The 60,948-nt window shown below is 36.1% G+C and overlaps 1 protein-coding gene across 2 annotated transcripts; it reads right to left on the reverse strand.

Annotated features, from left to right (window-relative positions):
* Nucleotides 1-14,331: 14,331 nt before the first annotated feature.
* LOC140153560 (uncharacterized) lies at nt 14,332-38,147 on the reverse strand. Of its 2 annotated transcripts, XM_072176336.1 has the most exons (17): nt 36,817-38,147; nt 35,642-35,789; nt 34,376-34,759; nt 33,129-33,286; nt 31,911-32,139; nt 29,432-29,550; nt 27,239-27,421; nt 26,296-26,490; nt 24,714-24,893; nt 23,858-23,962; nt 22,769-23,026; nt 21,599-21,739; nt 20,848-20,929; nt 19,258-19,416; nt 18,515-18,598; nt 16,570-16,717; nt 15,455-15,550 (listed from the first exon to the last, which is right to left on the reverse strand). In XM_072176336.1, the coding sequence occupies exons 1-16, from the start codon at nt 38,020-38,022 to the stop codon at nt 16,581-16,583; spliced, it is 3,768 nt and encodes a 1,255-aa protein (XP_072032437.1). In that variant the 5' UTR covers nt 38,023-38,147; the 3' UTR covers nt 15,455-15,550; nt 16,570-16,580. The 2 variants fall into 2 exon arrangements, with proteins under 2 accessions (XP_072032436.1, XP_072032437.1); XM_072176335.1 differs by lacking the exon at nt 16,570-16,717 and having other exon boundaries at nt 14,332-15,550.
* Nucleotides 38,148-60,948: the final 22,801 nt, after the last annotated feature.

Consider the following 60,948-nt stretch of genomic DNA (forward strand, 5'->3'; position numbering starts at 1 on the left):
TTACATCATCTTACTATAAATAGGCTAATGTTGTGACTATGCATGTATGAAAGTTAAAGGCTCCGTCAGTTTCGATCCAAATGTCGCCACATTCATACGGGACATCGAGGCATATACCGAGACGGTAATGCGAAAATTTGGTTGAAAACGGTCAAGAATTGGCTGCAAAAACAGTAAAAATATGGGTAAAAATGGGGGTTTTGTTATAAAAATCTGTTGCCAGTACGCGTCACTGCAGCTGGCCGGCAGCGCAATAAACTGAATCTCGACCTACTCCCCTAAATTTGCACACGGCACAAGTACGATTCATTTCACAAGTCTAGCGCGCAGTGCATGCAGTCTATAAATAAATCACGGTGTCATGCACGAATCGCGAAACGTTGCTACATTGCCTGCATTTCGCGGGGAATTTAGTTTGATGTTGATGCTGTAGCCAGTAGCCTACAAGTACAAGTAGGCTACAATACAACATTTTATGGCCACAATTATTACCATAAACCTACCGGCCATAATTTAATATGATATAACCCTGGATCTTCCTGCCTGGATTTATAATAGGCCCTATTAATAATCGAAATAAAATCCCGGAATAAAATGCTTCTTTTTAGTTTTAGGCCGTATAAAATTAATGTTTTGGTTCTAAAGATTGCGCCAAATATTGTTTTCATGCACTAGAGACTTACATCCTTACAGATATGTAAAGGAAACATTTTTATAATCATTTTCAAATTCATATTTGCCTATCTTCCAATAGTACACCTTTTCAGAGAAATACCCAGACCTAGATATGTTTTGAAAAGTTAGCCTATATTAAACTGAATTAAAAAAAAAAATAATATAGGCCTATAAATCGAAGAAACCTCAAAAAAGAAAGCCAGAGGAGACGTGAAACATGTTTATTTATTTACTTATTTCTTATTTATTTAGCCTAATAATTCCCGCGTCCAAAATTGAGAATTGCAAAATATCTAATTAGGCTTATTTGATCTTTATTTGACATTTTCTCAAAAATAGGCCTATATTAATTTGCTACTTTTTTTTTACTTCTTAACTATGATAGGCCTACTAAAACACCCCTGCATTTTAGATATCAATGTAGACCTATAAAATCAACCATAATCGCAATAATTATATCTGCAGTGCCAAATTGGCTAATGAAAGTCAATTCCCAGTTTCCCGTTACCCTACTCCGCTCAAAACAATTTGCTGGTAAAATATTTCATTATTTTGAATAAAATGTTGATTTGTAACAAACTTGAACATAAAAATAAATAATTGTGGTTTTAAATATAGGCCCTATCATAAATCTCTTTCTGTTGATTTTCAGGGATTATCTTTGCAGTAGGAGCATGGTATATGGTTAATAATGAATTAATAATGAATAGGGCCCCTACCTACTCAATTCTCTGTTCCGCACTTTTTGATCAGCACTGATCTCATCCCGTAAAAAATACTGTGAAACTTTTGATTAATCACCTTCATCATCTTCATGTGGTTGTAAACTACATCTGTAAACTACAAACTGTGATTTATCACATGTATACATGGGTAGTTATTGGTTTACACCTGTAACAGATGCAATAATGAAATGGTAGGCCCTATAAAATAATGAATAATGAATAATGAAATGTTCACCTACACAGTCATGAAAAATTATGTAACGGGAAACTGGGCATTGACTTTCATTAGCCAAATGTACCGTTGATAGACCTACTGGGATGTGACCACTCGTTTCAAAATAAAGAAAATAATAAGTAATTTTAATTACTTATTATTTTTAATTAAAATTAATAATTAATAGGCCTACCTAATTAACAGTCATCGTGCCGTTTTAAAAAATCTAAAAGAGCCTAAGCTAGGCATAGGCCCGGGCATAGGCCTATAACAGCTTAATTATAACCAACTCACGGCATTATGATAGTTGATTGCATAAAGCATTCATTAATATTTCTATGGATAGGGGCCTATAGACCTATTTTGGTACAATTACCGAATAGGCCTATATTTTCTTTTATCATAAAAGTAACAGTTTATTTTTTATGATTTTAGCATACTTGTTATAATAAGTTGTAGGCTACTAAGTGATCTCAAGCACGGCAAATATACGTGCTCGCCTGGTCAATACATCATGAATACACGCAAAGTCTTGAACACAGACTAGTACTCGCACATGCGCAAAGCGTGTGAGGATTTTAGGGGAGTAGGTCGAGATTCAGTTTATTGCTCCGGCAGCGTCGGCACCGCGTGCGTAATGCGCATTACGCCAATGCGCTCGTAAAAGGCGGAAAGCCACGCGACTTACGAGCCAGAGACCAGTGGACATGATAGAAAGAAGGAAAAAAAGGTACATGGACTGAGAGGACGTAATAAATACGGGAAAAAGATGAAAACGGGAAATCACGTGGAAACGGGAAAAACATCGAAACGGGAAATCACAAGCAGCAAATATAAAAAAGAAGGTAAAAGGGAAATTTAAAAAAGAACAGATTTAGAAAATAATCGGAACGGGGTTAAATAAATAAATAACATGGAAATAGTAAATCGCAAGCTAAGCAGAAGAAACTAAAAAAAGAAAATGTAAGAAGAGACAAATTTAGATCAATCACATGTACCTTTTCAATGATTCTACCTGTTCAGTAATTCTTCCTGTTATAGTGAACGCTCCCATTTACTCTAGCGGGGACCCGCGCGAATCGCGGGTATCCCGCTAGTCTTCTTACTATAAATAGGGGAATGTTGTATGTATCTATCTATGTATCATGGAAAGGCTCCGTCAGTTTCGATCCAAATGTTGCCAAATTCATACGGGAGATCGATGAATACACGGGAACGTGTTTAAACTTTATTTGGTTAAAAACGGTCAAGAATTGGCTGCAAAAACAGTGAAAATATGGGTAAAAACGGGTTTTTTGTTATGAAAATCGGTTGTCAGCCTACGCGTCACTGCAGCTGGCCGGCAGCGCGTCGGCGCCTCGTGCGTAATGCGCACTACGCCAATGGGCGAGTAAACGGCGCAGAGCCACGCGACTGCGAGCCAGAGACCAGTGGACATGATAATATGGAAAGAAGGAAAAAGAAAGGACAAAAGAAACTAAAAAAGAAGGTGTAAGAAGAGACAGGTTTAGAAAAATAAAATGTACCTTTTCAATGATTCTACCTGTTCAGTAATTGTGAACGCTCCCATCTAGCGGGGACCCGCGCGAAGCGCGGGTATCCCGCTAGTAATCAATAAATAGGCACCTAATTATTTTAAACGTTGATGAAGTTAGCCTTCCCCCAAGCGGCAGCGTTTCTTTTGCAACATGTAAGTTGTACTTGTAGCCTAAGCTCATTTCATTATGAGGGCGTTGTGGCATTAACGTACACCGTACCCCACCCCAGGTAGCTCTAGACATGATCGATTATCGAAAATTGATTTCATCTCTGTTTTCCCAACATAATAATTTTATTATTAGTCTAATGTTCACCTATATATTTCATTATATATTGCAGAATCAAAATGTTCATTGACGCACGAGACCGCTACTTCACCTCTTCAATGTGACAATATGCATGGCCATGTCGGCATTAGTTTCGCTCTATAAATCGTCCAGAGCATCGTGTCCCACATAAGCTTCGAACACATTGTAAATCAAGCCAATAATGCGCAAACTTAACCGCTATACAGCATGAAAATATGAACATGACACAATTAACGTGACCCCATATTGTCAGATAAAGAAATGAACTCTTTCTATTTTGCCGTTCAAGACTTTCATTAAGGTACCCAGCAAACACAAAAACGTTTTAAATAAGTTATATTTTGGCTTTTGGTTTAGGTAAAAACGTTTTAAAACGTTTTGTATGAAAACACACACTAAACCAATAATTTTTTGCAAACATTTTTGCCAAATATTGTGTCAATACTTAAATAACATTATGTTAAAATATTTGAACCCAGCAAACACAGAAATGTTCTTAAAATATTTTTTTCAAAACCTTTTAATAACATTTAAATTGTCGGGTTATATAAAGGTCATGAAAACGTTTTTAAAACGTTATTGAAAATATTTTGGGCAAACATTTTTCGCAAAATATTTATTTAACTCCCAAAATAACATTCTGTTTAGAATGTTTTGTATCAAGTTTTCAAGAATGTTTTTGGAATGTTATTAAAACGTTTTATACCCTTTATATAACCCGACATTTAAACGTTTTCTGTAAAACATTTTTGTTTGCTGAGCAGTAGATTATCAAAAAATGTTTTTTAAGGTTATGAAAACGTTTTATACTCTGTTTATATAACCCGACATTTAAACGTTTTCTGACAACCCTTTATAACCTTTTGCGAATGATGTCGATAACGTTTTGTGTTTGCTGGGTAATCGTGGGAAAATAAAGTTGCCAGTTGCCGGGGCAGTTATTGAGACCAATGATTATTTTAGGTCTAATAATTAATTTCATTCCAACTTAATTTTACCATCGAAACATATTCGATGGTCTATGCGCCACTCACCCTCCTCCTCCTCCTCCCTCCTCCTACTCCTCCTACTCCTCCTCCTCCTCCTCCTCCTCCTCCCCCTCCTCCTCCCTCCTCCCCTCCCTCCCTCCCTCCCTCCCCCCCCCCTCCCTCCCTCCCTCCCTCCCTCCCTCCCTCCCTCCCTCACTCACTCACTCACCACTCACTCACTCACTCACCACTCACTCACTCACTCACTCACTCACTCACTCACTCACTCACTCACTCACTCACTCACTCACTCACTCACTCACTCACTCACTCACTCACTCACTCACTCACTCACTCACTCACTCACCCCCCACTCACTCACTCACTCACTCACACCCCTGCACTCACTCACGCACTCACTCACGCACCCACGCACCCACCCACCCACCCACTCAATCAATCAATCAATCAATCAATCAATCAATCAATCAATCAATCAATCAATCAATCAATCACTTACATACATAATGCATACAAATTAATTATTAATTTGAGTATTTTGCGAAAATAATTAAATCATTATCGATTGGGTGCGCGGTAGACAACAGCAGATCTGGGCAGATGCGCCTGAAACAATTGCTCTTGGAATCCGGATCTGGATAAATCTAGATCAATTGGAAGCTCCACATACACCATACAAAATAAAGAAACTCCGATAATTAGGGTTTAATTGCGTAAATAGAACTCGCTGACAAGTCTAGCTCATAATATTATAAATCAAATTATTAATACTTCAGTTTTGACTCACACACCGAATCAGGCCATAAAAATATGAACCTAGTAATGATTTAAGAACATGTATCAAAAACTACGCAAATTTGTTAATAATTTATCGAATTAATCACGTTGTTTAGGTGATGATCTACGATGTTCGTCTTGTGAACTTTCCGTTCCGATAACCAAACTATAACTTTCATTAGTCCCAAGTGCATGTTGTAACATTGTTCAAGGAATACCGAATATTAATGTGCATGGGAAATGATATTAAGTTGCTCTTCAAGTTCATCTGAGGGGAATGTTTACTGTCAATTTTATTATGTACGTACATACAAAATGAGAGAGTATCGTTAAGAGTCACACGTATGTAATTAGATATTATTAATGTGGGAATAAGAAAAACACCCGAACATATCAATGTGCTATTACAGAAAATAGATGCACACCCCCTGTAGAGTAGTTCGAATTTTCGGACTTTTTGTCCAGTCATAATTGGTGGAAATTCAGACTTTTAAAGTGCTCAAAGGCGAGTATTTAGTCTCTTACTTCCATGCTATGAGCCAATCCATGTCAACTCCAGGGATGTGTTTTTTTGTTTGTGTGTGGTGGTAGATATTGGTGAGAAAGTAAAATCCTGAAAATTTGAGCTTCATAGTCCATTTCGTTTTCCCGTGGCAGCAATTTGACATTTAGGGGGGTCATGTCAGCGTAAAAAATGTGTCGCGACGCGAAAGGCCATGTTTGGAGGTCCATAAATGTATAAAAGGAACTCCCTACAACTTTGAAAAGTATGTATCCTGGGGTACTTTTTTGTGTAGAATTCAAATCTGGCATCAGAAAACTTGTAACTCCTATACTTTAAAAGATGTAGGGCCCTCAAAATGCAACTTCGTCCATCCAGGACCAACTTCGGGGGGTCAGAACTCCAAAAGTAAACATACTTTTATTGTCCATCTTTTGCCAGTCAGAGTCCTTTGGTAGGACAATCGCTCGTCGCTCAGCGAAGGAGTATAAATTCAGCTTTAGGCGTGAAATGTCTTGCGCGACTCGCCGATCGCGGGTAGCACTAGCAACAATCGTGGCAAAAACGGTTTGGCAACGCAGAATCTTGCACGCAAAGTATTTTGTTTAAAGGACAAAAAAGATGATAGAGTCGCCCTCTATTAGTCAATATCGTTATGATTCTATGAATTCGGCAGACAGCCGAAACCGGATTCGGCTTTTGGTATAGGCCGGCTATATTATTTTTGAATTACAGGGGATTATTGATGCTTACCTATTCAGTATCGAAGTTACGTAATGTTACTATGCCAACGGGATCACGCGCCAGAGTAATGAACTACGATCGAAACAATCACCACACAAAGTATATGGTACTCGAAGGATATAAAAATAGCGTGATCCGGTAACCAAGAGAATTACGTAACCACTTCGATGCTGAATTACGGGCAGCATATCAATGTTTAACGGAGATCAGATGATAACAGCGTAACAAGTAACCAAAAGAGGGCGGCATACAGGATTACCTAACGGTGCATCGCAGGCGATCGACGATTATAATCGTTATTTACCAAAAGCCGAATCCGGATTCGGCTTTTTTTGGTACTTTGGCGATTTTTTTTGGGGGGGGCGTGTTGCCCCAGGCCTTCCTGGTTACGGGCCTTCTCTCCATTGACTTTTTTAAACATGTCATTGCCAGCGTCTTTATCTGTCTGCACCAGGGGCGGCGCCACGGTATTTTGATAGGGGGGCAATCCAATTTGTAAAGATTGTTGTGCGGCGCGACAGTGCTGCCCGTCGCGCTTGCGCGACGCAGGGGGGTGTCTGAGGGTAGACTATGCCATAGTCGATTTTTGATAAATAAAACATGTCATTAATCATGATGAAAGGATTCGGTTGAACTCGAAATTATACTGATATTTATTACATCAAAATACTAGTATAAAATTGTTATGAAAAAGTTTATATAATTATATTAGTGACAGTAAAAGTAAAGTAGGCTATACGTAGGCTTATATTATTGAATGCAACATATCATAATATTATAATTATATTGGGCACTTAACTGAACAATTCTGATTTTAGAATCTACCCGTTTATTAATCGCGAAAGTCCAGGTTAAAAATCGACTATGGACATTGCATTTTAAACGGGACTTTGATCGGGCAAAGTCCCTAACACACACACACTGTCAATCATACTTGTTTATCAATCCAATTTAACCGCACGCACAAAGCTTGGAAGTACAAGCATGGTACAAGACGCGCTCATGCACCTACTGGGAGTTTAATGTTCCCGCCAACACAAAGCCGCATAGTTGTGTACCATGTAGTTATTAATGGTAATGGCAGGTGCCCGGAGGATTTAAACCATAACGAGATATGGGCGACCAATCACAAGCCAGATCCATTTAAAGATGCATTACACCATGGCCAATTTTAGGCCAGAAATCCGACAATCTCATCCATAGACTAGCCGTGTTAAACATGCAAACCGCAAACCAAAGTCAGTAGTCACTTGGGAAGCTAACAAACAGAGGGGGTACGGTGACTGAAAAGATCAGTTGTGAAAATCTTTCAATTGTGCACAAATTAATTAAATCAGTTTTAAGCTTAAATGCAATAACCAAAGTATGCACAATGGACAAGTGGACTACGGAGTAGTCTAGTCTGAGGGGGGATGTGCCCCCTTATAATTTGAAAAAAATAAAATAAAATGAAAGCACAAATGAAGCCATTTGGTGCACTATTTTCACCCTTTTTGGGTTATTTATTTATTTCCCAACCACTTATTTTTATGGATTTCATTCACGGGCCCGACTTTCGGCCCGTTGGTTTTAGGCATGGACCTACTCAATTACGTTCAATTTTACCTTTGTTACTTTTTTTCTCCATGCTTTCACCTTTTCTTGAGATAAAATTTCTTTCTTTTGACCATGTTTACCCATTTACCACCATTCCTTCTATATTGTCACCACAAATGATCGGACATTACAATTATTAGAGCGTATTTGCAAAGTCCCAGTTAATGAATATGCAAAGTTTAAGTTCCAATCCCGGGGGTCACTCCCATTGCGGCCTGTAGGCCTACACCATCCGCGATAATAAAAACGCGTAAAAAGGGTAGTTTTTCGTATCGTGTTTAGGTTGTCAAAAAAACGAAAAATTGAAAAAAAAAGGGTAGCAAAATTGCAATTGCTAATATGCGGAAATGAAATTTAGGGTATGAAATTTGATGCAAGGAATAAAATCCCTGTTTAGGGTGTGAAAACAGGCGAGTGTTAGGCCTATCTGTTTAGGGTATTGTTTTAGCCAAGGGTTAAATCCTTGTTTAGGGTGCTTTTCAAAAGTTGATTATCGCGGATGGTGTACAGCTAGGCCACAATGGGAGTGACCCCGGGGTTGCAACCAGCGGCGTAGATTTGGGATAGGATTGAAACAAAAATCTTGAAGTATAGTAAATCCAGCACCTTTTTGCGCTAGTTTATGGTTATGGTACAAATCTTCGCCAAGCGCGCGAAAATTTGCACTCTGTCCTTGTTGTCTGTAGGCGTCTTTTCTTTTTTTTTTGCACTGAAGCCGGGCACTGAAGGCAATCGCGTCTTTCGATCTTTGCTCTTGTGATTGTCCTACCGGCCTTTTCTTGATATTTTTGATAGTATACCGTATAATTCGTTATGAATTCGGCAGACAGCCAAATCCGGATTCGGCTTTTTGGTAAATTCATGTTACACATGTATTATCTTTGAATTATAGAGAACAAGAGATCAATACTTACCTGTAGAGGGCAGCATATCAATTTTTTTTAAGTACTGTTATAATCGTCGATAGTACTGCGAATCTGCGATGCACCGTAAGCCAACACTATATGCCGCCCTCTTTTGGTTATTTATCACGCTGTTATCATTTGATCTCTGTTAAAAATTTGCCGAATTCATAACAATATGATGGTGAAAATAAACTTGAACTTGAACTCTAACTAACTCTCTTTCTTCAAAATGTAGAGACATAAAAATTACAAGGAGAAAACAAATTATTAAATTGACATGTTAAATGGCTTGTTTTATTACTGAATGTTAGTCATTTCAGGTGCTAAGGACCCATGTCAGGCGATGTACAGTCTTCTTCTACATTAAGTCAAAAGATAGTTACACAAATTAAGAACTTAGTCATGATAGGTTATGGCTTCAAAAAAAATTAGCAAAGTACATGTACGCGTTAAAGTGTGCCGTAAAACCTCGTCTACAAGCATACAGAGTACATTTGATGAAAGTTAATTCAATCCAGGCGCCATCCATCGACAGAATTATAACATTATGGAGTTTGAAAAAATAATTAAATTACCATACAATCATATACAGACAATTAAGAACTATTTTACGACCAATCTATTGTATTGGTATATTTATGACTGGTTCGTATTAATTTAGTTTTCATCAAAAACACTATGCTTGTAGACGAGGTTTTACGGTATATACGGGATACAATTACAGTTTTTGCATGCAGAGGCGTCCGGGAAGCGGTACATATTACACAAAACAGAAGCAGTTTGAACCATAGACAGTAGGAACAGGGACAGCGGCCGGTTCCACCTATAGAATAATAATTGTTCAATAGAGTTCAAAAAGACAAAATAAAAATGCCTTTAAAAAAGGAATGTGGCGCCTAATGTGAGCTGGACGGGATATGGTGAATTCCATGGTGATTAGATTTGGTATTATAATGATTTTTTAAGGGAAGAGTAGAAGATGATCAAATACGAGAGAAATGCTTTTATGTAGGGTCGGAGTTCTGTTTTTGGAGCCTATTGTAGTGAGGATATTGCTTTGGATATTGAATATTGTTGATTTTCGTTATGCAGGGCCTAGGGCATATGATGGATAACTAGAAGACACAAATAAGTAAGCTTCCCCTAGTCATCTATACACTCATTCTTGTCACACGACGAATTTCGACAAAGTCATGTAAACGTAATTTCGTTTTTCACCCGACCTCCGTCCAGAAACAATCCTGAAATGTTGAAAACTTGGGGTCGGCGCACTCATGCCAGTTTATCCTAAGGTATACTCTGTGTCTTTTGCTAAGAGAGGCTAGGAAATACTTAAACTAATACAAAACAATCATACCCTCCTTTCATATCAAACAATACCAAGAAATTGACAGGCCTGTTAAATCAAGGGTAAGATCGATCGTTATTCTTCATGAAACGGGCACAGCCCATTTTTATGTTATTAATTCTGCTAAAAATTAATTAATAAATAACAAAATTACGTCATAGAACTCTATTTTAAACAGACAAAATAGCCAGTGGGGTTTCTTTCACTTAACCTTGCTAGGAACCCTTCCCAGCAGTTAGGCATTACAATGAATATTATTTTTGCAAATACACTTCTGACCTTCAACACAGTCATGTCTTCCGAATTTATTCCTTTCTCTGCTGACCAGAACTGATTTTCGTTAATTAATGTTTTTATCAGAGATAGTCACCACAAAGATACTGAGCTTCTAATATCTTTGGTCACAATCAGTTAGCAGTCGATTCAAGCACATAAAGTCATAAACCAATTAGTGATTTCATGATTGGTCAGTGGTTGTGTTGGTCAACTATAATTAATTGGTGTTGGTTTAAGGATTAGGTGCACCGCGTGCAATCACTATGGACCACAATGGCCTCATTCCAGTGGCATATTATCAATAACCTCAATTAAACAATCATAGTGCAAAATTTGACCTTAAGTTGCAAAGTATGAGTTTTTGTACTCACATTTTCAAAGGTCATTCAATGAATGCACAACTGTATTGGGGTTAAAGAACTGTGCCCTGATAGATGAGCATGTTGTAGATTCTTCACACTGTAAACAACTAGTTCATGTGCAAACATGTTCAAAACATACATAATTAGAATGGTCAAATGTCACCGTCTATCGGGTTCTAAGAGGCGGTAAACTGGTTTAAACCATACAAAGGTCACGGGTTATTTGGTGTTTTATAAGTCCATTAATTTTGTATTTTAAACAAAGAATATACACACATCATTTTATCCCGTGCATATCAGAAAACAATAATAAAATAAAATCCTAGCATATTGTGGTTTTATTTCTGAGCTGGGCATAATTTTAGCAAAACAATTAAGGAGTAAATCTAGCAAGAGTGAAATTAGAAGCTTTTCACAAAGTACATGCCTATATGTGGCCCCTCCGTAGAGGGCGCCACAAAAAGGTGTTCAGTAAGAAATTGTATGAGCAAAATGGTCCAATCTTCTCTCAAACAAATTGTGTATCATTCATGTTTTTAAAAAGAATGTACATTGTAGACAAGAAACTGTTAACACCACAACTTTCAAACTAAAAGAATTAAACTTCGGATTCAAAAACAAATTTCCTAGAATAAAATTGTTACACTTCGTGGTACAACTGTGTTCTGAATCCACTCTTGTAACCGCGCTATACCCTCGGTTTGCACCTAGTCGTATTTTGAAGTCGGCTCTATAATAGCCATCGTTTTTAATTAATAGCAGTTTTTGTCATTTCGCGACTATACAAGAGATACTATAAAAATGGTCAAAATCAGAAAGAGTTCAAAAAGAAAATTCATAATGAACCAGCACTATGACATATGACATGTACACCTGAGTAAATATATTATTTGGATATAAAATAATTAATAGAATTATAGAATTTAGTATACCTAGTTTCTAAAGCTTTCATGACTATACTTTCTAAAAATATCGCCGTGTTGTTATTCCGTACACTCTTTCGAAGTACTTATGATATTTACAGTTATATTATGAGTCTTTGTTAAAATCTTTATAAAATTCCCAAGAAATGATTTTTAAGGCCATTTATTATAGATAAAACCCATTATGGTGTGTAACCAGTCATTAAGCACATTATTAATTATGTTAGCACAGTTAAGATTATAATTCAAATAATTCATTAATTTTTCATTTACACTCCATTGTACTTCAACAAAAAAGTATCCTTACACTTGGAAAAAAATCCATATTTGGTAAATTTATTTGTTTAATAGATGCACTACTATCTATAGCCGACACATATGACACACCATTGAATCCAACGTGACCTCAAGCAGTAAAGTTACAACCAAAGTGATTAGACGAAGGTCCATTTTTAAAAGTGTCAAACTGGCCTAAAAAATCCACGGACTAGACATCTGGTTTGACTGTTTGAGAGTGGTGAATGGCTAATAAATACGCACCTTTAATTTAAATCAAAAAGAACTGAAATAAAAAAAACTGAAAAAAAAAACTGCTTTAAATAAAGCTTCATTGAAGAAACTGTGTTGTCTCTATGTTGTTGTTGTTGTTGTTGTCTCTTTCCCGGGGAATCTTTTCGCCTTATAGGCCAGTTTGTCACTTTTAAAACTTTTAAAACTGGACCTTCGTCTAATCATCATTGCTTGTAAGTAACTTTACTTCTTGATGTCACATTGGATTCAATGGGGTGTCATAATGTGCAGGATTAAAAAGTGCATCTATTAAAAAAATTAATTTACCCATAACAATGGTTCAGTTTAAAAAATATTTCCAAGTGTAAGGATACTTTTTTGGCGCAGTATATATGCCTATGTTACCATGGTTAAATAACTCTCAATATGACAGTTATGTGCACGATAATTAAGATTAGGATAAAGAATTCTCTCTTATTCCCTTGATCCAAGGATGAAAGTGAATTCGTCATGTATTTAGATATGTTGAGATGGCTCCTTTTCTTCACCCTATTATAAACATCTCAAAATAGTAACTAACCCCCCTTAAATAATGACCATTATTCAAAAACGGGTGATTGTATTACAAATCTGTAAAATGCGTTGGAAGCAGAATTTATTTCTGCACATTTTGACATCTCATTTGCAGCAATTGACTAAATATTGACGTCACAGCGTACATTTAAATCAATGTAACCCAAGATTTGAAAGTTGCAGTAAATTGTATTGATTTTGTATTCAGTGTAATGGAAGAAAATCTGTGTAATGATATCTGAGTGTTTTTGTATTGTAAAAATGTGCATGTAAGTGCAACTTTCAAATCTAGACCTCACTACATTAAATTGACCGATGTTTTATTGTTTTCTGGGCTATCGTATCAAATGAGGTGTCAACATGCGCAGAAATAAATTCTGCTTCCAACGCATTTTACAGATTTGTAATACAATAGCCCCTTTTTGAATATTGGTCATCATTTAAGGGGGGTTAGTTACTTTTTTTGATATGTTTATAAGCAACTGCTCTTTCAAAAGACCAGAATAGGTCTACTTTAAAGCCTGGCTTTTTTGAGTCCAAGTTTGTTTTTGTATGGAACAACCATAAAACAAAGAAAGAAACTATTGTAAAACGCATAGATATATCTCTTAAAATTTACACCTGCATTGGAAACGCAGACCTTTTTCAATTGTTCAATAGGGACAAGGGCTATTTACACTGTCAAAACTGAGCTCATTCTCAGAAACAAGGTTCTAAATTACATCCTCTTTTCTGGAACCCTCAACGGTTAGGCCTATGTAACGATCCAAAAGGTTCTAAAAGGCCAAAAAATGGTTCTACGAGGTTAGAATTTTTAGGTTCTTCAAAGGGTTAAACTGAAACCCTTTTAGGAAAGGGTTTCAGTTTAAAAAGAAGCTTTTTTCTGGTTCCATATAGAGGACAAAAAGGGTTCTTTAAGGACCTTTAGAACATTAATTTCTGAGAACATTACGATATACTAAGAATGTGTAGCTGGCATAATCATGTAGAAACTACACTGAAAAAAATTGTGTCTAGCATGGAGACATGTCTTCAGAAGACATGTCTCAATTTAGCGTCTTTTTGCAAGTCACATTATCATAACCATATCTTGTGGTTAGTCATGACTTTATGCATATGATTCATGTCTAGTTTAGAGACATATGAAATTGCGATAAGACACGACTCGAAGCATTAGTGACTTGTTAGAAGTCACTTATTCAATAATGTGTCTTTAATTAGGATATGAAGTAAGACATGTCCCATTCTGATCCTATAATTAAGACATGACTTAAGGCTAGCTACATATACTCTGTTGATGTCTTGTAGCTAGTCATATCTTGGATAAGGACACAGCTCAAAGTCCTGTCTTTCCACAAGCCATGCAAGACATGACTTGCATAAGGACATGGCTAAAAAGTGGCTTCAAAGTCGCGTCTTAAAATAGTGTCCTCAGGTAAGACACAATTTTTGCAGTGTAACATCAATATTCTCAGTGAGAATTTTACCGGGCAGTCAGTCATTAAGATGGCAAAGTGAATGTCGGCATTTTTGCCCCAGAAATGAAAATTATTTTCCCGGTTATTTTGACTGGGAAAAGTGTGGGCAGGAATCCAAAGAATAAGGGAATTACAATAATGGAGAGTGGATCCCCTGATGCAGCCACTAAATGGGCTATTCCATTTAAAATCCACACTACCCCTGTGGAAGATTTTAGGAATATCTTCCTCAGGGGGAGTATAAATTTTAAATGGAATTAGAACATTCGCAGCTCCATTTGAAACTCACACTCCCTCTGGGGAAGATTCGGGTTGAATCTTTCTCAGAGGGTGTATGAAATTCAAATGGAGCTGCCTAATGTGCTAATTCCATTTGAAATTCATACTCCCCCTGGGGAAGATTTGTCCAAAATCTTCCACAGGAGTGGTGTGGATTTTAAATGGAATAGCCCAATGTACTCGTTCTTAAACCTTTTGAGAAACAAATTGGTTGTAAGTGCGTGCCGTTTGAAACTTCGGATACGCAATATCTTTCGATAATTTATAGAAAACATAATGCAAAATGAATATTGTTACGATATTGTTTCATATAAACTTAGATTTTACTAATGCGAACAACATAATCAGACGTATAGAGATGCATGGACATCTACATGATGTAACTTGAGCAAACAAGTTTAAATAAAAAATCAACGAACATGATGAATTGAATATATGCTGATGCAAGAAGTCGCGGATATCTATTCTGTTATCGCCAAAACTTCCAGAATCATCGAAAAACAACAAAATATACCGGCTTGTGATTCGCCATCTCGTACAAACCTCGCAAATTAGCGAAATATCAGCCACTGAATGTCAAAATCAAGGGAGCGTTTCCAAGCAATTGCACCTTTACGAGGAAGCCAAAGTAATAGAGTTCTGTTTGACGTCATCCGTCTGCTGTTGTTTCTTGTTGAATCCAAAGATTGACTTCCTTTTCCTTCCCTTGAACACATCTGACGATGATATACCTTCGGGAAGCGACACTTTGGTTTGTTCTCCTTCGATGACTTTATGTTGATAATCAAATGGCATCTCACTGGTAGAAAACTTTCTATGTCTACCAACTGCATTTAAAAAAAGGAAGGAGCACATTTATTATTCCTTTAATTTAAAAGAAAATAACAATTTATCCAGAAGTATACACGGAATGTAAAGAAAAATATTTGCAAAAATAAATAAATATGACGACATTTTGAACGTTTGCTTGTTTTGTTTTGTTTGTGTAACTTGCATCGTTGTCCATGTATACAATATTGTTTTATGTTTGAGCTTCCATTTAAAGAGGTAGCCCTTCAGTGGACCGTTGTGGTATACTGTATTTTAGATCTACACCAACCGCAGAGATACTCCGCAAAGTAATTTCAAGAATTGTTTGTTGTCATAATTAAACCTAATTATACCTTAATTACATCAACAAAAAGGAAAGGGTTTCAAAAATCTGGTTAAGTATATACATGCGTGAGTTATTGACACAAATGTTGGGAACCGCAAAGAAAAAGGATAGATGTTGAGGTGTACCGCAAACTGCCCGAACTGAAATTAGTTGCGCCAGGTGACCGAGTGTTGAACGAGTAAAATGTGAAGATGTTCTCCACGATGTTTCATCTCAAGAATGATGTGTATAGGCAATAATAGATATGAATTAGTAGACCTATACAGAGACAATACACCAGGAATATGAAATAAATCAAATTGTGGTATAAACCATGGTTAATAGGTTGAAAAGAAGGGAGAGTCTGGTTTAGTTAGAGACTTTGGTAAAATCCACATGCATATCCCAGGATAAGGCTGTAAAAGGTGCACATTTCACCCGACGTTTAATGTGTAGAGGTTTTTGACACTATGGACCACAATGGCCTCATCCCAATGGCATAGTTCAATAACCTCAATTAAACACTCATAGTCCTAAATTTGACCTCAAGTTGCAGAGTATGAGTTTTGTACCCAAAGTTACAAAGGTCATTCAATGAATGTCCAAATGTATTGCGATTAAAGAACTGTGCCCTGATAGATGAACATGTTGTGGATCCTAGTGTGAGGTGCTGGATTCAGGAGTGTGCAGTGCGCGTGATGTACAACTGACCCGATGATCGCTCATGTAAGCATATAGGGTGCTGTCTTCTTTCTTTGTCGTTCGCCATAGCAGGACAAGCACATAGGGGACACGATTCCCCCTAATGGTGTCCGCTGCTGTTCCGGGTAACTTACAAGGATGTCATGTGCATTTTCCACTGCAAACCAAAATGTGAACAATATAATACACGGTGATTTGAAAATCCTGCCACAATATCAAGCAATCCCGGGGGAGGCACTCCCTATCTGAAATGGCAGGGATGTGCCTCGGCTATGTTAAAAGTAGGGGGCATTCAGGTCAAATATACAATTACAAAAATATGGGGTCATTTAGTACACAACCTGAATAAAAATGGGGTCATTCGGTATGAAACTTTGAAAAAAGGATGGTCATTGGGGTAACAAAAAGTAAAATGGGAGTCATTGAGTACAGGATTGCCAAAAAGTATCATTAAGTACACATAAATAAGTGCCAAACTGCATAAAAACAACTTGGCCACCTTGGAAATGTGAAAAATCTCATTATTTCTGGAGGAGAACATAATACCACCTAAATTTGGGAATTAAAAGGGGGTCATTGGGTATAGCAGGAAATAGAAAAAGGGGGTCATTGAGTACATGAATTTTTTTCAAGGGGGTCAATGGATAATAGGTAGGACCATAACACAAAAAAGGGGGTCATTGGGTACAAGCCGGTTTGAAAAAGGGGGTCTATCCCGAGGCACATGATGCATATCTGTAATGGAAGTGCCCCCCGGGCAAGCAATTGTAAAAAAAAATGTAAAAAATGCAAGTAATATCTGAAATGTCTCTCGATATGTTAGAAAACGACGGAGTTAACTGCAGTAATTGATCTGAAATTGACCCTCTTGATAGTTAGTGATGGTGTTATCCTAGACTCATTAGCTCAGTCTATTTCAAAACTCTTGCAATGGCTAATTTTGTGTATATCTGAAAAAGAAACTGCATGGTGTTCCAATGGCCGTAGCAACAAAAACAGTAGCGTAGCCAGCGAGGGTGGAGGGTGGCAGGGGACAGACTGCCCTACACCTAAAATGGGGATGGAGAAGTGGAAAATGGGGACGAGAAGAATGGGGAGAAAAAAGAGAGAAGGGAAAGGGGAAGGAGAGGGGAAAAGGGGAAGGGAAAGAGAAAAGGGAAAGGGAGTAAAAATAGGGACGATGCTGACATTTGCCACCCCTCCCCCCGGACTGACAATGTTGGCTATGCGCCTGCAACAAAAGCGAGAAAATGAAGCAAGATTTCAACACAAATGTTTATTCTTTACGGTATCATAATTATATCACTTGTTATTTCAAAATCCGAATACCGGTGATCATGGTGATATGGGAAATATTGTTGTTCTGAAGTGAATATGAATGACTTTAGATATAATATAATAAATATATGGAGTCAGGGTTCACCATGGGTTGATATGATAATCAAAGAGTAAAATATACATCATGATGTGTCAGGAGTTCCCCACCTTACCATTTTCAATATACTCAAAGTCAATAAGGCTCTCTTCATCTGAAACGTGATAATTACAGGGCAAGATGTAATGATAAGATATGGTCAAGCGCTTTCAAAGACAAATCTATAGTTATTTCTCATTTTTGTTCTTCCAAAATGCATCCAATATCGAGTAAGAACGCCTGTTCTGTTGGAATGTTATTGTTTTGCTATCAATATTGTATTTAAAATCACGTCATTTACTGGCTTCCGATAGTTGAATGCTATCAGCTATCCTTTAATCTCTCTATGAATTTAACATGTTAAAATAAATGATGTAGGCCCAGAGGTTATAGTGATTATTATCAGTCCATTGTATCGGCTTTCTATTTATTTCTTATTTACTGTTCAGCAAAGATGCTGAAGTAGGCCTATATTAAATTCTTTCACATAAAATGTTACTATAGATAAATGAAACTACTTTACAAAAACCGTGAGATTACCTGCAAGAGTTGGTTTACTGGGGCGGTCAAGAAGAGATGCGTGTTTCATAGCAGCCTCTTTCGTCCAGCTGGGAATGTGCACACCTATACAGGGAAATAAAAAATATATAATTTTAATACTATACGTAGACGGTAGCAATTAATGATGTACGCTTTTATATGAGTACCATTGCTGCTATATTATACAATTACATAATCTACGCATTTCCTCAGCCACCATGACTTCTTTTATATGATTTTATAATTTATATTTGTTTGCTTGTTTGTACGATGTATAACCAGTGTTGTTAATATCAATGTGCTTTCCATGATTACACTGCAAAAACAGTGTTTAGCATTTTAAACACTTTTCTAAACACATTCTTGTTCACTTTGTAAACGTGTTTAAAATACTAAACATGGTTAGGGTAAAATTGATAGTTAAGGAATTGAAAATGAATGTTTAGGAATTTGATACATATAATGTTTAGCATCTAAACATACAAAACAAAGTGAATGCAATCTTGTGGCGAAACATGGTTTTTGGAGAGGAACCAGAGTACGGAAAACATACGTTTGAATTCTTGCACTGTATACGGTAGCTTTTAAGCTTTTAAAAAAACTACATGTTTATTACTAAACAGCAAATTCTTACATCGCATCATTTTTTCAATTCCCTTTGGTGGACCATCATGATCCAATCATGCAAAACTTTGAATAAAAAACTGATGTAAATGTGAGATACAATGAAACACATAACTCACCGGCGGTTCTGCCTTCTTCAACAATACCTCTTTCACTTTGGAACGCTTGTAACCACCTCGTCTTTTCTTCAGGTGACTTGGCACAAAACATATACATTTTGTACGTGTCTGTATCCCATACTTTCCAACCGTTTTTGATGTTTATATTCCATGCATGCTCTGTAAATGACAATGAAATAAACAAGCACGTTACCAAACTGGAGCTGCAACTATATATAAAGCCACAGTGCATACTGCTTTAAACTATTGTGGAAAGTGCACAACACGCATGGCGTCAAAATACAATATCATCAAAATGCTTATGATATTTTTCAGACCTGAATGAAAGAGTACTGAAAACTCTCATTAATCTATAACCTTTCAGGTTTCAAAATATTTTGTATTTTTATGCTTTCATTGTCGAGAAATGAGTTAATCTCTCAATCATCTATTTTGGTCTTTCTAAGTTCTAACTGTCCTTTGCATATTCTCGTTAGCACATACCGCATGTACGTGTACAGAAATAAACAATCATGTGCGCGTGTACACATTACGGCATATTTCATGATGATAATTACAAAAACGATGACGTTATTAGCGATGAAGGTAAATAAATAAATAAATAAATAAATAAATAAGAATAAACAATTAATTTGTATTCGTTTTCTCGTTTTTTTTATTTGCCTGTGTCTTTATCATTATCTTCTTGTTTTGGTCATTTTATCTATGATGATGCTACAAATGGGCTATTCGAGTTTAAAATCATACACCCCTTATGGAAAATATGACTGTAATCTACCATACAGGGGGTGTAAATATCAAATGGAGTCACCCATTCAGGTAACCCCATTTGCAATTTGCAAATAACAAACAAACAAAAAACCGACATGACACCCAATGTTTTTATTTGGCCAATGAACTCTTTAAGGATGGGTATAACCCAACTCATTGTAATACTGCTCCAAGAAAGTATCCTTACACTTGGAAAAATAATCACAATTTCAAAACTGAACGATATTGGGGTAACTTATTTTTTTAAAGAGATGCACTATCTAATCCGGCACATTTTGACACCCCATTGAATCCAATGTGACTTCAAGAAGCAAAGCTACAAGCATTTGATTAGACGAAGGTCCAGTTTTAAAAGTGACAGACTGCCCTATTCAAAACTCCACGGACTAGACATCTGGTTTGAGAGTGGTAAATGGCTAATTTATGTGTGCCTTTAAGTTAAAACAAAAGAAAACTGAAACAAAAGAGCTGACAGATAAAATGCAAGTTATGAAAAGTACAGAGAAGTAAAAACTGAAATAAATACTGCTTTAAATAAGGCTTCATTGAAGAAACTGTGTAGTCTCTTTGTTGCGCTTAATTGTTGGGATCTTTTCGCCTTGTATATGTCAATTTGTCACTTTTAAAACTGGACCTTCGTCTAATCAAATGCTTGTAACTTTACTTCTTGAGGTCACATTGGATTCAATGTGGTGTCATAACGTGCAGGATTAGATAGTGCATCAATTACAAAAACAATTTTACCCCAATATGATTCATTTTTGAAATTGTGATTATTTTTCCAAGTGTAAGGATAATTTCTTGGCGCAGTATATATACCTTTGCCATCAGGTAAGTCATTTACACGACATCTATCCATGTTCAGTCTTCTCCTGTACTGATACCCTCTTCCTAACATATCCTATAGAATAAGAAAACATTAAATTAATTAATCAATCAATTACTTTAATTATTATAATGTTATTGTCTTAGGTTACATAATGATTGCAAATTGATTTCATTGGAAAAATCAGAATGATTTAAAACACCACAAAATTGTATACTGTGTTTACTATCGAGTGCTTTTGAAAACATGATATTATACCAAAGTCCGGCGCTTTACCAACAGGCTACCAACTGAGCTAATGGGGTTGAGACACACATTTGCAGGTTTACATGTACTTGTTTGTATATAACTATGTGTATCGATGATTTGCTCATAACCCTTTACACTTTTGTGGATGGAACTCTTCATGTTTGCATGTTTCAAAAGCGCTCGATAGTAAGCATTATGCTATCGAGTTTTTACGGTAGTGGTGTTCTTCAGTTTTATGCAAGAAAGCGACATTCAACTCATTATGAGAGTGCTTCTGGACAACTTCAAATACCGTAAAAACTCAATAGTTAGCATGTGTGCTTACTTTCGAGCGCTTTAAAAACATGCAAACATAAAGAGCCCCATCCATAAAATTATAAAGGGTTTTGAACAAATCATTGATACTGATAGTTATATACGAACAAGTAAACCTGCATTTGTGTGTCTAAATCCCCCTTGGCTACCAAGAACTGAGATTATTTTTACATGACCAACCTTTTTGCATATAATGAGTTGATGATCAAACATGAAGAGACTGCGATCAACCGTTCTTTTCCTGCTACCTCCCTTGACAAGCACCTTGGTTACCTCGCCAGAATGAAGTAATTTATTACTGCGTACTAAGATATCCTCGCCCTGTTGCAAATTAAAAAATATTTAATCATAAATAAAACATTTCAATTAATAAAGATAATACAAACATGTGAAACTCGCAAATAAAAATGTTACTCGAAAAAACTGCATCAACATGATCAAAAACTACTTACTACTGTAGCATATTCAAGGTCAAAGACAAATAACTCGTCAAAGGTACGCTTTCCACGCACTGGTTAGCCGTGTATAATAAACACATGCATCACAAAAAGTAATTCCCGGCTTTATTAATCTCTACGCATAAAACTTTAACACTGACCCACTGATGTACAAATCTCGATTAGGGTGCAACTTGCTAGACTTGAGTCCAGTCCTCGTTTACAGGGTTTAGGGTTAGGGTTTAGGGTTGGGGTAGGGCAGTCTTGTAATAAGACTAAGAGTTACACCCTATTCGGTAATAGCTCCAAAACTGATATAGCAGAAAGAAACCCATTATAGTAGGTCTACAAATATTTTTGATAACTCATTTATATGGATATCTAAAAACTGTAGCCATAATTTGGTGCTATTTAGAGTAAAAATAGTGGTAATTATGAAGTACAGTATATTGTCTTGTGAAGAATTTTTTAGCGCAGTGATTTAGTGCGCTACGCACAGGCACAATGCCTAGACGTTGATCCACAAGCCTCAACACAACTACAGGTTGTCGCTGACCCCAGCCCCAGATAATTCCATAAACCAATAACAACACAGGGACTTTGCAGCTTCAACAGCGCAAACCCTAGACATTCCACAAATGACCATCGCAACCAGGATCAGATTCCCGAGTTTCGTACGGGTTATAACGAGACAATTAACAGTAAGTTCCTTGTCCAGGGGAATTTCAATCTAACTTAATTTTTCCACGAAAGCGTATAAAACATCTCCAGGATTCGAACCTGCAACCTCTGGCACCATAGTCGAACGCCTTATCGATTGAGCTAACTTGACTCAATCGATGAATGAAAAAAAAACACAGAGTGAGAGTGAAAGGACAGTTAATCTGAATAGTAGACGAGAAGAGAAATATACCTCCCAATCCAATATGGATTTCTGCCAAGCCGCTATCTTCTCTATATTCTCAATAGTTCTTTTCCTCTCATTTATCCTAAATGCCACCCCCTTCATAACCCGTAGTGCTTCCTGAAGAGGTAGATAGTCAGGGTGCTGGACCCGAGTGTATTTCAGTAGTTCCCCAAGTTGTAGTGGGTATTTACAAATCTTTTGCACAGGAGTCAACAGAAAACCGTTTAGGTTGATTTCTATCATGTTCCGTAGAAGTCGACATGCCTGAAAAAAAAATGTTATACGAGATAACAATATTATTCTGTTAATTCTAAAAGAAGGCTATATGAGTTTTAGAATGTCATCCCGTTACATATAGTTTACGGATTTTAGGAACATGGAGATACTATAAATAATGCTATGCGGGCACTGCTTCATTGGGCTATTGCAGTTAAAATCCACACTGCCCCTGTGGAAGATTTTGGAAATATCTTACTCAGTGGGAGTATGAATTTCAAATGGAATGAACACATTAGCAGCTGCATTTGAATTTCATTCACCCTTTGAGAAAGATTCGACCTGAATCTTCCACAAAGGGAGGATGTGTTTCAAATGGATCCGGTAATGTGTTCATTCCATTTGAAATTCATACTCCCCCTGTGGAAGATATTTCCAAAATCTTCCACAGGGGCAGTGTGGATTTTAACTGGAATAGCACATTTCTTTCGATGCAAAAGAAAGATTCTGGAAGTTACACTGCAGTCAAAAAACTTCCCATATTTGATTTATTATTGCTTTTGATGTAGTTGCGATAGAAATTTTATTTTAGTTGAAGTTGAAGTTTTTGCGCTTTACTCCGAACCACATTTGCACTATTTTCATCACATGTAAAATCATCGCGAGTTTGCTATACAGTGTGATTGAGTATCATTTCCAGTGGACAGCAACAAATAACCAGTTGATAGTATATTGCTTAACAATCTTACGTTGACGATGTTTCATGTAAACAGAACAAATTCCTGCTTTATGAACTCCAGATATGACCACTAAGCCATTGTTGTATACTTTTTACTATAAATTGCAATATAATAGAAAACAACAAAAGCTTGAACGAACCTCAAAGAACTGTTGGTATTTGGGTCTATCCATTAATAATTTGAGTTCTCCTACAGCTCTCGGGTAATTGTTGCAATAGTCCGAGTAGATGTCAAATCCGCTTTCCTGTGTTTAGCAACACCAAAAACAACAACAAAAAAGATTTACCGTGTGTAAATGAAAATAAATAATACTATAATAGAAAGAGGGAATATATGTATCCAGTTCAAGAAAAAATTAAAACGTTAGGCTATACGTTAGTGTCTGCAATCTTGGGCAAATTATTATGGCTAAACAGTATAAGTAAAATCTTATATCTGGAAAACGAGGTAAACAAGCTAGAGTAAAGCGTAAAGCAGAAGTCGGATCGGAACACTTCTACCGAAACTATTTTACTCCCATCATTTGTTTAAGTTTTTGGTTATGAAAGCTTCAGGATTTGACAACTGCAGTGAATTCTTCTGACATATAGGTAGCGCATTAAAAACCTGCAATACCGTAAAAATTCGTTGATAAGCATATGTGCCTATTAACGAGTTGCTCGGACAAGAACGCGTTTTTACGGTAGTTTGTTGAACTTTTTCATTTTTTCCCATTAATTTACAAATAACTGTGTTGTAGATATTTGTGACCTAAAAGGAAAAAAAGTTTAACAAACTACCCTAAAAATTCGTTCTTGTCTGAGTACCTCGCGTCGTTAATAGGCACATATGCTTGTTAACGAACTTTTTATACGGTAGGCATATGTGTCAAATTATCTGCTAGTGGACGACGCAGGGATCTAAGGCGGAAATACGACGGGTAGCTTTAACAATTTCAAAAGCAATTAAACCTAAATTCCCGATATAAGATAAAGGGAACCAAACTTCAAACTTACGTGGTTAAGGAATGCTTTTCCGATTTCACTCAGATGTGGCCATTCTGGATGGATGCACGTTTCTAGCACCAATGAAAAATTCTTTTGAAAACTATAAATTTCTTCGATATTTCCAAATATGTTTTGCACGCATTCCTCTGAAAACATCTCCGGTCTTTGTCGGGCTTGTTCTAAATATCCCTATAAGAAAAAACCCACAGAATTCTGTATAAAGTAATGTACAATAATGTTACTAAGAAATATTTGTACAATATGCTTGCCTCATCAGATATGGCATAATTAAAACTGTAATTACAGTACACAAAAGAATTAAGGTACCATTATGTTCACCCTGTATATCCTAAACAAGGACGAAAATGATCAAAAGTTGCACTGACGTCGCTTCGTGTACAAATCAATTTTGAATTTGCACCTTCCTTTGGGTTTTGAATGATCGTGTCTTTATTTCTTGAACGATTTCAAAGAATGAGGTGTTAAATCCGAGCTAAAACATGCATCTATTGGCTGCTGGTTCCAAAGCCTACTAGTACAGGGTGAGTCAAAATGAAGTAAACTCGTGTCTGTGGACCTTTTATACAAAATCTAGAAAGAATCCGCTGTAGGCTATATGAAAAGATTATTGAAAAGAGCAGATCCTGAACGGCTAGAATTAAAAAAAATGAATTGTGCAGCTACAAAAATGGGTGGTTTTGAAAAAGAAAATTAAAATGAGGACAAAAAAGTACGAGTAATAGGCCAACGGGTTAAAGTAACTAAATGAAACGGGAACGAAACAAAGAAGGAAAGAAACTAATCAGGAAATGTAAGAAAAAAGAAGCTAAAATAATGAGAACAGAATTAAATAAAAAACATGGAAACGGGAAATCACAAGCAGCAAATAAACAAAGAAGCTAAAGGGAAATGTAAGAAAGAACAGATTTAGAAAAAAAAATGGGATCGAGGTTAAATAAATAAATAACATGGAAACGGAAAATCACAAGCTAAGCAAAAAGAAACTAAAAAAGAAAGTGTAAGAAGAAAAATAAAATGTACCTTTTCAATGATTCTACCAGTTCAGTAATTATTCCTGTTATGGTGAACGCTCCCATCTAGCGGGGACCCGCTAGTAAGTATAAAATCGGGATTGCAGAAAGCAAATACAACAACTCCTTTTTTAATTTAGCCGTTCAGAAACTGCTCTTTTCAATGATCTTTTCACTTACAGCGGATTCCTTCTAGATTTCGTACAAAAGGTCCACAAACATGAGTTTACTTTATTTTGACTCACCCTGTACCTTATTTTTTGTGTGCAGTATAATTATGTTGAAATGTTTCAGGCATATGTTTAAGGTGTCTCAGCTGATCCATCAGTAATGTATGTTTGCTAAAAAATAATAATTATCATACAATATATGCCAGTTAAATTTCCTACATTTCTATTTGAAGATAACCTTTCTGCCCTTATCCAGGGATTGGTTGCCGATCAGACGTGATTGGCAACTAACTAGAGAAATAGAAGCAGTCAAGGGCGTGATTGAATTAAAAGAAATTTTAAATTACTCAGCCTTTCATCTTGATATTAGTAATGAAATAATTTACTTACCTCACACACGTCCCGTAAATTATTGACATAGTCCCGTTCCGTTGTTATGATCTCGTGGACAATATTTGCTCGCACCTGGTCATTACTCAAGAAACTCAGACTAATCCTTCCGTGAGTTGTGGCTGTGATTTCTCGTTTTTCTTGATGTAGTCTTTCCATGCATTCTTCTACTGTTTCTCCCTGACTCACCCTCAACTGCAAAGAGTTGGGAATCATCGTCATCATGGTCATCGGTTACTGTTTTCGTCATGCCCAAATATCTTTAAATATTTAACGACTACCCCTCTCTGACTCTGATCCTAAACTGTCAGCTCTCCAATACGCTCAAACTGTACATTATATCGGCCCATTCCCAGGGCCCATTACTGTATTGTTGTTTTGCGCGCGTTTCCACGGTGCACAGCAAGATTGGCGCGTAAAAAGGGAGCGCGGGTTTACTCACATGACATACGCTGCGTAAAACGCGCTTGCACAATCCACAAATACGCGCGAGATATGATACGCGCGAAGTAGTTGATTGTGGTGGCTGAGCTGCAATGCTCACAGCTGCTTGAACATCACAATATTAAACCAAGAATGCAGCGGAGAAATGTTGAAAACTGGAGCCAAAAATAATAATTAGGGTTCAAAAAGAAAAGTGCGTATAATCTGAAAACTTTTCATAGGATCAAGTTTCAATTAAATTGATATAACACAATGCAATCACACAAAACCACTCTTCGCACCTCCAGTTTATATTTCCCAGGTGGAATATTTGGAGGATAACAATCTAAGTACCAAGTAACCAATGGGACGAAAGTCTTTCCCACAAAGTGAGCTCCTATCTAACTTATCATAACACTAATTCATTTAAAGCAACACTGAGTATTATTTTGCTGAAATCTTGAATTCTCGAATATGTGAAGGCATTTGATACAATTGATCATTATGTACGCTTACTTACCCTTATAAACGGAGTGGGAATCCATCCCTCTTTGTCTCCTAGGTAACCCCACCACCAATTCTTATCTGTTGTATCAGTAACTTCAATCACATCACCTGCTTTGAATGCAAGTTCTGTTTCGTCCATAGTTACATTATCCCAGAGAGCTTCGGCAAAAATAGCAACAGGACCTAAACCATATGCCTATAAAGAAAATAAAACGGGCTTTGAGATCAAATTTGTTTCAGGTAGACTGTGCTCAGTTGTCGCGCATTTTGGATTTAGTCTTTAAAAAGAGCTCTAGCTTTCATGATAAATAAATAAATAAATAAATAAATAAATAAATAAATAAATAAATAAATAAATAAATAAATAAATAAATAAACAAAAGTAAAGTAACTAATGCGGCTCTGCGTAATACGCATTACTTAAAAAAAAAAAACCCAATAGCATCAATGAAAGAATACTGAAAACAATTATGGATATATAAACTCTCAGATTGCAGAATATTTTGTATTTTTATGCTTTCATTGTCGAGAAATGAGTTAATCTGTCAAGCATCGAATTTGGTCTTTTTAACTGTCTTTTGCACATACATGCTTTTTTTTTAGCACATGCCGTTTTTGTATACACACCCCAGCATGTTTCACGATGATAATTACAAAATGATTATGACGATAATAATTAGTGATTAAGATGAGTAAATAAATAAATAAATAAATAAATAAATAAATAAATAAATAAATAAATAAATAAATAAATAAATAAATAAATAAATAAGTAAATAAATATAGGTAAATTAACTATTGCGGCTCTGCGCAATACGCATGACTTCAAAAACAATAGCATCAAAATGCTTATGATATTTTTCAGACCTGAATGAAAGAGTACTGAAAACAATGATGGATATATAACCTCTCAGATTGCAGAATATTTTGTATTTAAATACTTTCATTGTCGAGAAATGAGTTAATCTGTCAAGCATCGATTTTGGTCTTTTAACTGTCTTTTGCACATATTCTTTAGCACATACCGTACATGTACATACACACATTACGGCATGTTTCATGATGATAATTAGCGATGAAGATAAATAAATAAATAAATAAATAAATAAATAAATAAAAAAAATATAAAAATATAAAAAAAAAAATAAATAAAAAAATAAAAAATAAAAAATAAAAAATAAAAAAAGTAAATTAACTATTGCGGCTCTGCGTAATACGCATTACTTCAAAAAAACAATAGCATCAAAATGCTTATGATATTTTTCAGACCTGAATGAAAGAGTACTGAAAACAATATTATGGATATATAAACTCTCAGATTGCAGAATATTTTGTATTTTTATGCTTGCATTGTTGAGAAATGAGTTAATCTGTCAAGCATCGATTTTGGTCTTTTTACTGTCTTTTGCACATACATGCTCTTTAGCACATGCCGTTCATGTGCACACACCCCAGCATGTTTCACGATGATAATTACAAAATGATTATGACGATAATAATTAGTGATTAAGATGAGTAAATAATAAATAAATAAATAAATAAATAAATAAATAAATAAATAAATAAATTAAATAAATAAATAAATAAATAAATTTAAAAAAGTAAATTAACTATTGCGGCTCTGCGTAATACGCATTACTTCAAAAAACAATAGCATCAAAATGCTTATGATATTTTTCAGACCTGAATGAAAGAGTACTGAAAACAATTATGGATATATAAACTCTCAGATTGCAGAATATTTTGTATTTTTATGCTTGCATTGTTGAGAAATGAGTTAATCTGTCAAGCATCGATTTTGGTCTTTTTACTGTCTTTTGCACATACATGCTCTTTAGCACATGCCGTTTTTGTACACACACCCCAGCATGTTTCACGATGATAATTACAAAATGATTATGACGATAATAATTAGTGATTAAGATGAGTAAATAAATAAATAAATAAATAAATAAATAAATAAATAAATAAATAAATAAATAAATAAATAAATAAATAAATAAATACCGACTCAAGAAAAGTAGCTGTTATAAATATTAAAATTGGTGTGTCTGTCGTGTTTATGGTGTTAAATGTGGTGTATTCTGTCTAAACTCGAGCTTATTATGTTTGAACATGTTGAAGATGCCCATTTTCTGTAATTGGCGAGATCACTAGGTTGATCTTTTAAATATCACAAGTTTTATTCTTAATGCCGATCGCTTACCTGTAAGTCTAGATTTGCGGCTAGGTAAGGTGCCTTGTCATGTGTCTTATTATTATTCGTCGAATCATGTAATACCTTTCTTTCATCTTTGCTTATGTCTATGGAATCAATGCTTACAACTGCAACCAACAAAATACAGTGCAAAATATTATTACATTTTGGTTGAATCTTATTGCATTTTTGTTTTGTTTTGTGGTGCTTTGTATGTTTGTTTATGAAACTTTGTCTTGATTAGATGATCAATAATAAAATAAAATTGTTTGATAATACAAACAAAAACAAAGACAACAAAACTAAAGAGAGATCATGCCCTATCAAGGACGACCTTGCCACCAAACATAGTTTGCAGAGTTACAGGATAAAAGTGCTGAGTATGACCATGTCAATGATTGACTATTGCTTCCCAATATGACAAGGACATGAGTTACTAAAGCGTTTTAATGAATACGATGGCACAGACACAGAAGTCATGACAGGATGTAATATTGTACAAGTAAACATCTCAAAAAAAGTAACTAACCCACCTTAAATAATGGCCATTATCTAAAAAGGGCCATTGTATTACAAATCTGTCAAATGCGTTGGAAGCAGAATTTATTTCTGCGCATTTTGACACCTCATTTGATACGATAGCACAGAAAACAATAAAACACCGGTCAATTTAATGTAATGAGGTCCAGATTTGAAAGTTGCACTTACATACAAATTTTTACAATACAAAAACACTCAGATACCATTACACAGATTTCCTTCCATTACACTGAATGCAAAATCAATAGAAGTTTCTGCAACTTTCACATCTTGGGCTACATTGATTTAAATGTACGCTGTGACGTCAATATTTAGTCAATTGCTACAAATGAGATGTCAAAATGTGCAGAAATTCTGCTTCCAACGCATTTTACAGATTTGTAATACAATCACCCGTTTTTGAATAATGGTCATTATTTAAGGGGGGTTAGTTACTTTTTGTGAGATGTTTATATAATTATCCTTATGGCTGGCTCGCAATGCCATTGCATGAATTTCAAACAGGCTTAAACACATAAAGAATACATGCACAATGTGATCATATGAAATTATGTATTTGATAATAATTTGAATATACTTTCGAAGTTGCCAGAAACTCAGTTTTCGACATGCGACACACGTCCTTCTTCAAACTGCGCTTATCACAGTACATTATTGCAATTAGAATTCATATCGCATGTCGAAAATTCAAGAAACGAGGATCATTTTGTTACTATTGTTTGAGAGTTTGAAAATATTGGAATGAAATCGGATTTTCAGACATGTAAGCAGAAGTTTCATTTATCATGTGTTCGTTGTAGTGGACATGCTTTTAGCGTCTAACGGTTGGATATTATTACTTTAACAAAACACTTCAAATAATGTGACAAAAAAGTAGTGAATTCAGTATATCTCAGGACTTAGTGAATCGGGTTTTTTTTTCAGAACAATAATCTTTCAGGTCTTTAAGGTATCTGATTATTCTTGACGAAAAACACGTTTAAATCTTCTACGGAAAATAAAATGGTTGGTTTGTGAACATTATGTTACAACTAAACATACTGGGTCAAAAGTATTACAACAGCGCTGAAAAAAAGAAGCATTCGGCAAACTGCAAGTTGACCATTCATCCAATATTCGGTTGATTTCATAATTACGTACTAGGTGACAATGTTCTTTGCATGAAACAAGTAATATTAGGCTAATTAATGGGACGTCAGTAAGGTGTCAGCTGTGGTGACATGCGCGTATTCCAGTGCTGCCAATAGCGGAATAATGGAATACACAGACGAAAAAACTTTAGTTCACAATGATCTCCATCTTTAGAATGATCACCAAATGGTTAAGACTAAGAGGTATCTTCAAGGTATCAGGTAAACATGGTAAATAATGCCATTTAAACACGTACTGGACACGCAAGAAATGGCTTTGTTGTGGTTCAAGGTCATCTGGTTCCTTATGGGGTAGCCGCGTAACCTTACTTCTGAGTCCCCGGGCGGAGTCCCACAGACCTTGAAGAACCTTTTGTCTTTTAAGTCTGCCATTTCTTCCACACGACACAATCATTCTTCCACACGACACAATCATTCTCCCACCACCATTTTTCTGATATTTTGCAGAAACTAGTTAAACCGTTTGGCGACCACTTTAAAGGCGTGTTTTCAAAATGTTAAATTTTGTAGACTTCTAGTTTCTTCGTCTCAATTGTATGCAAACAATTTTCGTCTTTCCGCCATTGTAAGCACCGAAATACACACATGATGTCACCACAAGTGACACATTCCATCCCATTGATTAGCCTAATCTTACTTATTTCACGCAAAGGACATTGCTATCTAGTACGTAAAAGTAAAATCGACAGGATATTGGATGAATGTTCAACTTTTTTTTACCAAATACAATAAATTGTTTTTCACAGCACACGGTAAAACAAAAAAATGAATATAAATAGTATTTGCAAGCAACTTACGTGAAGGAACAGATGGTGTTCTTTGTTTTAATGTCTCTGTGCTATCAGATCTCTTCAATTCAATATCTTGTGAACTTATTGAGCGTGTGATACTTCCCTGGCTATCGCTTCGTCTGTGACCTCTTTGAGAATGCTGAGCTTCTTGTGGTGATCTTTTGTTCTCAGGAAGTCCTTTTTCAGATTCCTCCTTTGATTGCGGTTTTTCGTCTGATTGAGTTGTTTCCAGTATCTTTTGTGGAACACAAATAAACAAAATCAAATGTAAACTTTATGAAGTACAAAATATTTGCTTACACTTAAAGGAGGATTTCGTGATCCTAGCATCCTCTTTTTATGACATTTTTCAGTAGATATCCATGAAAAAGCTTATTCCCAAAATTTCAGTTGATTCCGATTTTGCGTTTGCGAGTTATGCATGATTATGACTGTGTATTACACTGATCCATAGGCAACTGTTGTAATTTCGTTCTGGTATACAAGAACGAAATTCAAATTAACGATATTTTTGCTAAACGAATTAATCTGCAAGAAATATTTGGCACATAAACATTATGTCACCAGAGGTATCCATTGGTATAAAAAAATCTCAACTCTTTTTGAGAAAAGTGGGGGGATGAGGCTGTGGATCACGAAATGCCCTTTTAAATAACGTTCAGAAACTGACACTCAGTTACCAACTTTATCATGGTGATAGGGGCGAATGCAATGACCTTGAGACTTAAAGCCATATTATAACATTTTCAAACAAAATAGATTAGCATTTCTTTGCCATAAAATGTTAGCTTTTACTGTCAGATATATCCCTTTTATTTTTGAGCCGAACAACTACGGCAAAGCAAAGAAAATTGGAATTTACTACCAGCGCACATGTCGCCAATACGTACCACTCCTTCGGTCATGTTATGGTACGACCCTTTGTTGTGTATATCACCGTCCGGCACGCCGTGTACGTACTGTGTGTTATGAACATCGTGTATGCGTTCGAGTAATAATTCCATCGTAATAATAAAAATAATTCCGGCGTTTTATTCAAAATCTCGGATTTTGACAAAACTACACCACCTAGAGTCTTGATTTTTGCAAGGTATATTGGTTTAATAAAGTACAATACAATCGTGTGAAAAAAAAAGAATTTGAAAAATTCAGTGAGGGCGTCCTCCTCAGCAAATGTTATAATATGGCTTTAAGATTCAACTGAATTGATTTATGTCACGTTACCTCCGCATCACTCTTTACGTTGTTGTCTGTTGGTGATTTCTCCTTTTCTTCATCTTCATTCGCTTTCTTCTCAATAGCTTGCATAACGTAAGATTTTCCACCTAATTCGGATATTGCTCGTCGTCTCAAGTTACGTCGCATGGGTCTAGGAGTGTTCTCTGCAACATAAACGACAATGTTTGGATAAAGTAATGGATCTGAAGGCCTCATTTGTGATTTATGGCTTGTCAGCGAGTAAGATTTTGTATATTAAAAATTTCATTATAGGCTCATTGTATATTTTTGTATAATAACTTTTTGTATAATAACATTTCAAATCACATTCACTGAAGCTATTTTGTTAGTCAGTTTCTCACTGGACACTTTAACGTAACAGTTTGATAATGTCGTAGGGTGAATTGGTATCCTTGCTCTTGGTTTGTAGGCTTCATTTAGTAGAAAGAGGTGACAATTTAACAAACAAATCGTGATTTTATATAATTGTCGATTTCACCTGAGAAGCAATGTTCCTTTTTAATAGGAACATTCATAATCTGTTTACACATTCGTGAATCAGGACACAAACTCATCCAAATTCAAATAAACCGGGCATCCTCCTTAAGGGATGAGGTATGAACGTTTGGACAGTATGGGACATGAGAGCACATCAGACATATCGAATTGCATTCTGAATACGCATAATGTCCTTCTGATATCAAATAATTTTGATCTTTTGAACTTTAATACACATTTTATGGCAACTGATTAAAAATTGATATTTTTTATATTTAACAGTACTCGAAGTAAACTTTATAAATCTGATGATTTATACTTAAAGTGTATGTAGGTGGGATGAAAAGCTGACGATCAATTAAAAATGTTGACCTTTCGTATTGAAGATATGGATATAGATATGGATCTTTCTGGGGAAAAAATCCATATCTTCAATATGAAAGGTCAAAATTTTCAATTGATCGTCGGCTTTTCCTCCCAGCTACATACACTTTAAGAATATATCATTAGATTTATAAAATTTACTTCGAGGACAGTTATATATCAAAAATGTGAAAAATATCAAATTTTAATAATTTGTCATAAAATTTGCATTATTTCGTGAATTTCGAAAAATGAAAATTATTTGATATCAGAAAGACATTCTTCGTATTCAGAATGCAATTCGATATGTCTGATGTGCTCTCATGTCCCACAAAAAACTGCCGAAACGCTCAAAATGCTCATTCCAGATCCCTTAAGGCTAAAAGGTTTACCTAAAGAAGCGTCCCCTGGTGTTTTCTGGTGCATCAGCGCTGATATAATAGATAGATTGTCTCCCAGATCAGTCTTAACCCGCCGCGGTTGATGCCTTGGCTTCGGCGTTTTAGCCGCTTCTTGGAGTCTTTTCTTTTCATCCTCTTCAAAGGAAACCCTTTGGACTCTCTTTCCAGCAAGATGATTTGCACTGCCACTTGAACTAGTGTCTAGATTACTAGTTTCGAGGACCACTGGTGGCGTCGCAGGGCCAGAGTTTGATCTATTTACATGTCTCCATGGAGATCCTACTGTTGAACTTGTGAATACTGAGCTACTTGAATGACGTTTGAGTTTAAGTTCACTTGGTTTCATTGCACTAGGAGACACTGACTTGAGGTAACCTGCGTTGAGGAAAAAAAAAACAGGTTTAACCAATTATAAAGTTTCAGTATAAGTCACATGATAGTATAAGCTACAAATTGTGTAAGATTAATATCATACATGCAGTTATGACAATTATATATCAGCAACAATGACCATCATGATCAACAAAATGCTTTACAAATGACATCAATCAGAGCAGCTTTGAAATCGGTAGAACTCAAAACAAACAAAGTATGCATAATGCTCCTCTCATATACTTACATTAGAATGTGGCATGTAAATTTCACGTTACACTGCAGTTTAATTGCTTGAGTATCAGTAGACCTTAATATACACATTGTAGCAATAGCAGCATTTGCTATGCAGCATGTAGGACATTAATTTTAAAGTATTCAATGTTATAAATTTCCATGAGTCATGAAAACGAACACATTCTCAAACATTAAATGTGTTGAGCCATTAAGATTAATTCCATTATGTAAGATTTCCGTTAATGTTTATTTCAACAAATATAATGAAATAATATTAGTAACAACTGTCAGGAAGGGTTTCTGTCCATTTTAAGTAAAAATAATGAGGTAACATGAAAGAAACCCAACTAACTATGTCGGTCGTCCAAACACAGATTCTCGGGGCCCCTTCTAGAACATATGATGGGGATTGATTTGTTTCTCCGAGCACAACGAATTTGACCGACTCAATTATAAGTTGGGACATGTGTAAACATTGTAAATACGTCAAAAATCAGGTTTTAAAAAAATTAAAAAAAGATTATAAGCTATTGTATATTATAGCTTCAACCATACTATGCTTCAACATAAAGTGTGAAAAGTCTAGGTGGCAATATACAGCTTTGTCATCTGGCATTTCATGGAACATATAGGTAGAGGAATACTTACCTTCTGACTCCGTCCTTCTGATGTGTGCTGCCATATGGTACCTTTCCCATGGAATGTCCGTAGCAGACACAGGTCTTGATGAAGGATTACTACTACATACTGATGAAGCAGGACTTGCAAAAGCACTACTTGAGTTACCGTCACTATCCTATGGAATATTCAAAACACACTCATATATAATCAAATATATGAAGCTGTTACAGGGTTGTCAACTTTTATGGATGTTGCAGAGTGGGCAACTTTTAAGGATGTTATTTTCCGTCAAAAAAGGATTACGTCACTTGATTTAATTTACACTTTAATTGCATCGTAACAGAGCACTTAGCACAAAGGTGTTATTTTTTGTATTTACGCGAGGGTGAAAAATAATGGCTGCCACGTGTGAGAAAAACGTAAAATGGAGAAAGATTAAATTGGTAAAACAGTTAAGAAACGCAACCAACATTAACCAACCGTGCTCGCAATTTACAAGGGATCAAATCAAAACTCAACCGCCGGTTGACCACCGGTTCCGGTCGGTTTCTGGCGGTTATAAAAGTCTACAGGAATAACAGTAATGAGGGCAGTCGTCACACCCTGGTTCACATGGCTGGTTGATATCATCCAGTCGTCGGTGCAAGTAATACAATTTTCAAGTGGAGTGATTTCAAGTTGGTTTTATACAAATGTAGTACAATAGGAAGAACCGATTTTCCTTCCCTTGAGTTCTTCTCATGTTACTTATGCATTCTTGAATATTCGTATAGCAATGACCCCCGGGCAATGACCACAGACAACCAGACAGACAACCGGACGCAGGCGGAACCGGTCGAGTTTTGATTTGATCCCTAATGGGTTTAATACTTGAACCGATCAGCTGATGGTTTCACTTCTCTGCATGTAACATATTTTTAATATGGAATGTGCTCTTCGATATACTTTCAGCGAACATAATTTTGTTTTTTAGATCGAATATTCTGGTTTACCTTTAAATCTTGAGTCCAATTGTATTAACAATCTGGAAATTTGGATCCTAGCTTCGATGTCCGTAAGAATGGCAAGGATAACTTTTCTTTCTTAATGATATTATATTTTACGACAGGCTGGGAAAACCGTTGGGGTACTTTTTGTGATATAATCATTTATATGTTGCCTTGCTGTTCATGTTTTCAATGATTACATTAATTGGTACATACCTCTTCATAGAAGTCTGCTATAGGTCTCAATTGTCTTCCGAATTCGGCAACATTCGTCGTACTCTTACTCGTCTGTATTCCCTGTTGCATATCCATGGAATACCTTGCATTTTCCACAGGTGAAACCCCTGATTTTCTATGCCTCATTGCTCTTCCTTGCACACCGTCAGCATCTGTGCTTCCATGCCACGTAAGTCTGTTTGATGGATCCATATTTTTTGTCTTTTTTCTCAATTGCACATTTTCTTCAGTAGGTGTTGATTGTAACGGATCAGCAACAGTGTCAACTCTTATTATAGGTGAACTTATCACAGGAGTCACAGGGGATCTCTTGTCTTTCTGTTTACTCTTACGGGAAAAATTGAGTCTTAATTTCGCCATAAGATCTTTCGGTCGGAGTTTATATTCCTTTTCAGGCACTAATGTCGCAGCTCTTCTTCTAGATGGGTCTTTGACTGTTTTTGAATCTTGACTAAGAGACGCTTGGTGTTTGTCTTTCTTACTCTTCCGTCGATCTCGTGTGTTGTGTACTTCTGGTGTAACGACTTCATCATCGTATTTAGCCGCTGCTTGGAAATCAACTTGCTGTTGATTACTTGCTTCAGGAGTCCTTGGAGGTGACGGGGTGGAGAGAAATACGTTATCTGCTGGAGAAGTTGGTGATTGGAAATGCAGCTCTTGCCGTGATGAAGATTGGCTGTCGAATCGTCCACTTACATCGAGTTCACCTTCCTCCAATGCTAATGTCATACTATTTCTTCTCCTCCTAAAAGCAGGACTGTTTTCGAACCCGTCATCCGATGTAATGAATTCATCATGTTCGGATAATTTTGATGCCGAGCTATACCTGCGCGCCAATCGAAAACTTTCCGTGGGGCTGTCGAAGTGTGGGTGCAAGTTCCCCTTGGATAACCGGTAACTATGCCGAATACTGTCACGTATAAGGTCATCGTTCATATCATGATCATAAATCTCTGTCGATTGTCGACCTCCTTCTAAAGTTTCCCTTGAGTTGTCTAAATTTCCATTGAAGGATTGTTTATCTCCTGTTGTATGCACTATTGTCAATGATGCCATATCGTCGTCGTCTGCTGTGTTTTGATCGTCTGCTTTTACATGATGTGATGAGTGTCTATTTCGTTCCTTTCCCCTTCTGTCACCGTTTCCCATTGGATAGTAGTATTCACGTTCTGTATCTGCAGGCATGTCATTATAGTATTCAAACCTCTCTCTTTCTGTCTTTACTTGTTCCAGTTTGGCCTTCAGTTCATGAGACTGAAGCACCCATGGAGAAGTATACTGCGTTCGATCAGCAGCAACTGCTTCGTCCTCTTTGTTCTAATGAAAGAAAATAAAATCAAACAGACAGATGTCAAGTTATTGTGCCACCATTTTAATTCTAAACATTTAAATCAATTAAATGTATAAAGGAAAGCTGAAAATAAGATTAGAATTACTGTCAAAGTAACAAATATCATCAATAATGGATTCTCTTTCTCTCCTCGTTTTTATTTTCAATTTTCATTGCACAAGGATGTGTATGATATATTACAAGTAATTTTATGGTTTAAATAGCAACTATTTTAAACTGTTGCGATTTGGTAGTTCACAGCTACTTGCGAATGGTAGTGATCATTTCATAGCGAGCCTGTAGAAGAATTCAAATATCACAGATATACTTTTGTAGGTCCTGTGGTTCTTGAGTTATGTTGTAAAGAGGGCTGAAACAACAACACTTTTGTAAAACGTACATAACTCATTCACAACAATAAATTAAGCAAGTTTTCAAAGTATATGATTTGTAGAATGAACTTTTGCAAAACATCAAAGTGTTATTTTTTCAATAATATATTGATTTAGATAATGAAAATCGATTTTTGGCTGCTTCGATCAACAATACCTCGTCTACCCTTAATTCAATTATCAAAATAGCGTTTAGTATCAATGCATGCAATATAGATCCTGTAAAAACAAAATCTAAGAGAGCTCGTATAAAAAAAACACATTTATACTTCTGTTTACATATCTAAACACTAAAAAATAAATGACCAGATTAAAATGGGATAAAAAAGACCCAATCCTATTAAATCTTATGATGCGCATACAATGAATACGTGTTACCTTATTAGTTACAATAACTAATGCAAATATGCAGTATTTATATAGATTTCAATAAGAATCTAATAAAATTCCTTTCATGAAACCACACAACTGACTGTGAATAAGTAAACATTATTCGTTCTTTTTTGTCATTCTGCTTTTCAAAGTAATTTTGTCAACAAATTTCGGTAACAATTCGGTGGGAAGGAAGAAAGAATAAATGAAAGAATTGTTGTGAAACAATTTCGATCCTGTATTCACGATTTCATGGTCACATCGTCTGATGACATGAATACAACGAACTCGTAAGCTCTTTTTAATACCTAAATCTCTTCCTTTGATTGGCGCAAAATAAAAATAAATGACTGCATATAAAGTTTGTCCTTTGCATTTTACTAACATGTGACACCTTATGGCATTCTAATTCAATTGGGATTAAACGCATTAAAATATTTCGGCTTAATTTAACAATGTTGACGATCAGAATGATAAAATTCCCTTTTTAAATGATTCAAAACTGAGACAACCCAAACATTCAAATGAGCAGATTATGGTGAAGTTGTATTGAAGATTTATATTATGACCCTCATGCAAAAGGCCTAATTGCGAAGAAATGTTATAAAATATTAAATGTTACATTAAGGGTCATAAGCATAAAGCACATGTACACAATGTTTCAAAACGCTTAAAAACTGCTTTAGGCATTAACTTGCTTAAAGTTATAGCAACTATTTTAAACTGTTGCGATTTTGGTAGTTCACAGCATCTTGCGAATGGTAGTGAGCTTTGGCAAAAATTGCATTGATGATCATTTCATAGCGAGCGTGTAGAAGAATTCAAATACTAGTATCACAGATATACTTTTGTAGGTCATGTGGTTCTTTATGTTGTAAAGAGGACTGAAACAACACTTTTGTAAAACATAACTCATTAACAACAATAAATCAAGCAAGTTTTCAAAGTATATGATTTGTAGAATGAACTTTTACAAAACATCCAAGTGTTTACAATAATAATATATTGATTTAGATAATGAAAATCAATTTTTTTTGCTGCTTCGACCAACAGTACCTAGTCTACCCTTAAATTTCAAATGTTTTCTCGAGCCATGGAATAGTAATGTGTCACACAATTAATTTTAGCACCAGTTAATACTATTTACAAAGACACTTGCACATTTACTGAATGAAACAATAATAATGTAAAGCCCATACCGTTTAAGCAAACACTGTATACTATTTTAATAGTTTAAAAACAAATGCGAATCCTTATTAACGAAAAATTTGGACTTTTCAGTATGCAATTCCTTTTAACTTTAACTTTGACTACTATTTAATTGTTTTAATGACGATATTGTGACGATCATTTGATTACCATATAAAGATTTATCACGTTTATATAATATAAATATGATTGTCTGGGACATTTTTTATTATTTTTATTTCAACTTGTATACTGAAATTAATCAACCCGTGAGTCAGAGTAGGGGTCCGGTACGGGGGATTTGGAATAATTATGCAATGGGATCAATTATTGGAAATAATGTGATCGAATATACTCGCATGATACAATCCACTTGTGTTATATAGATTTATACTTGGTTATCATGGGTCAATAGTTAGAAACATGATAAATCATGGAGACTAAGATTTAGTAACGGTATATCTTTTAATAAGTAACGTGATATAATTCGAAGTGATGAGCTTTCGTACTTTATTAGCTTTTATTGTATTAAAATACCATAAGATGTAAGCTGATGTTAGTTGAACTTTTGCTTAAATAGTCCAAGCAAAGTATTTGGTGTGAAATCACATAATAAAATATAACACGAATTTTTAGTTGTTGAAAATATTCCGCAATATTATGATAATTTAATGATTTTAACATAGAGAAATATGCGTGACGCATGATTATTACCACAAGAATGTGAACGTTAATTTGTGGACGGTAGATTGAGATGCAGTCGTCTATGAAAATAAAGGAATACATACATAGGTCAATGTATAAAAGCAATGAATGTGACTCATAAATAATGAAGAACGCATGTGGTATACAATAAATACCGCCAGGTTGTTCAACGGTATCATTCATGACTTGCAAGCTCCCCAGTGGCTTCCAAACCTGACTGAAACAACATGATGCTTGAACTTGTACTTGATATGCTTTTGCTTTTTGTGAGTTCACCAATGTTCACAGTTTCACGATGTTGTAATACATTAAAGGATTAAGGAAGCTTAAGGAAACATGGTAAATAGCACGTTTCTCATAAATACCTTTAAAATAACAATAGCAAAAGAATAGATGTAATTTATTTATATGTGTGTATAAGGGTATTATTTAAACGGGCTTTGTAAATAATGTAAAAAAGTATTAAGTATAATGTAGATCAACCACAGATAATTGGAACGTAATATCTGTGGTTTAAGGTCACCACCTTTACACAGTATTTTTTGTGGTACATGAGAACACATCAGACACACCAAATTGCATCCCGAATACGAGGAATGTCCTTCTGATATCAAGTAATTTGGATTTTTTTTAAAATTCGCGATATTAAATACAAATTTTATAGCAAATTATCACAAATTTATATTTTTTTGATATATTTTTGATATCGTATATCAGTCCTTGAAGTAAACATTATAATGATACATGTATGTAAAAAGTGTATGTAGCTGGGAGAAAAACCCGTCCATCATATGAAAATTGTGACCTTTCGTATTGAAGATACACGTTTTTTCCTTAAAAAAACAAAAAAACAAAATTGTAGGTTATTTTGGCATGTCTGATTGCTAGTTTTGACAAACATACATAATAATATAGCAAGGAGAAATAGGATATGAGATGATCTTGCTAAGTTACATAAAGAGGATTTTTATCATATGTATATGATAAGAAGGGGACAGCGATTTTAATATTGAGCATTTATTGTATTCTTACTGTGTAATGTATTCTGTAATTGTTTACAAAATCATGAAAATGGGCATGATAAATAATACTCCTTATTAAACGGTACCTGGATCTACGATTATCGGAATGACAAGAAGAAAACATTAAGCATTAGGCCTACTGACCTGGAATGCATAGGGCCTATACGGGTATTTTAAGATGGCCTTCGGTACATTTATTTTCTTTATTTCGATTATATTGATTACATTATGCCATCTCTTCTCATTATACACAATTTACAATAGTCAAATAACAACGGAAAACTGGTATGTGCACACTATAGGCCTATGTCAATAATATAACTTGCTGGGTAAAATCATAATATAGCAAAATTATGATTCCCATGAAAAATATATTGGCCCTATATAACATGCCATATCGCATACGTAATATGTAGGCCTATACTATAATCATGATAATGCAATAGATATATGAAATATGTGTAAATAGGCCTACAACGTATTATAGTAACTTGAATGACCCAATTAAAAAATTAGGCCTACTAAGGGAGACGTGAGTAATTAACACAAAAGCTAGGTAAGGGTCAGGAATGCGGGTGTGACGGGGCGGTGTGTGGAGGGAGGTGGGGTTAGGGTGACATGCGGGACCGGGTGTTGGTGGGATGGATTTGTATGTAGGCCCTATTTGCATACATAAAACATGGAAAAGGAGTATAAATGTGTAGCTTACATAATAGTATTTACATAATCACATTATTTTGTGTGCAAAAAGGAAAAAGGTACCTTTGTATAACCTTTGTAAATATCAAAAACTTACCTTTAACTTTCAGCACCAACACCGTAAAATATTCAAGATTTAAGTACTTCCTTCCTAAAAAACACTCAAATCACACTGCCGACACATTCCATGGCACACAAAATACGGCCTATGCTGTTTGGCCCACATAAAACACACACACACATGTTGTCAACCATTTCAAAGTAAATTTGAAGTAACGAAGTTGTTCGCACTACTATCGCTAAAGCGTGACAAAACGTGAAAGTATTGACATGATTGTTTTCTGTCTAGAGGTCGAACTCATGCATGGCGGGCTTATAGAGGGTGCTATAAATAAACAATGATGTTAAAAATAGTCGAAATAATATTACTCAAATTATTAAACTTTTCTTGGCCTATTTTCAGTGAATAAAAATAACTTTTGAATTTATAAAATGTGATTTTTGTCTGTTTGAAGTTGATGGGGAAACTGGAGAAAAAATTTTTTTTAAAGAATTTTTAATTGCGGTTCTTATTGTTTACTAATTTATTTTTCAGCTCAAAAAGTGTTATCACAGCTTGTGCCGTTGTGCGTCGACTAATTAATTAGTTCCGTGATGGTCATCAATGTTCATAAACTGTATGCTAAATATCCTACTTAGGCCGCAAAGTGTGTATATATATTGCTGATTATTCTTAAGGCCTGCAGCATTAAAATATGATGTATTGTTTAATAAAAGTGTGTTACAGATACATACGAACTTGAAATAAAGATAATCTTGACATAATATATAGGGGGCCTAAAGGCTAACACACGTATACATTAACTTAAATACAAATCCTAACAATTTAGCGCGACTCCTTGGAATTATTTTGGCAACATTGAAATCGAGTTCCAGGGGCCAAAACTAGAATTAGAAATATGAGAGGGTCATTAAATAAAAAAAAGGGTTGGACAAGCCCAGAAAACTTTGGTTTTGTTGAAATCATTATCACTAGGATCCACAACATGCTCATCTATCAAGGCATAGTTCTTTAACCCCAATACATTTGTACATTCATTGAATGACCTTAGAAAATTTGGGTAAGACTCATACTCTGCAACTTGAGGTAAAATTTTGTACTAATATGATTGTTTAATTGAGGATATTGAACTATGCCATTAGGATGAAGCCATGTGATCCGCAGTGTATGTGATTGTCACCAAAATGGCAGATTATCTTGATTATCTATGAAAGCTTAAAAGATATCCTCTTTTTGGGCTATTTTCAGAACACAAACAAAAAGCAATCAGCTATATGCAAAACAACATTACACAACAACAGCATCTTAAATTCTTAACACCAAGAAATGTTCACATGTAAAAACCGTGTCCCAGAATAGGACACCGTAAAATTACGACTTTAATAACAATATTTTTTTTAAAACAAGAATGCGACTAAGTAGCATTAGAGGTCTTTAACATGTTTGTTTGTTTGTTTATGTTTTATTCGGCATTGATCATTGGAATACAAAAACAAATGATAAAGAAAGAAATAATAACAAAGCATACCGGTATATGAGACCTAATAATAAATCCAGCCACAAAGCTATTTAGGACCAGGACACACAGACAAGAAAAATGACAAGCCAGGGATAACCCATTAAAAAGGCAAGCTTATTTCTAATGGGGTCCCAAGAAAGGATGAGAACAAAAGTGAAAACAGAAAACAGTGAAAACATCTTGATCACAAATTTCCATAATAACAATCACTAAAAACATATACATACAAGTAAATGTTGACATACCTTTGTTATTTGTCAATTTCAAGTATTTCCAGTCAGATTGTCAGATTGAGCAGCCTGCTGTTTCCAAATGAAAGCACTACCCCATTTTCACAAGAGTATCACCATTATACCAGGAGTACCTTGTTTGGAAACAACTCCCTAAATTTCTCCAGTTCAATCCAGGAAGTTAAGAAGCCGTGCACTGCTGCGCTGCCCAAGAACACAGAAGCTTTGTGTTTTTTGTTACGTGCTCAGAACACTACGTGGTAGAATTAATCGTGATACTTAAGTATTCTGTATATATCACATTCATGGTGAACACAACAGTTCATTTTGTTCCATGATATAAATAACCTTATATCAAGTGTGTATAGTTCTATACTCCACCTTCAAAACAGAGACAACTGAAATACTGAATATTCCTGAGTAAAATACTGCACCGCTGACTGACCACGATCAACAAGACTCACTCTTTTGTGAAATGTGTTTTAAGTATTTGCACTAGCAAAATACTATTACATAATCATCTTTTAAAGCTCAAGGTACTTTAGTTAAATCCTGGTTCATTAGCCCACTATATGGGTGAAGATTACTATTATATTTTCTTAAATCTATCAGATTAGATGATAAAATATTATATTATCTGTTCATATTATAATATAACGGTTCGGATCTATATATAAACCATGCAAATGAATGCAGTCTGAAATGTGATCCATCAAATGCTGGAGAAAAACATTAAGGTTATCAACTATTTTAAACCGTGGCGATTTGGTAGTTCACAGCATCTTGGCGAATGGTAGTGAGCTTTGGTAAAAATTGCATTTATCATTTCATAGCGAGTGTGTGTAGAAGAATTCAAATATCACAGGTATACCTTTGTAGGTCCTATGATTCTTGAGTTATGTTGCAAAGAGGGCTGAAACAGCAACACTTTTGTAAAACGTACATAACTCATTAACAGCAATAAATCAAGTAAGTCTTCAAAGTATATGATTTGTAGAATGAACTTTTGCAAAACATCAAAGTGTTATTTTTCAATAATATATTGATTTAGATAATGAAAATCGATTTTGACTGCTTCGACCAACAATACATCGTGTACCCTTAAGGTTACAATGAAGCAGGACACAGGTGACACTATATACAAGAGCAAAACCAGCAACATGAAAACGATGTTAAAAAATTCTTTGAAAAACACATTGTTACAAAAATAAACATGATAAAAGGAAGAAAAAATAGATAAAATAAACTTAAAATATGTTCTGCAGTTGCATCTTGTGCAATAATACTTAATTAATTTTGTTACAAAAATGATAATTGTTATCTTCATGATCTTGTCACAATTGAAGACGTGGTAATCAACATTAAAATCAACGATCCAACTTATTTTAATACTTTTCATTACCTATAAATCAGCAGTTTGCAGCTGTACAATATTTGGTCGCCCATTTCACTCATTGAATTCTTATTGATGTTGCTGACATGATTGGGTAAATTTGTTTTTGTCCTTCGACTCGGATTTATTTTGTAGATTTGTATGAATTGTGCAAACTCAAACATTTTGAGGAAGAAAAACATGTCTTGTGTAAAGTGTATGTATACGAGTGTCACAAAATATTATAGTGCTTTATGGCGTCCTCCTTTGTCATGTCAGTGCCTCGTGGACAAACAAAATGAGTTCTAACCATAATTCATGCATATGTCAATTTGATTTGTTTTCTTTATTAATTGGTTCTTTTGCATTATCATTAATTATCGCTTGATAATAGCGACAGAAGTAGGTTGTCTACTGAATGCTCCAATTAAAGATTTAGTTCAAATATTGATAGTTTATTAATAAATGTACTTCGCAGGCCTAATGCCCGGGCCTAATGATTCAATTTTGTCCATGTACATTGTACAAGGTGTCCCATAAAAAGGTTACATGAAGCAAATGAACCCCATTTTGTGCTGGTGGTACAACAAAACAGTGTATTTTTTTCAAATATTCGCTATTCGTCCTTCTTGCGAATTGTCTGCTAAGTTTCAACTCCGTATCTTAAAAGGGCATTCCGTGATCCACAGCCTCACCCCCCCACTTTTTTCAAAAATAAGTTGAGATTTTTTATACCACTGGAAACCTCTGGCTACATAATGTTTATGTACCAAATATTTCTTGCAGATTAATTCGTTTGGCAAAAATATCGTCAAATATGAATTTCGTTCTGGTATATGGAGCAGTGATACACATAATCATGCATAACTCTCAAACGCAAAATCGGAATCAACACGTATTTTGGGAATAAGCTTTTTTCGTGGATATCTACTGAAAAATGTCATAAAAAGAAGATGCTAGGATCACGAAATCCTCCTTTAAAAGTAACGTATCTCCTGCCATCAACATACTGAAATTAATGTGGATTTTGTTGAGTTGAAATTGCTGCTGTATACTGAAAGAATATTGTCTATTTTCTGACTGAACTCTCGAAATAAATGGATAAGTTTAATTTTCTGCATATTTAACAGAATAAAATACTGCGTCTGCAGGACCTACTCAAATGACCCGCCAAATGCACTGTGCGGGCAGTGAACCTCGTCAAAGTGCTGCAAATATGCACGTTGTGAACTTGATATTCACAGGGTACTAGGGTAATATAGATTATGTCATGAAAAGGACATTTATATTTTGTTAACCTTTTTTAATAACAAAAATTATTTTTCAAAAATCTACATTTAACCCGTTTTTTGGACACCCGGTATATACACATAATGTAATGAGAAATGCGGTTAAGAAAACATTGACCTGATTCATTATCAGTTTCAAACCAATCTAACTTAATGCAAATATGAAAATAAAGATAATAAAGATAATAATAGTCATCCTGGAATCTCAAAGGCGCCAAAATACTTGTATAGGATTCCGATTTCATGTCTTCTTATAGGCCAGGGTTCCAAAGTGACGCGTTTCTTGAAAAGCAACCCAAAAACCCATGCATCACATTTGGTTACGCCATCCCAACTTGGCTGCCTTTAGATGTCATTTTAAAATTTATGAATTAAAAATAAAGGTGAATTTTGGACCAAGTAAAAATTAATTACACTGGGTGAGTCAAAAAAGTGCAATAATGCACATTGGTTTAGGAAGATTTTCAACATGAGGGGGGCTTAACTTTTCAGAAAATTTCTATAATGCTACACTCAATAATCACCGTGTATGTGAATCGCATCTACTCAGGTGGTGGTCGCAGTGCATTCTCTAAATTCAGTAAATTTACATCGTCAACCGTGTAATTGAATGGGATTATTTTGAAATTTTAAAACGCTTGAAATATCACAAATAAATAATATTATAAATACAACCTAAAACCGTTGGGGTTCGATAATGAACCCCACAAAACTAACCAAGTATATGGAAAATGCTATACGGCCGGGCGGTTTCACAAGTTGCCGGCTCTATCATGCCACTCGCCGCCTGATCTAGTATTTATTTTTTACTGCGATACCCAATTTCAATTTTTGGCCACGAGACACCACTTTTTGAATAAGATTCCAAGATGCAATCTTGTCCATATATCCAAGAGGCTCTTGGCCAGGCTGTGATTAGCTGATTTTGAAATTATAGGCCTACCGCTCGCTAAACTTTAGTATCAGAGCTTAACTTTTGGACATCACAGGTTGCAGTCGTGACGAGACAGAAGCCAGAAATGTATACACCTCTATCTAAAGAAAGGTAATTGTGACCCAGAAAATGAGAGTCAAGGAGAAGATGAAAACAGAACACCAGATTGGCTTTAAAAAGATGGTGGTGGATGGCCCACAAATTGGCAGGGGAGGTAGGCAAAACGGAAATCCCAGTTTTTAAGGAAGATGGACGATCTTTAAAAGGGCATTTCGTGATCCACAGCCTCATCCCCCACTTTTCTCAAAAAATGTTGAGAATTTTATACCACTGGAATACCTCTGGCTACATAATGTTTATGTACCAAATATTTCTTGCAGATTAATTCGTTTAGCAGAAATATCGCCAAATTTTAATTTCGTTCTGGTATATACGAGAACGAAATCATAACCAGAACGAAATCATAACAGTGGCCTATGGAGCAGTTTTATACACATAATCATGCATAACTCGCAAACGCCAAATCGGAATCAATTGACATTTTGGGAATAAGCTTTTTTTGTGGATATCTACTGAAAAATGTCATAAAAAGAGGATGCTAGGATCACGAAATACTCCTTTAATACATTACTTCAGAAGTTAAGATAAACCTGAATGATTTTCATCACTATTCAATGAAGTTCGACTATCCCTGAAGACCATGAAGACGAGAACAGCAACAGTCCCTAACCTCTGCCCGAGTACGGCTTCAAAGTGTTCTAGCCCAGTAAGGTGAAATAACAACTGATGAACCTAAATGCTAACAAAGCTTCTGGCCCTGACGATATACCAGCGCTTGTACTCACAAATGTCTCCTCCATACCATAACTTGCTTCTCTTCTTGCTCGCATTTTCCAGTTACAGTGGTTTGACAAAGGATACAGGAACAAAATGCAAATGCAACTACAGGCCCATCTCATTGCTCTCCGTAATGTGATGTGATGTGATGTATGCAAGGCAAGGCAAGGCAAGGCAAGGCAAGGCAAGGCAAGGCAAGGCAAGGCAAGGCAAGGCAAGGCAAGGCAAGGCAAGGCAAGGCAAGGCAAGGCAAGGCAAGGCAAGGTAAGGTAAGGTAAGGTAAGGCAAGGTAAGGTAAGGTAAGGTTAAGTAAGGTAATGTAATGCAAGGTATGGAAAGGTAATCTAACACAAGGTAAGGTAATGTGAGGCAAGGTTAGATTAGGTAAGATAAGGTAAGGTAAGGTAAGGTAAGGCAAGGTAAGGCAATATAAGGTAATGTAAGGTAAGGTAATGTAAGGTAATGTAAGGCAATGTAAGGTAATGTAAGGTTAGGTCAGGTAAGGTAAGGTAAGGTATGGTAAGGTAAGGTAAGGCAAGACAAGGTAAGGTAAGGTAAGGTAAGGTAAGGTAAGGTAATGGTGAGGAGGTAAGGTAAGGTAAGGTAAGGTAAGGTAAGGTAAGGTAAGGTAAGGTAAGGTAAGGTAAGGCAAGGCAAGGTAAAATAAGGTAAGGTAAGGTAAGGTAAGGTAAGGTAAGGTAAGGTAATGTAAGGTACTGTAGGGTAATGTAAGGTAAGGTAATGTAATGTAATGCAAGGTAAGGTAATGTAAGGCAAGGTAAGGTAATGTAAGGTAATGTAAGGGAAGGTAATGCAAATTAAGGTAAGGTTAAGTAAGGTAAGGTATTGTAAGTGTAAGATATTAAGGTAAGGTAAGGCATTGTATAATGTAATGTAAGGTAATGTAAGGCACGGTAATGTAAGGCAAGGTAAGGTAATGCAAGGCAAGGCAAGGCAAGGCAAGGTAAGGTAAGGTAAGGTAATGTAAGGCAAGGTAAGGTAAGGTAATGTAAGTTAAGTTATTGTATAATATACTGTAAGGTAATGTAAGACAATGTAAGGTAACGTAAGGCAATGTAAGGTAATTTAAGGCAAGGTAATGTAAGGCAAGGTAAGGTATGGTAAGGTATGGTAATGTAATGTAAGGTATGGTAAGGTAAGGTAAGGTAAGGTAATGCAATGTAAGGCAAGGTAAGGCAAGGCAAGACAAGGCAAGGTAAGGTAATGTAAGATAATGTAAGGTAATGTAAGGTAATGCAAGGTAATGTAAGGTAGGGTAAGGTAATGTAAGGTATTAAGGTAAGGAAAGGCATTGTATAATGTAATGTAAGGTAATGTAAGGTAAGGTAAGGTAATGTAAGGTAAGGTAAGGTAATGTAAGGTAAGGTAAGGTAAGGTAATGTAAGGCAAGGTAATGTAAGGCAAGGTAAGGTAATGTAAGGTAAATTATTGTATAATGTAATGTAAGGTAATGTAAGGCAATGTAAGGTAATGTAAGGCAATGTAAGCATAGGTATTTGAATCCTCAAATACCTATGATGTAAGGTAATGTAAGGCAAGGTAAGGTAAGGTAATGCAATGTAAGGCAAGGCAAGGCAAGGCAAGGCAAGGTAATGTAAGGCAAGGTAAGGTAAGGTAATGTAAGGTAATGCAAGGTAGGGTGAGGTAAGGTAAGGTAAGGTAAGGTAAGGTAAGGTAATGTAATGTAAGGCAAGGTAAGGTAAGGTAATGTAAGGTAATGCAAGGCAAGGTAAGGTTAGGTAAGGTACTGTAGGGTAATGTAAGGTAATGTAGTGTAAGGCAAGGTAAGGTAATGTAAGGTAATGTAAGGCAAGGTAATGTAAGGTAAGGTACTGTAGGGTAATGTAAGGTAATGTAGTGTAAGGTAAGGTAAGGTACTGTAAGGTAATGTAAGGTTAGGTAAGGTAAGGTAAGGTAAGGTAATGCAAGGTAATGTAAAGTAAGGTATTGTAAGGTATTAAGGTAAGGAAAGGCATTGTATAATGTAATGTAAGGTAAGGTAAGGTAATGTAAGGCAAGGTAAGGTAAGGTAATGTAAGGCAAGGTAATGTAAGGCAAGGTAAGGTAATGTAAGGTAAATTATTGTATAATGTAATGTAAGGTAATGTAAGGCAATGTAAGCATAGGTATTTGAATCCTCAAATACCTATGATGTAAGGTAATGTAAGGCAAGGTAAGGTAAGGTAATGCAATGTAAGGCAAGGCAAGGTAAGGTAAGGTAATGTAAGGCAAGGTAAGGTAAGGTAAGGTAATGTAAGGTAATGCAAGGTAGGGTAAGGTAAGGTAATGTAAGGTAATGCAAGGTAAGGTAAGGTAAGGCAATGTAAGGTAAGCTAATGTATATAAGGAAAGGTAATGTAAGGCAAGGTAAAGTAAGGTATTATAAGTTATTAAGGTAAGGCATTGTATAATGTAAGGTAAGGTAAGGTAAGGTAAGGTAATGCAAGGGTTTTTCTTCAAAAATAAGCAATTTATCTTTAGTTATGTACTAAATAAAGGGCACATATTTAAATTTAAAGATTGTTGTAGAGTTTTTGTTATTTATTCTAAGGTAATTTTATATATATTTATTCTAAGGTAATTTTATATATGTATCAGCATAATCAGATGATGAAACTACATCCCGGGATATGGTAAGCTCAGTGTTCACTTACCTCTCTCCTGAGCAGTTTCAAGACGATTAGCCATTCAAGAAAATCGCCCCCCCCCCCATATAGGCACGGCAAAGTTGCTTCCAGATAACAATTAAGTATCACTCACCTGATCATTTTGATAATCTGCGACTTGATCCTCCTCCTCCTCCTCCTCCTCCTCCTCATCATCATCATCATATTGATAGGTTTCTACATCCGACCCTTCAGCGTCGTAACCGGCATCGTCGACGTCTTCATCACATGTCGATGCTGAAAACAGTGACAGCGATGATCCTAACGTTTCCATGGTTTCTAGCATGTTTAGCCCGACTACGTTCAATATCGAATCCACATCTTTTTCTATATCATCCGGATCGTCCTCTACGGCACTGTCTTCATCATTATTATCACTACTACTACTACTTTGGTCATTTTCATTTTCTGGTTCTTTATCACCATCTAGAACTTGTGCGTGATCAAGGTCGTTTAATTTCGTTCTTGCGCTATCCAGATCTGTTTTATCATCCGGATGCTTATCACCATTTCCTTCATTCTCAAAGCTTTCTGCTCCTGCAAGATCAAGTTCTCTGCAGACACCTTGATGATCTTGATCATGTTCACCAACTGGATCATTGATTTTTGTTTCACCATTTTCCAGATTTTCTGTTTTATGTTGATCGGCATTTGGTGTAAATTTGATGACTATTGCCTTGCTCCTCTGACGATCATGACGGCGTTTAACCTGTGCCTTGGGTTGATTCATCTTGCTTGTTATGATCATAGCCTGTTCATGGTAACAAGCCTGCAGTGATGGAGTAAGACAAGGCTGCCTACTACCACCTGAACTTTTCACACTTGATGTTAACGTAAATGACCAATGGTAATTGAGAACAACTATTGAGACTTCGGAATTCAAAGAGATGATGATATTGGAAGGTCTAATACTCAATCAAACTGCAAAGTAACGGAGAGGTTGAGTTCCAATGAAAGGTCTGCTTAATACAGTCCACATTACAGTGTCGTGTCTGAGAAGAGCATTATACATAAAGTTGTGATTGAGTTCAACTGAATTCAAAGCTGCACCGATTGCACGGCCACGATTAATGAACGGTGAAGGATTATGGCTTAGCCAAACAAAATCGCTAGCCCAAGATCGCAACAGTTGGAGAAAGCTTGTAGTTGCCTCCCGGTTTGGGTTAATGACCAGACAAAATACCAGGAAATAATACAGATATCCGGATCCTGGAGTGCAAAGATTGCGAAGAAAACTTCAGGTATGCCTATGATGACTAACCCCATGGATTGATGGTTCATTGAAGCCCAAACGTGCCAAAGATCCGAAGTCACTTAATAATGGCATAAATAACAATAAATGTAACTACATTCGACTTTTACATGTTACTGATATTGTATTTAATTATGTAAACATGGTATAGGCCTATGCATCGTGGAACCCGGAGCGCCATCAATGGCTGATCAAATCGGACTTTGCTTCAACATTGTTCAATTCTTGATTCAGTTAGGGACAGTTCACAAATATATATGTAGGGGGATTGAATTGAAGTGAATTTTTTTTAATTTGTTTTATTTAACCTGAGGTGACAAATCAATGCACTGGCACAGTTCTCCCTTGGTGTCCCAGGTGGCACAAAGAGCTACAAAGGCCATACATATACACAAATTAATCACTGCGACTAACTACCTGCACTAATGTAGTCTTTCCACGATCCGGAACTCCCTGCAAAAATACAGTGGCTAGAGCAGTGTCATAGTTGGGCGTGAGGCATCATGCATGCGTCCAGAAAGGTGACTACACCTGCAACACGAATTAAGGTCTAACATATTTTCAGCCTACCCCATATGCATGCAGCACACACCCCCCCCCCCCACCCCCAGGTGTTTGTGAACCGGTTTGTGAATATTCCCTTAAAAGCGGAACTGTTGAACACATTGACTCATCTGTGTCAACCAACCTTTGTGCTGTACTGATTTGCTGATATTGATATTTCTCGTGTACTATTTCCGAATATTCCCTGGCGATACCGACAAGACCGGCGACTCCAGGTAGACAAATTGATCGGGCAAATTCCATCTTTTGTCTGCATTCATTGTTGTGATACTGAGATGGTGAAACTATAGCGACGAGGTACGGGAAAATATCCGCGCTTTCTGTTTATTTCCGTCTATAACCATAATAACCATACTAAACTCCTCAACAAAAGTTTTTTCAAGCATTATATGTCAGATTGTTTGTGACATGTTCATATATCGTGTTGCATATCAATAGATAGCTACTTTATTCCCCTTTAAAATGACACCACATTTATAACAATCACCCTTTTCACACCTGAGTACACGTCTTGTGAATGTAGTGGGGTCTGAAACAAAATGTGTCAAATTGACTATCATTATTCTGTGCAGCAAGCTGCAATTCCATATCTTGACAATCTGGGACCTAATCCTCCAAGATGACAACTATCGTCCCCGCCCCCACCCGAGCCAGGGTAGCCAACGACTACCTACAAAATATGGGAGTAGAGAGAATGGAATGGCCTGCCATCAGCCCAGAACTCAATCCGATTGAACACTTGTGGGACCCCGGGGGGGTCACTTGACTTGCTACGCACCCGTGTCCAAGAAAAACGTCTAAAAGGGTATGTTTTTCACCACACAGCGGCGTCGACGTCTTTTTGAAAAAGGGGTACTTTTTCAGAAGGCATCGCCATTTAGGGGTCCCTTTTCAGCCAAATCCTTAGACGTTTAGGGTTAGTAATATTATTGTTTCAGTGAGTTTGCACTAATTTGATAAAAATCATCACTTTTTAATTGAGTCTTGTTACTTTTGTGCATGTTTTCTTCAGTATCTATATGTCTGCAACATGAAAAAGACACCTTGGTATCAAATTAGCTCATTTCCCTGTTTACGCCACTTAGGGTATCAATATTGATATTTCAAATTTGACGCCATTTAGGGTATGGTTTTTGCATGTGCTACGCCATTTAGGGTAGGGTTTTGCATGTGTTTCGCCATTAAGGGGTGCAATTTGGTTATGTGAAAATTGGCCATTAAGGGTGTATTTCAGAGGTGTTCGGACGCGGGTGGGAGGCACTTTTGTGTGAGAGTGACCCCCCCGGGTGTGGGACCAGCTTGGTCGTGCTGTGCGTGCCAGAGTAGCCAATGGATGCAACCACATTGAATGGCCTGCGACGAATCCTGAATGAAGAATGGAATACCATCCACAGCAAAGTGTGACCAGACCAGGCTGGTGAGCAGCATGAGGAGGGGGTGCCTGGCTGTTGTGGTATGGCTTTTCCAAACGCTATTGAGGCCCGGGTATTAGTGACTAGCAGGGGCGTAGCAAGAGCATCAGGGGCCCATGGACAAGGAGCAGTACGGGCCCTTTTAACCAGGGCGCATTTACCTTATGGGGCCGCAAGTCAGTGGTCAGTGCACTCAAGCCAGTGGCCAAGTTTTGGTTTACGTATAATATAGAGGGGGACTAACATATATTGTTCCGATGTTACTAAGACATTTGCACGCAAATCATGCGAAACAATTCAATTTCAGACTATTTTAGCTTCAAATCAACATGAATTTTTCCATTCTAATGGGCGCGAAGCGCTAATTTTTTTTACAATTTTGCCCTATTTTGGCCAAAAAACATGCCGTTATTGGGGTTAAAAGAAAGATGCATAGGGCAATTATGGGGGCCCTGGACCCGGGCCCATCTCGCCCAATGGTAAATCTGGACCTGCTCTCCATTATCAGCCCTTATTTATTTTTCGCTTTTGTGCTCGGGGCCCCTGAACCCTCGGGGCCCATGGACTTCGTCCAACCTGTCCCCCGCTTGCTACGCCCCTGGTGCCCGCCCTGGTGACTAGTGTTGTTTGAGCACAGAATAATGGTCAATTTGGCACATTTTGTTTAAGACCCCACTACATTCATGAAACATGTACGTACACTCAGCCGTGAAAAGGGCGATTGTTCCAAATGTAATGTCATTGTAAAGGGGAATAAAGTAGGTACTAGTATCCACTGATATGCAACACGATATGAACAATGAACGTGTTAATCTGAGAGCAAAAGTTAAAGATGCTTGAAAAAACTTTCCAAAACTTTTGTTGAGGAGTTTAATTTTGGACTCGCTGTTCAGGTCTCAACTTTCAATGTTTTGGAAGGCACATACCAATTTTCGGCGTTGATTTCGATTATGCAAAAAAGGTCGACTTGTACAATTTGACGAATTTTGCAAAGATATTTTTGTTCATAATCGATAATTGATTTTCTTTTTCCAAGCCTTAACATGAGCTAACAAAGTTTGCCGCGCGCCTGCTCCTACCCCAGAAAATGGAGGACAACCCAACATTTTTTGTGCCTAACTGATAACAATAAAGCTCAATCGGTAAGATGAGAAAATGTTAGCTGGCATCCCCTGATTGTCCAATTCAAGTACATGATTTAAAGTGTAACAGCGCCATCTATAGCTTTGACCTAAAAGATTACTCACCCCCGAGGGCGTCGCGTATTTGCTCCTCAATTTCAGATGATGGTGGATGCGATATCGCTATTTTTGACGTCGCCATTGGATTAACACATAATCATGAAATCTTCACAAACAATTCTAAATTTGTTATGTGGTGTCAAAGCAAAATTATCTTACTCTAAAACCGTTGGGGTTCTGCAAAGTACCCCACTGCAAGTATGTGAATTGTCCATTTATAATCGCTAACCGTGTATTGTGAATGGGGCTGTCAGCCCTGTATCTTCGCCAGCCTCGTACGTCCGTGTTGCGTGTCCTATGCCGCCTGCTCAATTTAAGGGCGTAAACCACCAAATAACTTCTCCATTGAAACGCATGTAAAAATCAACTTTTAAGCGGTTTTCTACCAGGCGTGACAATATTTTTCACTTTTTAACGTCATCCCTGTATTAATTAAGGACTGAAATTTCATTAAAGCTTCAATTTTGGGGAACTTTACAGGTTCAGTTTTTTATTAAAATAATGTTGAAAAGCGACGCCGCTATCAACGCCAAAACTAGCATTAAAACTTCAGTGTTCCGTTAGCAGTAATTCAGACAGGGCCTACTTTTCTTGTGAAATCGATTTGTATAATTTCATAGCTATTTTAGTCATTAATAGGTTAGCATCTTTCATTTAAATCAGAACATGCCAACCTCACGAAGAACATGGTCTCTAAGGACACCACATTGTCTCCAGTAGCCATATACATTTTGTACTCTTAACCGGAACTCATTACCATTGCACCTTTCGCTCAGTGATTTGGTGTAATGCGCCCTTAACCTGAATTTAACAGACTGCATGCAGTGATTTTTATAGACGTTTCTTTTTTGGTTTCACTGGAACCATTCCGGAACTGGAACTATAATCATCGTAGTAGCTCGATGCTATAATACTACAGGAGACATGGAAGTCAGCAACATGGGGGGGGGGGGGGGCGGAGGGGGTTTCAACACTTGCTTTGGGCGGGAATAAGCGGCTAGGAAACTACCCAGCCGTTTAACCCAATTTGACGAAAAACCAGGCCCGAAATTACTCAAATTTGTCTCAAAACTATACAAGAATGTGCAATTTGTTGAGAAAAAAAACACACCCTTTCTTAAACCAAATTTTCATGAAATTGCGATATATGACCCATTCCATGCAGACTGTGCTTCAACCAAGGATACCCACCAGTGGGACGGTTTCTAACCGGGCATCACTGGGTGAGGCCTCACTCGGGGAGTGGTTCAATTCTCTTAGGACTAAAGCTGGCAATCCTTAGAGGGAACGCTGGTAGTAAGCACTTTTTACGAGTCCCACTTCTTTTATGTATGAACATACAAAACACCCCTCCGCAATCCAAATCCCCACTCCACAGGAAGAGCCTGAAGTTGAGTTCTCTACACATAGCCTATTATAAACAGTTGAAAATCAGGAGTCACAAGTTTGTCTTAACCATAGACTAAGGAAGAGTTGCATATTTTATTTCAATGTGAACTATTCTCTGAAATCACAGATATCTGTGCTGAAACCCATACAAAATTATTTTTTTCTTCATATCATAAATCTAAAAACATTAAAACACTCTTTATTGCTAACATAAATCAATGCTGATACCAAAATAATACATGCTTTTTCTTCATATTCAAATTTGGTCCATGAAGTGGTGCAAAAAAAATCCCAACTCAGAAATGATTGTTTGTATATCACTGTGATGCCTTCCCTGACATCTCATCAAAGTTTTCAACTCAACAGGAAAACAAACAACTATATCCACCTGTGAGAGCACAGATGGTGAAATTAAGACTTCAGAGCAATATTGGGAACTTTTTTAGCTTTTTTGTATTCAGATTAATAATAAATGTATGATATATCAAATACCTTTCCTTAATGTTTCTCTAAACCAGGCAGGACAGCATATTTCACTGGGTTACAGATCTTGTAACATTCAGATAAGGAAGAACTTTTCGCATCTTCAGGAAGGGGTTTTACATAAGCTCAAAAGACAGTGTCTTGCCACAATGGACTATTCCAGTTGAAATTTATACACCCCCTATAGAAGACATGACCTTAATCTTTCACACAGGGAGTGTGAATTTCAAATGGAGTCACCCATTCAGTGTCGTCTGCTCCAAAATGGGTTATTCCAGTTGAAATCCATACACCCTGTGGGAGACATGACCTTAATCTCCCACACAGGGAGTGTGAATTTCAAATGGAGTCAACCCATTCAATGTCGTCTGCTCCAATATGGGTTATTCCAGTTGAAATCCATACACCCCCTATGGAAAACATGACTTTAATCTCCCACACAGGGAGTGTGAATTTCAAATAGAGTCAACCCATTCAGTGTCGTCTGCTCCAAAATGGGTTGTTCCAGTTGAAATCCATACACCCTGTGGGAGACATGACCTTAATCTTCCACACAGGGAGTGTGAATTTCAAATGAAGTTACCTGAATGGGTGGCTCCATTTGAAATCCCCACCCCCTTTGTGGGAGATTAAAGTCTGCGAAAGTGGGTGCATGGGTTTCAATTTGAATAGCACAATAATCATTATAAATGCTCTATTTCTTAAGAATCATGATTTCGTATACCACAACAGATAACCTGGTTCCAGGATCTGTGCTTGTATGGCACTAGAATAAACTGCAATAATATTATAGTAGTCTACTGACAAATATTACAATCTACAAAACCTAGACACAATCACTTGTGACATCTGACCCCTTCAAAATGTTTGTGTTACATTTGATGTATTACACTTGGCAGCAATATCTACAGACAAGCTAAATAAATCATGGTTTTTTATTTCTTCAAATCTTGTGTGTGACATATTCCATAAATATAATTTTGTTCTTAATTTTTATGGCAAGATTATTTTTGAGAATGAAGCATTCTGATGATTTTATGAATCAGATGAAGGGTAAACGGAATGTTTTTTTTATCCTGCACATCTTTAAAACCACTTGTAAATCTTACATAATGCTCTTACAGAACAGTAGGTAGAGATGATTCCATTTCACATTTTAACATGTCCTTTCGAGGGTTGACAAACAGAAGGCCTTAGCTCACTTTTGGCCATTTTGAGATTTTGGTACCAAAATAATCTGTAATACCCACAGATTCTTAAAATCATAAGCCTTAACTCAATTCAACTTCCTATTGCATCTATAGCACAATAATACTTGGTCACATCTCAATGCAAAATATTATTTTTACTCATTTTTCTCAAAAAGGCACTTTTTGAGTTAAGACAGCATTCAAGCTTTGACTTACTTTTTGTGGCCAGAATGTTGAAAACTTAAAGTGAAAGATATTCTACTTAAAGGAACATTTTCTAGGGTGAAATTTTGTGTAGAAACTGAATCTGACATAAAAAATGCATAATTATCAACTTGAAAATTTTCCCCATAGCACTGTACAGGCATATTTCTGCCCGAAATCCTCAAAAATGAGTGAAAATTTGCTCTAAAAAAAATAAGTCCTTCAAAATGGGGATACTTAGGGCTAAATAAACATAAACTTGCTCTAGAGGGAGATATTGGCAAGAGCAAGTTTGTGTGTGTTTAGCCTTAAACCTCCCAGTTTTGAAGGACTTATTTTTTTTAGAGAATCCATTAATTTTTTCACGCCCTCAAAATTCTTAGGGGTGGGGGTAGCATATTGCAAGTTATTTTCTTTTCTGTAAATCTAGCTTACTTATTTATTATATAAAAATTTAGCTATTGAAATACTGAAAAAAAAGACACTTAAAGCATCCCTATAGCTCATACCATTGTGGAGATATGGCTTTTCAAATAGAAAATGAGGCGAATATCGTACTTTTTTCCAAATCAATTGTCACCCGAACGCTCAAGTTTCTACTGCTGCTACGAAAATAAAGAAAATATGTCGATCCCATTCAATGCTTTTAATATCACAATTGTACCCTTGTTACACAATTAGTATAGAAAATTAGGCTCTATTTAATAGTTTTCATGTTCATTCACTGACAGGAAATCTGCAAGCCAATTTTTTTGTCACCCCAAAACGGCTATTTTCGGCCAAAATCGGACATAAAATTGAATTTTTCTTGAAATCTATAAAAGATAGGAAGTTTTAAGTGCCAAAATCTGAAACTACATGATATTTTACCATTGGAAACATATAAACAATCAAGAATTTTTATTGTTTTCACCCCTAAATAATTTTTTCACACTTTTGTCCGCCAAACGTAAGTCAAAGCTTGAACGCTGTCTTAAGGACTTCTGTTTGTCAACCCTCGCTTTGTTCAATAGCAAATCATCATTGGCTTGATTTCAGCTTTCCACTGGGTTACTCCAGGTGAAATACTTTTCCTTTCACATGTCCAATTTGACAGATTTTCAATACTTCTCATAAGCCAACCAACACCTGGATTCCTACAGTTTCTGGCAAAGAAGTATGGCAGTTGCTTACATTTTGAGAGCGTGTACAACGTAAACATGGAAGTGTGGTTCTGATTGGCCGATTCAATCGTTTGACATAACAACAGACTGATAATCTGATTGGCCCATTAGGCGTTAGACTATGCCATAGTCGATTTTTGATAAATAAAAATGTTATTAATCATGATGAACGCATTCAGTTGAACTCGAAATTATACTGATATTTAGTAGGCCTACATCAAAATACTAGTAAATAATTAAGAAAAAGTGTATATAATTATATAAGTGACAGTAACAGTAAAGGCTTATATTATTGAATGCAACATATCATAATGGCATAATTATAACTGTGATTATAATGACACTTCAATACTGAACAATTCTAATTTTAGAATCTGCCAGTTTATTATCGACTATGGACTTTCACTTTTAAGCAGAACTTTACCCTGCGACTCACACACTGTAAATCGTGCTTGTTTATCAATAAAATCTAACCACAAGACTAAGCATGGTGGTACAGTCGCAGCTAGATGCATACGTTCATCCACCAGCACAAAAGCGCCGCATTCCCTAGATAGTTGTGTACCATGTATAGTT

This window comes from Amphiura filiformis, chromosome 5 (genome assembly GCF_039555335.1).
Source record: "Amphiura filiformis chromosome 5, Afil_fr2py, whole genome shotgun sequence".
Classification (NCBI taxonomy): domain Eukaryota; kingdom Metazoa; phylum Echinodermata; class Ophiuroidea; order Amphilepidida; family Amphiuridae; genus Amphiura; species Amphiura filiformis.

What these genes read in the sequence shown, in the direction of transcription:
- LOC140153560 (XM_072176335.1), bottom strand. Translation starts at nt 38,022, where the DNA reads ATGCCTGCAGATACAGAACGTGAATACTACTATCCAATGGGAAACGGT. An exon ending in AACACCATCTGTTCCTTCAC is followed by an intron (nt 29,551 to 31,910) that starts GTAAGTTGCTTG and finishes TGTTGGTTGCAG; the next exon opens with TTGTAAGCATTGATTCCATA. An exon ending in AACTCATTATATGCAAAAAG is followed by an intron (nt 20,930 to 21,598) that starts GTTGGTCATGTA and finishes CTTATTCTATAG; the next exon opens with GATATGTTAGGAAGAGGGTA.